The 71,833-nt window shown below is 38.3% G+C and overlaps 3 protein-coding genes across 3 annotated transcripts; all 3 read left to right on the top strand.

Moving 5' to 3' along the window:
* Positions 1 to 8,413: 8,413 nt before the first annotated feature.
* Positions 8,414 to 23,400, top strand: LOC104374580 (nuclear receptor ROR-alpha). Its single transcript, XM_086620574.1, has 6 exons — positions 8,414 to 8,465; positions 9,713 to 9,798; positions 18,059 to 18,200; positions 19,863 to 20,089; positions 22,564 to 22,828; positions 23,273 to 23,400. The coding sequence occupies exons 1-6, from the start codon at positions 8,414 to 8,416 to the stop codon at positions 23,398 to 23,400; spliced, it is 900 nt and encodes a 299-aa protein (XP_086476700.1).
* Positions 23,336 to 29,972, top strand: RORA (RAR related orphan receptor A). Its single transcript, XM_009981788.2, has 6 exons — positions 23,336 to 23,394; positions 24,624 to 24,756; positions 25,436 to 25,543; positions 26,943 to 27,053; positions 28,368 to 28,480; positions 29,808 to 29,972. The coding sequence occupies exons 2-6, from the start codon at positions 24,636 to 24,638 to the stop codon at positions 29,970 to 29,972; spliced, it is 618 nt and encodes a 205-aa protein (XP_009980090.2). The 5' UTR covers positions 23,336 to 23,394; positions 24,624 to 24,635.
* Positions 29,973 to 41,149: 11,177 nt separating this feature from the next.
* Positions 41,150 to 67,850, top strand: ICE2 (interactor of little elongation complex ELL subunit 2). The gene is given in 15 exon segments (XM_086620081.1): positions 41,150 to 41,217; positions 42,189 to 42,293; positions 45,078 to 45,345; positions 46,496 to 46,615; positions 48,253 to 48,387; positions 48,755 to 48,871; positions 50,371 to 50,530; positions 52,205 to 52,389; positions 52,869 to 53,829; positions 55,199 to 55,377; positions 56,814 to 56,947; positions 62,314 to 62,397; positions 62,494 to 62,544; positions 63,606 to 63,864; positions 66,142 to 67,850. Coding segments are annotated over 15 exon segments (2,985 nt in total). The 5' UTR covers positions 41,150 to 41,188; the 3' UTR covers positions 66,340 to 67,850.
* Positions 67,851 to 71,833: the final 3,983 nt, after the last annotated feature.

Below are 71,833 nucleotides of genomic sequence, written 5' to 3'. Positions count from 1 at the left end.
TACAGATTCAGGAGCCTGTCACCTTGTTAATGAATTCAGTTGGAATTGTTAATCATTTTGACAATATGTAGCAAGTGATTAGCTTTCCCAGGTGTGTAGGGTTTTTTTAATCTAGTAACTGTAGGTGTCATTTGATTTGTGCTAGTGGACAGCCTAATGAGACCATGGAACTGAGATGTAATTTTGGAAATGGATAGCACAGATGTGCGTAGCTTCTTAAGAAAATCGAGTGACTGAGGTTTCATACTGTATAAAAGGAAGTCTAAGGCTCTCTAAGTGCCCTTTTACCACTGTTCTAAAAAGCTAGTAAAAGATCTTTCCTTAATGAATGCTAGTGCAATTTACCTAGCAACTAACTTACTCTCATAATGCTACATACAGTAGCTATATGCTTTGTAATAGAGACTAAAATGATTGCCTTCACAGCGTTGATAATTTAAGACTGTTTGCATCCTATGAAAAATAATTCATGGTGGTTGTGGGGTGATACTTCTAGAAGCTCACCTGCTGAAGTGGTGTTTGAAATTGATGTGTGGTTGGTAAGTCCTTCTTTGCTTTCCTACTGCAAGCGAATACACAGAAATGTTGAGGTGTTCCCCTAAGCCAGTACGTTTTAATTAGGGAAAAGAAGGTGGGAGGGCAGTGTTGGAGTTACCAAATTCCAGTCTTCAGAAAGCCAGGTCCAACACTTGAGAATAGGAAATACGTATCAAATGGGGGCTCTGTGCATTAGTCTGTGGAGCATATGTCAGAGGTAATTTAGATTTTCACTCCAAAGCACTACATTATTAACGACTTGCTTTATTAAAATCAAGTCTTCCTTAGTTTCTACCAGAGAATTGGGAAATGGGACAGAAGTACAAATGCATTTAAGCTTTTTGGTACAGGTTTCTTTTTGATGGGAAGGAGGGGAAGTATTGTCCAGCTAGCACCAGCAAATAAGCGTACTCTGAATTCTGTTCTCCTGCAAATTTCACTTTTTGTTTTCCTCTCCATTAATGCTACAAAATGGAAGAGCAACATACAGACACCGGGAAGGAGAAATCGGTGTAGATTTGCTTTTCCCAATGTAAACAAAAAATAAGTTGCAAAGACTACGAGAAACGTCAGTGTGATTGAGTGTATAAGGGCACTTGTATCTTGGCCTACCAGCTCGCTTTTTTGTTGTTGTTTTTGTTATTTGGCAGACGATATGCATTGATTTCTTCTAGCAGCACAGTGGCACGGTATAGATTGTATCATAGTAGAATTGTGTATGTCCCTGCTGCAGGTGTTCCTCTTCACTCAGGTTTTGACATCCCTAACTTCTACCTGCAGATAACTGCTAACCTTGGGCACTTGTGAACTCTAGAATCCTCTAAAAATGTAGGGCATGGATTGACGTGAGCACTAGCTTCCTGGTTACCGAATAAATACAGTAGCAAATCAGAGCAGAAGTCGTCAGTGTTGGCAGTTATTGTGGTAATAGCTCACACCCATGTTGCTTCTAAAACTTGTATTTTGTGTAATGTTGTCAAAAGCAATGTTTTGTAGCTGTGTAATTAAACCTGTAAGGTTTGTTTTTAAAGTTAAAAAAGGAAACTATCAAAATACAAACAACTAGCAGTGCTATTATATAGTTTTGTGGCAACTTTTATCTACGTGCTGCAAAACACTGGAGATTTGTTTGACTGGAGGTCTCTAGTTTCTTGGGTCGTAAGACCAAGACCCCAGGATTATCAGTAAGTACCAGTCACCTAAGATAGCTGGAGGTAGAGGTAGAGATAAAGAATGATTATCCTGATTACGTAGATAGAGAAAATGAGACACCATCTAGCATCCCCATGCACACAGCAAATCAGCACTAGAATGAGGATTACAGTATGTGTTTCTTGGCATGCAGTTAAGGGCTTTGATTAAAAATATATTGTATTTCATTAGAGAGACGTGATTGCAGTGTCAGTGTCTTGTCTTTTCTTGTGAAAAACTGTTTTCCTGAATTGCTTTATTTAACAAGAATTGCATTTAGCCTAGTCTTCAAATTAATCATGCTCCAAACTGTGTTCGTCATAGCTAGTGCATAACTACTGTTAATTTTCAGCCAGAAAGGAGAATAAAATGGTTAAATGTTTATTCATAAGCACCTGAACCACCAAGAAAGAAAGTGAAAGTCAAAATATTATGGGACAAAACTGGTGTTTAATGAAATTTAGAAGTCTTTTCTGACATACTGAAATAATCAAACTAGTTTTGAAATGCATAGGACATTGCATAGCAACAGTCTCCCTGTTTTCTTTCTCCGTTCTGTTCTTTGCCACAAAGTTTGGTTCCTGCCTCTTGTTACTGTGCCTGTGTGTTGTGTCTAGCGAACGAATCTTCTACTCCACTACAAAAAGACAGAATTGTAGTCAGAGTTGATGCTTTGTTTTTCTTTGTTTTCTCTTCTCCTCAGAAGAGTTAGTATTGTTATTCTCTGACTTACCACAGTATATTTCAGCCATCTTCAAGACTTGTGTTGATTTAAGTTATGAAAGTAGTAACAAAGCTGGAGCTTTTGAACTCCCTAGACTTCACAAACTGGGGAGATGTTAGTTGCATGCCCTGGGAAGTAATGAGAGATTGATTCTCCAAAGAACTACTTTTCTGTGCTCCTGGACAACTCAAGACATCTGGATGTGGCAGTCCTGATTATCTTGAGCCTTTGTTTTACAACAAACGTAAATGTCCGTGATCCTGGCATGAAAACATGAGCTTTTACTGCACTGTTCCCTTGACGTGTCCAAATCAGTAACAGAGGTTGAAAGAATTTGGATTTATTCTTGTAAGTCAGTCTTGCAAGCCCCAAAGGTGCTCAGGTTGTTCTGTACTATTTATCGTGCATCTCCTTTAATACTCTTAAAGCCAAATGTTTTTAGCGTTACAGAGTGCTGCACAGTATCAAGTGACCTACTAAGAGGGATCCAGCTGTGTTCAGGCCCAAAGATCTAGTCTTGGCATTGCAGCATTTCTGCCTTGTGTGTTTGAGGTGTTGCTCATACTTTACTTTTAATTAATACTTTGGTGGCCATGTTCGTTTCTACTCCACCCATCACACCCACAGACTTCAAAGGATTTGTACCAGCGTAACCTCAGTATTTATTTTGTTTTATTACTAGCGTGATTTCCTAAGGAAACAAGGCTTGGAGAGGTTGTTTGTGTTTGTCTGGTTTTCTGCCCATCATCCCAATCCTCCTTATTTCCAAAACCATTTCAGCCAAGCTCGAGAGCATCAGCCCTCACAAAGATGTGTTCCTACACGTTTCATGAAATGGAAGAAGATACCCAGAAAGATACCCAACTAATACTCCACTGAGCTCAGCTATAGATAGGAGAATCTGTAAAGGAAAGACGCAAGCCATGTCCCATGTGCTGGGGAGGCTTCTCCTGGAATTTCAACCTTACTGGACCCCAGAAAGCCAACCGTGAGACACAAATCTCTAGGACACCAGGCTTTGTTAGTTCTTCTTGGGAGCTACTTGTTACTCGCTCTATCATTGCAATCTTCAGCGGGCCTGCTCGTGGCCAGAATGCCGTTACAGGGGGATTGTATATAGAATAAACGAGCCTTTCACACACGGAGGGGGCAGGTAAATTCCATCAGCTCTTGATCAAAACGCTGTGTTTTCTAAAAACGCCTCAGACACCTACCAACCAGCCGTCATCCTTAGAAGTAGGCAGGGCTGAAGGATTTCAATATATATGAGTGGACAGATGGTCACTTAACATAGCGTATTAGTGGAATAGGCAGAGCTGTGCTGCCACTGGCTTTCAGTTAGTAGAACTGCAGCATTTGTAAGATGCAGGTGTTTGGAGGGAAGTAATTTGCAGCCAGCTCAAATTACTTAGGGTACATGACAGAGCAAATTATTTAGGTAATGAAGCTGAAAATGCAGGAAGATTAGAATATTATGTAGTAAAATCATTCCTTGTTAATTCAGTTTGTGATCAGATATTATGTTGCTTTAAATACCACATTACATGCAGTACCCTTGTTTGAGTCAATGAATATGTATGAGTATGTCAGTGAATATGTATGCCTCGTAATTTAATCAATATACTTACAAACAGCACTAGCAGGGATGTCTGGCACAAACTGCATCCCTTTAGAAACAGGTTAGCCCGATTTGTATATGTATCATTTATTTCAAAGCCCTTCTGAATTAACTGCAGAATTGTACCTGCTCTGTGAAGTGGAGGAGAAGCCAGCCACATTCAGGAATTAGAACCTTTCTTGCAGTCAAAGAAGCGATAACTTCTTAAGCAGTACCCTGGGACCCAGGAGATTCCAGCTGCAGTCCTGGCTGTTGTACGTGCCCCACATCTAGCCTCAAGGAAAGTCCCTCAGTTCAGCTAGCAATTTTGGTTGGGGTGCTTTCCCCAGAAAACCACTGGATCGGAGAAGGATGCTCAGTGCCAATAGAGGTTTTAAGAAACAGAGACTGGTCTGGCAGACTAACCAGTATGTGCCTAAATCTATCTTTACTGAATAAAAGAGGAATGTGTATACCTGGAATTTCTTCGCATTACTGCCTTGAGAGCTGAAGGGTGGGAGCTGTGATGGGGAACTCTATAGAAATGCTCTACCTCAATGGTGCCAGCATACACAGGTGATTGGGACCCTATCTACCAGTGGAGGGGAGCACTTCCTATACAGGTTTCCTTTCCAGCAAATGCTGATTTTTTTTTTTTTTTTAATGCAGAAATAGTAAGAAGCAGTAACATTCACCTGACTTTCACCTTCTAAAAGTTAGGCTTGTGATTAAGGTATTGTTAAATTCCTTCTCTGGTGAGTGGAGAGGAGGCAGCTCCACTCAGGGGCTCCTCTCCCTTGTCGTAAATGAGATGAATCATGCCCTTTCTCCCTTCTTCCTTCTTGCTTTCTCTTTCTCCCCTCCCTTCCTTCTTCTCTCTCTTTCTTCCTCTCTTTCCTCCTAACTCTAGAAGCAGACAAGACAATTACTTCAGCTAATTACCCGACTTTCAAGATAGCTCAGGTCAGCTAGGTGAATCTCACCTAAAAAGCAGGAATGATACCAAATCTGAGATTTCATACCTGTTGTGAATTGGAAAAAATAACATCATCTGTGTGAATGTACAATTTTAAAATAACAGCATGAAAGCAGGAGGAGGAATGGGAAAATCCTGTCCTACCCCAAGACAATTAATTCACTAGAAACAAACATTTCATTCAGACACACTAATGGGGAGGAAAGCACTTCTGTCTTTGGAAGATGATCTCTTCTTTTGAAAAATGTTGTCTTTGGAGTGGACTGGTAATTCACTTTCCTGTGTTGAGGCTCAATGTGTTTCTACTTCAATGGCAGAACTGGGGAGAAAGGTGCCCTGTGCTTTACTTGGCTATATGGCTCTTGTGCTGATTGGAGTCTGCTCAAGGAGTTAGAAAGGAAGAAACTGAAGATAATGATGAGCTTGTACCAGAGCATTTCCTTACAAATACAGAATTGGATTTCTTTCCTCTTCTACTGCTCACACCAGACAGGAGTGAAGCAGCATTTCATGATGTGGGCATTTAGAGAGGAAGAGGCTGTCTAGAGGGCTTGGTTGGGGGCGACAGCTTGAAAAAGGCAGGCAAGCCCAGTGAAACTGTTCCAGGTTTGGGGAAAGAAGTGAAGCCTGGAGTAGGAGGGAATAGGCATATTCTTGTGTTCCAGATGCCAACAAAAGATGTCATGGAGTACTCTCTCTGGGTGTCTGGTAGGCATGTTCAGTAGGAATTAGGTGGAGACAATCGTGCAATTTAAGCATACCATACCAGAGCTACTTCAGACAATTGCCAAGTGAAGACAGTGGATGGAGGAAGAAGAAAGGTTCAGGGGAAAAACACAGGCTTTTTTTTCCTTGTAACGCTTAGGCTCAAGTTCCTGTTCTGTCTGAGCAAATCAAAGAGTCTGTACTCAATTTTCCTGTTGTAAAATGAAGATCATATGATGTTAGAGCAGAAGGAAGACTACCAGACATTCCAGCAATAGGAATAGCTACATGCTGAGGTCAAGTATACTGAGAGATATTAGTGGATGTCAGATGCCCTTTCTTACAGAGACGAGTTTGCCTTGTGTTTGACGTCAGTTTGTAACGGTTCCTACCTCCAGCCCTCAATGGTCACTTCTCTCTCTCAGGAGCCGTTTCTGTAGCAACTTGTTCAGTGGTTGCGGTGGGTCTTTGTGCTTGAGTTTGCATTCGTTGCTCTTGGTGGTTTGTTTGGGCTTTTATTCCTATTCATTGCTGCCTTTGGCACAGGACATCCTTGGTAGTATTCTGGAGCACTGTTATTTCAGAGTGTGAAAGATTCTTAGGCCTTTAATCTGGGAATACAAACTACATCTGTCACCTGGATATCTGTAGCGGTTTCTAAGCAACCACAAGAGTTTATTTTTTTTCTGCAATTCACATTTAAGAAATAATTTGCTCATGCATGAACCAGAATCAGCCTGAGCACCACCCCAGGAGACAGAAATTGTAAACTGTAATTTAGGCTAATTCTAGTCTTAAAGCATGAATTAGAGTATTTTATATAATCTTGGAAAATATACCATATAAATATATGTAAGCACAGAACAGGTACAATTAACGTGAGCATGGTAGGAAGCTCTAAGTACTCTGGGAATGTGAGAAACCAAGTTGGAACATATTCTTGACATGTAAAAATATTTCCCACCTGCCTTGTTTGCATAAGAACAAGGTTTTAGCAAGTACATATTTGCATGTCAAAGTTAAAAGTGGGAAAATATTTTCACCCTTGTGAGAAAAATGCATAATCTTGGCACAGGCAATTTGCATTTAGTACATTTAAAGTATCTAAGTCCTTTCATGCTATATGGAAAGTGTATGAACTTGTGACAGGGATTCCATTTCAATGAGTTGATTTGCAAAGGCAACCACGTGGAGCAGTAATTGATCTGATGTCTTTCCGTGCATTAATTTGTAATACAATTGGTTGTGGCAGTCCCCAGCGATTTATGCTTCTGAGTTTCTTCCCGCTGCCCTGTGCCGCAGAGTGAAATGATAAGTTGAAGTTTTAAATGCTGCGTGCTTAGTTGAAAGTAAGTACCTTGAAGATGTGGTAAACGTGAGGAAATCAGGAATGCTAAAATTATACCTGATTCGATGCCGCTGCTCATACACACAATGGTCGGCAAATGCTGGCACAGCTGGAGCCTGTGAATCTGAGGAGATTCTCTTCCAACAGGAAAGCACCCTGGAAAATGCATTTGGGCCTAATTATGGCACCTTCTAGACTATTAGTAACCTGTCTTTAGGCCATCGCTTTGAAGGCACATTACATTCCTTCAGAAACACTCTACAAACGTCCTACTGCTAAGGAATAGGGATTGCATAGACAGGCTTCATGGGTGATTTAACTAATGTGCTGGTGATTGTAGATAAACAAGATCCAATTATCTCATACCTATTCAAAATACGGCAGTAATTATGTGTATAGAAGTGAAATGTGAAAAATACATCGCCATGTAGCTGTTGAGATAAGCCTTGTCACTGCCCTGTCAGAGGGGCTGGAGAGGGCTGCTGATTCACTGCAGCAGAGTAGAAAAATAACCATGTATTGAAACGGCACAACTGGGAATCGGTAGATCTATTCCAGACTTTGCCCACAGGATTGCTCTCTGGATTTGAACCGCACATTATACCAATTTTGAGTGTCTGTGAATTTCAGTCTGTGTTCAATTTGTTGATGTAAAGTGGGCTTATGCTGCCCTTTCTGCTCCAGCCTTGGTTCGTAAACCTACGATGCCCTAGTAAAAAATCAATGTAACATTAATAAAATAGCATACGCTTTATTTTTCCCTTTTATTAGTTCACTTCCTGCTCCATTGTGTTTAATGTGTTAGCTGAGAGCAAAGTGAGATTAAAACAGGTTTTTTGTAGGACTGCAGGGAAGAAGTATTTCCTTTCTTAAGTGTCCTAAACAGACCTTTTAATTCCAGCCTATCGGTTTGTTGCTGCAGGGAGGGTGGGGGATTAAAGGTCAAGAATGCAAAGATCCTTATGGTGGAAGCAGATGCAAGCAGTGTCCTGCTGTATGAAAGTATTTTGAAAGCTGCTGATACGGAACTGTCAGGAAAACAGCAATGTAGTCCCGCAGCTGCTGGGCACTGCTTTCCTCAGCAGAGCGTTTTAGCTGCCGTTAGGTTCCTGGGAGCAAATGGGTTCTATTCAGGTCCTACTCAGCTGCTCCCATCATTGCATTTGATGTCATCTGGAGAATATTTTGAAGGACTACTTTAGTGCAGTCAGTGCTGTGCTAGAAGTCTTCTGGTCTTCTAGTTTACAGTTATGTTATGGTTTTGGCCTGGTCCTGAGCTGCAATGTTGGGCTGCGATGAAATGGCATGCGAAACGTAGCGTTTGTGAGAGTGGACATGACTTTTGAAAACAGTGTTAAGAGTACAACTAAAGTTACGGTGATGCATTGTAAGATAGTTTTAGATGTGGTTTTATGTGTGTTACAGTCTGGGTAGCCGTAAACTGGATGAAATAAAAGCTCTCTGGAACAATCGGGCATCTTGCAAATGGATTTCAGCTCCTCACAGGAGATGAACGGCACTGCTGATTGTTAATGTATCGCAGTCAGGGACACAGCAAGAGTTGCATTTGTGCTCCTGTTCGGACTAAGCCAGTTCAGGAAAACTGATGTAGCCTGCTCCGACCACCGCTGTGGCAGAGAAAGGGCTTTCTTGGGATTTTGTGGTTACCTACCTACAGCCTGTGTTTCTGTGAGCACGTGCAAGCATATGTAAAATGTGGACTGCTGGTCTTTGGTATCGTGGAGCACGGCCTCAGCATGGTCCTACGCAAAAAGACTTGCCAGCACAATGACTGCAGCCATATACTGCAAAAGCAGTCAAAGAGGTATTCCTGAGCGTACAGGAGTCCCCTCTTAAATCCATGTATTCAGGTGGGAAGTTGCTGTGATTTAGGGATACATGCGGAGAGTTCTGTCACATGCTAAACCGAATTCAGCAGGTGTGTTTTATATGTGTGAAGTTCAACTTAAAAAATTGGGGCTTTCGTATCACATGTGTCTACGGCATTTTCCAAACTGCGCCGACTCCTTTGGCTTTTGTAAGTTGGCTGGAACACTGCTGTGCCTCTCTCCCTCGTTTGTTCTGTGGTATCTAATACGCAAATACGTACTGATAATTCGCTTTCCATTCAGATACGTGAGTTTTGGATTTCTTGTGTAAAAACCTTGCTACTTCCCTTTCGGATCGGCCAGTCGTGTGAACTGGATGGCATGACGGTGACCCCTCCGGTACAGGTGTTGCATTCATTTTCAGGCAGGGCAAACTTCAAAATTGCCTTTTATGATCTCACAGGAATAAGACTGGAGGAAACCTTTCTAGTGTCGTCTTAGCTCTTTGGCCAAAACGTGAAGTCTCCTATTCTTTTTGGCTTTGAAATGCTGATTCTAGCCTTCTTGTGGGTTCTTAAGCACCTTCTCAAATGACCCATTTTAATAACCCAAAAGCTATTATATAACGAGCAGCCATCATTTAGTCCAAAGCTCTAGGGGACCCTTGCAGTTCAGCAATGAATAGTTAATGCAGTATAATGTTTAGCAGGTTATTAGTTTTCACTGTACAAATGCTGATCAGGGAATGCTTTTATAAGGTGTTTAAAAGAAAATGTAATTAACTGGTTGCGTGCTTCTGTTGCAGCTCAAATTGAAATTATTCCATGCAAGATCTGTGGAGACAAATCATCAGGAATCCATTATGGTGTCATTACATGTGAAGGCTGCAAGGTAAGCTTCTAAAACATTAAGTCTTAAAACAGCATTTAGCCTTTTGACAGTGATTATTTCCCTTCCTTTTTTAAAGGGCAAGCATTGCACCAAAGTTGGATAGGTGGATTCCATTTCAAAGAATATGAAATCAATTGGGGATTCTGAAGTAGTGGTTTTATCTGGCTTTTAAATAGGGCATTTCTGTGACACATAGATGCACAGAGATTTCAGGACAAGCTTCAAAAATCATGCGGTTGTGCTGTGTGTGCTGTAAACTGTCTCTCTGAATAATCGGAAGAGGTACAGGAATATGATCTGCTTCTAGCATACCACAAAGAATCTGTTCTGTGGATTCACTTGAGCAGGAGTTTCTTTCTTTCCTGAGTGTCACTCTCCATTTTTGCTTCGTAACTTGCTTAGAAGCTGTGTTGAAATACGTGAGAGATTTCCGACTTCCCAGTTTTCTTTTGTAATCTGCTACAGTTGCAAATCTATTTTGTTTGATATAGAAGATGGTGTTCCACAAATAGCACGTGCTACTAGTGTTAAGCACACTCAGGTCTTCCTGGAAGCAGTGCCTATTCTTTGCAATGCAGCCATGGCTGTGTAAGGTTTGGGCTTTGGATTTTTTCCTGGATTTGTACGTGCAGTAAACCCTCGTGAACAAAGACGACACTAGAAACGTGTATTTTGTTTAGTTTGTCTCTCTCAACCAAGAATTAAATTGGACAGCACTAACACTGGGCCAGAGCGCCGTGAAGCTAATCACTCCTTTTTATCACTAGTCGAGAATTACAGCACTAGCTTGGGAATTACACGGTGTGCACAGCTGTGCTCTAGCTTGTTGCTTTCTTCATGTATGTACGTGTTGCAATCCCATGCCAGTAGGTTTTCCACTGTTAAGCTTTAGGTGTGAAGAATTTATATTTATGACAGTTTTTAGTCTGTTCTCTGCCATGCTCAATACTACCACCCATCTTCAAAAAGTATCTTCCTTGCTTTCACATTATAGAGGTTTCTTTTGTGTTTTTCCATGGAAGGTTTTTGTGTTTTCATTAACACATTCGCTCAGTCTCATGGAAGTATTGGTAAGAAGAAAGAAAAAAAAAAAAAATCTGAGAATGTTAGAATGATAGAGGACAGCACTTTCTGCCCTTTGTAACTGCTGTTGCTATGGAAAAAGCAAGAAGTGCACTAAAAAGGCATTGATAATAAAGTGATTACTTTTTTCAGCGTTACGTGGTTCAGCAGCGCTTATGAAATTTCAACTGTGTGAAGCGGCAGACATTTGCAGTGAGAATTCTGCTGTATGACTATCTTGTCAAAGAGTATCAAGTTATGTTCAAGGTCCGAGACCTCTTTAATCCTTAAACGGTCTGGGACCAGTGTACCTGAGAGACTGCCTCAGGATCCACAATCGTTGTCAACAGACCGAGGTTAGCGTAACGCTTATGCTCATCTATGCAGAAAACAGGCCTTTCTCAACATGGTTTGTTGCAGAACAGGAACAGCCTGCCAAAGGAGAGCAGAGTTGCCAGCCGTGTTGTCTTTTGCCTCACCTTCGTGCAGGTCTCTGGCCTTGCCTTCTCTGAAGTCCTCTGTGTGAGAAAAGCCCTTGCCAAAAGTGGCAGGACGGCGGCGTGCAGGAGGAAGCAACAGAGCAGCCCATACTCGCAGTCACATTAGTACATAGCTGGTAGGCACTTAGCACTGCAGGTAAAAGACAGACATTCCCATCGAGTATTCCTCCACCAGAGTGGCTGTACTTTCCCAGGAATAAATACAAACGTGAGTTATTAGGAGAAAAGTCCTTTGGGTGCCTCCAGGAGTCAGAACAACAGATGCTAGCCTGATAGTGAGAAATGCATGTGCAGTTCCTTACGTTTCAGAGCAAACGGCTGTCCTTTCAGTTCTGCATCAGTTGAGTTTTTGGGAGCTCTGGACAATTCTTGGTCTGCTTCTGAGAATCCCACCGTAACAGTCAGCTGGTGGGAAAGGGCAGAAGTGGGGCAAGCAGGCGAGGATGCTCAGCACACTGAAGCCCATTTGAACCTTGGAAGCACAGTATGCATGAGTAAGACAGACAGTGGCCCAGTGAATGAAGTCAGGCATTTTTTCCTTCCTTTGGAGTAGCAGAATAAAGTTTTCTAGCCATACAATTTCAGGCAGAATTTTAAAGCCAATGAATATGAACTTAGTTAACCAAGTTATTTCTCGTTCAGGAGGGAAGTAACTCTGAAGCTCACCTCACTCTCCTTTAATGCCCGATCCAAGAAGACCTGTGAGTAGTGACAGCTAGGGAGTGCTAGTGGGCACAAGTCACAGGAAGAGTTTAAATGATCACAGCCTAGGCAGCATTCAAAATGCCCTACTGTAGCAGATGGATTTTGTTTGTACTACGCTCTTCCACAGTAATGTCAACAAAGTCTCACCCAACAGAAGTATTTTGGCTGGTGAAAAAGCTGGCATCACTTGGCTTCTGCCAAATGAGCCAGGTGTGTGTTGGTATGTTTTTTTTCCCAGCTTTTCTGTGGCTATGATCTCTGCAGGTTTGAGCATGCTTACGTTGCTCTTCATGTTATGCTAAGCCTTCTTCTGTAAAAAGTACACTGCTATGAAGACCTAGTTCCCAGTCCTGTGCTCTGATTCCTGGAGCCAATGTCCCGCACCAACATACAGTCCCAGAGAAGCCAGTGAGGTTCTGCACAGGTGCTGCAAACCCATCCGTGTGCATCGGATTGTGGGATCATGGCCTTAGTCATTAGAAATGAACAGATGTGCTGCTGCCCTCTCGAGCCACGCCTGTCAAGAATGATCTACAGGCAGTGATAGCAGCAGCAGCGAAGTGGGATGATTTCAGCTCTGACTGGTTTTGCTCCAGTTTGGTGTGAACTTATTGTTACTTAACATTACTATTAACTTAAGTGTTACTGTGTAAATACTAATAACCACGAGAAATATAATTTCTTTAAAACCTGAAGTGAAGTTTTAGTTGCAAAGACCTACTTTGCAATTGTAATCTGTATCATGTAGGAAACCACAGACCAGCTCTTGTCAAATTGACTTTTGCTCTCCTGTTACACTTCCACAGGTCTGTGACCCTTGCATTTCAAATAATTGGAAGTTTTCTGACTGGTTTTTGTTGTTACATTGAGTTTCACATAACTAGAATTGAAGCGTTGTAATTAGGCCAATGAGTGTTTCTTGAGAAGTTTTCATTTCCTACCTTGCTACGATGGTACTGGCTGTTTTTATGAAGTTAGTGGTTGTGTTTTGCACAAACATCATTGAGTACCCCCAGCTGTCAACCCATTTAGCTGAACTGGAATCTGCCTTTAAAAAATCAAATTTAACGCCACCTCCTCTTTTCCCCCTAGTGAAAAAAATTAGTTTTTAACCAGGCTCTGATTTATACTTACCTAGGAGGGTTTCTGTGGCTTATTATAAATAAAATACATTTTAAAAGAGAGGGGTTTTTTCTGTCTGACCTTTGCTGATACCTAGTATACAACATATAATGGGGACAAGGGAAGATATTAATCATATAAGACTTTTACTCAGAAGCACAAATGAAGAAGGACACAAAGACTGTACTATGACTCAGAAATAAAAGTTTATTCTCCTGTGTAAGAGGGGAAAACTACTGTTGTAGTAGCACTACTGAAAAAAATAGTATCTGTGTGGAGTACTTCCTCAACCATTTGTTGTGAGAATCCCTTAACAACTTTTTGCTCTATGTTAGGGACCATGCTGAGAAAGGAGGCTGGTTTGTGCACATCCATATTTGTTTCTCATAGCTGAAACTTGAATCCAGTTCAGCATTGTCAGAAAATACCTGAATGCTTCAAAAGCACAAGGCAAAGCATTTCGTTTGAAACAAAGTTTCTTTTAATGAACTATGTCTTTTAATTTGCAGATGCAGTTACCGCTTTTGCTGTCAATAGTACCAGTTCGTGCCCAACTGACCCACAGTCATCAGTATGATCTCCCCCTTTACTTGACCCTACACAGTTGGTCTCATAACACCATCCATGCAGGGCATTTCTGGGCATTTCTTCTGTTTTTGAAGGTTTATAGGTACTCGCTTTTGTCTCTAGTGTTTTTTAAGACCTGAGATGGTCTTGTTCATTGTAACCACAAGGAATGTCCATGTGTGTTGCTTTGGAAAACAATACCTGGTGTATTGTCACTTCCCATCTTGCATTACTTTTGTTCATTCATTTGTTCATTCACTTTCTTTATAGACAATTTTGTTACTCTGTTGAACATGAAGTGTCAAATTGGTATTCCAAATATTTAGCTCAAATTCATGCTTGTGAAGTTTTTCCTTTTTGAGTTTTTTGCCTAGTCAATTTCCAGCAAAACATTTCAGTAAAGAGATGAGCCATGTTACAGAAAGGCCTAGTCAGAAGCCTTGTATAACCTGCTAAGCACAATCTCACTCCTGTCTTTATTACATATGTAAAAACGTTTTTTTCTCCTTTTTCACAGGCACTATAACTTTGTTACCAAATAGTTTCTTAACAAAGTCTATTAAACAATATTGTCGCAGCACTCTCCCTTTAAGAGTAAAATATGTGCTTATTGTCATAGAAGGGTTAAAAACCCAATTTGAATGTTCACTTGTCTTTCATATGACAGTGTATTTTTCTGATGTTTCTTTGAAGAAAATTTGTGAGTTTGCTTTAGAAAACAGTAAAAGAATGAACCCCCTCAATTAATTGTTAATTGCTTAGAATATTGCAAAACTTAATGATACGTGGAAGTCTTTACGTATTAGCCATAAATCATGGGATTATGAATAAGCCTTTGTTGTCACAGGCTTGCATACAGTCATTCCAAAACGTCTGCCATTAGGATGCAGCAAGGCAGCTGTCAGCTGTTTTCTTGTAATTAAACAGCCAATGAGCAGCTAATTAAGACATATGTGTATACAGAAGTGGAAGTGGGTATGTTAATGAACTGTAGGAATCAATTCATTAAATGAAAATTTGTCAAAAGACCAAACATGAGATCAGTGTTTCAGCCTGTGCTGCAGCGGAGGGGGAGTCTGTGCTGTGCCGTGGGGACGTCAGGGAAGCACAACTGACTTCCCCCCCACTAGGGAGCAAACTTGGATGAAAAAATCCTGTAATGCCGAGCCACGGAGCAGTGGAGTTATTGAAACTATTAATAGACTTTGCGAAAACTGCTATTTACATTTCAAAGTTATTTTTAACAAGTTGTTATTCAAAGTGACTTGCAGATGAAAAGTTCTTGCGCCCTTTTTTCCTCAACTTGATTTCTTGGCAGCCTATGAAAACCCATGTATTGCGTTGTACAGAAATAGGAGTCTGAAATGCAGAGATGAAACTATGGCTTGTAATCTGCTCTGCTCTTCTTCTGGCGCTGTGTTAATAAACCTACATGAAAAGGGAGACATGCAAAGCCCAGTGACGCCTCGCCGCAGTCAGCTGGATCTTTATGCTGACATCAGGCTCCGTGCACTCGCAGGAGCGCTCTCTGCCAGAGACCCCGCTTCAGACTGTGCCACCGGTGACTCTTTCAATGCAGGAGGAGTTTCACTCGTGTGTTTGATCAAGAGGGGTCCACTCTGCCCGTGGGCCATTAGGCAATGCCTGAATGTGAAATAATGGTTGTGAACATGCATGCAATTAAGAGCATGTGGCCTGGCTGGTTTACATAATGCTTGAATGTATACACGTGTACTACCATGCATGCCTCCACCTCCTCCTTCCTGGTGGAAAAATTATAGCTAGCTCTGTGCCTCTGGCGAAAGAGAGGAAATAGAACAACAGAATATAGCATCTCTCCTTCTCTTCTAATAAGAAGGGGAAAAAGAAACAGCCTAGGAAGAAACTATATTTATTTACAGAAGGCTCCTGTAATAAGGGCTTCCCCATATATCTTATATGAGAGCCCAAGAACCACCAAAAGGTTAGAAAACTCACGAATAAATGACAACAATATAGAACTTTCAGAGTAAAAAACCCGCTGTTTGCTTTCATTGTCAGTTCAATCCCAAATCTCAGGTATGTCCGTTTCTGAGCTCTGGACAAGTTTAGATTCATTTCTGAAGTGCGAGGCAAGGCTTTTTGGTTTTGGCTTTAGCTACTGGTGATGTTTTCAACATGCCGAGAAAACGTTGTAGGGTTTGTTTTTAAAAGCGCTCTGGTTGGTGAAGTGCAAGTGCTTTTAAAGGCCCCAGTTTCAGGCAGTTCTGCTCTATTGAAAATTTAGCTTCAAGCTGTAACTTAGCTGATATATTGTACACTAAAATGTATCGAGCAGCTGTGTCTCTAGGGAAAATGTGGAAAAGCAAACAGCCCAGTATTTTCTCCATTATATCACTAAAAATAATCCTCGGCTTGACAATATGCTTAATAAAGAGAAATAAGCCACACTGGCAATACAGACTCAGTATACATCCAGCTAAAGGAAAACATGTAGATCTTTGAGGTTATTGGGCCGGGTTCATTTTACATATTGACTAAGCTGACTTTCAGGATCTCAGTGGCGGCAGATTTCATGCGGTTCATAGGTGAGCATGTCGTTCAGTGCAACTGTAAAGTGTTTGGAGAACTGGAATTTTAAGGGACTGATAACATGGAAGTGCAGAACCTCGATCAGTAAGTTACCGGTCAGGCTGATACCTCATCCTGTTTTTCTAGTGAATCACATTGCTCTTGCATGTGTGCTTGCACTGGGGTGACAGGCTCCACTAAGGGTGCTAACAGAACTGGAAATTAAGCTACCTACTTACCTAAGGGTTGGTTCCTCCAGAGGGGTCGCTCATGATGTCAGAATGGTAGACAGGTTTTCAGGTTTTACATAGATGTGGTGTTTCACGTTTTCTTTAGGGTGAAATGCACTCAATCGGAGCTCAATATGTGCAATACTTTCAGTCTCAGTGACGATCATCTCACTATTGACAAACGAAAAACAGTTGAAAGTTCAATCATATAGGGGCAAAGACCAGAATAAACGGGTGAGAAATAACATACAGGAAAACAGAACTGAAGAGAGGCATCTTCAGTTTCCTCTTTGGTTTTGTTCTCCATGTTTCCCCATTAAAGCTTTAATAAAAGGGACATAATCGGCGAAGGCTGGTGCCCTCCTTATAAGATAGAGCAGGGGGCTTTATCTCAGTGTTTTTTCATGTTTCTATCTGCAGGAAGTTTGCTAGGAAGTCTCGTCTCTTACTTGTCATGCAGAAGTCTTTCCTGTTGTTTATTTCACCAAGTGTCTGGACAGAGTGTGCATGAGCCGGTCTTCGAATAAATAAAAAAACTGGTAAAAGTCCAACTTTAATTAAAAGGTGCCCAGCCTTTCTGATGAAGTATTTTCTTTGCAGTGCTGTTAATTAATCCATTATGTGGCAACATAAACTAAACTACTGTGCTCACTGATCTCAAATGCCTCTTTAGAATGACTACATCTTCGCAGAATCCTTGTGAAGTAGGTATTACACACACACCGCTTATGTTTGGACAGACTGTGGCAAAAAGATGAAATGAACTTCAAAGCAAACAGCTGGCGTAGTGGTTAATAACATGCACCATTCTGATGGAGAGAACTAAGTTGTAACTACTGCGTAACCTTCCAGCGCTGACTTTCTTTGGAGGTGGGTCTGCCCGTTGCAGTTGCCTCAGAAAAGAGCTAGTCCATAAAACCAGTTTCAGCTTTCCCCCTCCTTAAAAATCTAAATCCTGCACCTAGTTGGACAAAACCTTGGTTGTCAGCATCAAACTAATTAAGAAACAATATTTTTTAAAATTGTTCTTTGTAGAAGGAACTGCTCGGCATCGTGCTCTGTGATTTTTAAAACACATACATACATTAGTGAGGCCGGACATCAGAGCCTGCTATTGTCACCTCCGATGAACAGAACAGGGGAGCAGCTGTTGGATTAACTAGCTGTTGAATCCTCCCTATTTGGGAGATCAATGCTGACCCAGGAACGATAGGAAATCAAGGCCTGCAATTAGTTTTATCTTATTTGGAAAGAATCGGTGTACCATATGTAATATGGGATCTGGAAAGTCAGTGAAAAAATGTATAATTCCTTTACATGTCATAACATTTTTTTATGAACTGTTTCCTACTAGTTACTGGGTTTTGTTTGTTTCTAGGAGAGAAAAAAACCCAACCTCTTAAGTTCCTTTAGTTGACTATAGTGCACTTGAACTTCATTCTCTGTTAGGTATGCTACCTTTCAGTCTTTGTTTGCTCCACCAGTTAACAGCTTCTTGACTTGTATTTTGCAATTCTATTGCAGGGCTTTTTCAGGAGGAGTCAGCAAAGCAATGCTACCTACTCCTGTCCTCGGCAGAAGAACTGTTTGATTGACCGAACCAGTAGGAACCGCTGCCAACACTGTCGATTACAGAAATGCCTTGCTGTGGGGATGTCTCGAGATGGTAAGCTCTGCTATCGCATAGCTTAATTGCAAACAGTAAAATCATGTTCAGCATGCTGTGTGTTCAGCTAAAACAACGTAGGATTTAAAAGTTAATTGTGCGTCAGGCTGATAGTTCAGATCACCAAGTGGTATTTATATGTTGCTATCTCTTCACACAAATATACATAAATCAGGGTGTGCATGAAGTTCTTGGATTTTTGGTTTTTCCTACTCATCTATCATAGTTCCCAGCTATGAGCTTTGCCTCTGGTCATTTCTTGAAGATGCAGTTTTTAGTCTATTGTTAATAGTTTCCCTCTGTGTGACACAGAGACACACATAATTTAAGTGACATACTATAGTTGTAAGTGCACTCTGATTGCCATATTGATACAGATCAGAACTGTTTCACAATTTCCAGAGAAGTTTAAAAGTCTGTGTAATGAATAATGGAAAAAAGTAAAGAGAAAGTAGTGCAGTGTTTTTTCAAAGATAGAATTCTGAAGAAAATGTGTTCCAGTGCTGTTAATATTAATCTCAAAATGACACCTAGTGTAATGATGAAAACCCACCTCTGTAAAATGGAAGCGTGCGTAACTCAGAACTGGATTTGCAGCTGATATTTGCACATCTCCCCCATAGATGTAATGAAGCTGCCATCGCTTCCCCAGTTTGAAGATCTGACTCAGTCTTTTCCGCTGCAATAGTGACAGCAGTGCTACGTGTTCTACAATACATATGCATTACTCTGTGTACATGAGGCCCGATTAAGGAGGTGGTTTTCAGATTACGTTTACTTCTTGAATTACAATGTCTTATTTATTGGGCATGAAACTAAAAACCTGAAATGGTTGATCATGTAATGACTAGTTGCTCCGACATGTCTGCTTTCCTGTAGAAAAGTACAACGTGGTAGTCATCTTCCTAAACAATGAGGTTTTTACAGCTGATACTGGTCCCAGAAATCACATACCATGTTCTTAGGAATTGCCTGGATGTGCCAAACCAGTTGCTTCTGGCTTACACTTAATAGTAATACTTCTCAAAGTAGTAATAATTTTGTGGAGAGTTACACACGCCTGTGCACATACATACAAACATATAGTTTTAACAATAATTCACCGGGTAAACCTTTTGGCTTGTCACAGTAAGCTGCTCTGAAAGCAAGTTCTGTGGTTCTTCCCATGTGCTTCGGTCCTAGTATCACTAAAGCTTGCTTTTGGTGCTCTTTGAGATGGACCCCATGTGTTTATACCTAACTGTAGGTTCACTCCATAGCAGGAATACAGAGCTAGTAGGAATCGGACAGTTCATCTCAGGCCAGCATATACCGGTTCAGCTTCTACTTTTCCAGGTAGGATTTGAATGCTGAAGAGATGCATCCGTCAGCTTTAGTAGATAAATAAGAGAAAATCTTTTCAGTAGAGAAGTGGAAAGTTAATGGAGTAAGCTAAACCAGTGACTTCTCATGCTCCGTTCAGGTAGCCTGTTAAAATGGTCTTTTAAAGAGTAAATGCTGCAGCTATGTTACCTGTCACTGACAGAGTGATTCTCAGGTCGGCCCATCCTGCTGATTGGCCTTTTGTACTGTGTCCTTAGGGGTAGTATTTAAAGACCCAAGGCAACTAAAAAGCCGTAGCAGATTTGTAGAAATGTAACGTATTGTATGTCTGTGTTTCAGCTGTAAAGTTCGGTCGAATGTCAAAAAAGCAGAGGGACAGCCTGTACGCGGAGGTGCAGAAACATCGAATGCAGCAGCAGCAGCGAGATCATCAGCAGCAACCCGGAGAGGCAGAACCACTCACACCAACATACAATATCACCACCAATGGGTTAACAGAGCTACATGATGACCTCAGTAATTACATTGATGGGCATACCCCTGAAGGTAGCAAAGCAGACTCTGCAGTTAGCAGCTTCTACTTAGACATACAGCCTTCTCCAGATCAGTCGGGTCTTGATATTAATGGAATCAAACCAGAACCAATATGTGACTACACACCAGCATCGGGCTTCTTCCCTTATTGTTCTTTACAAATGGGGAGACCTCTCCAACTGTGTCCATGGCAGAATTAGGTAATGAGAGAGAAAAGCTTCCATTGTAATTGTCTTAATTAGTGCTTTGGATTAAAGTGACACGTTTAGCCAGGTGATAGCGAGAATGCTGCTTCAGTACAGCTGTGAGCATGTATGGGCATTCTTCTGTGAAGTGCACAATACCCTGATCGGGGTACGGGGTGAACACCGTATGGAACTGCACTAAAAGTCCCGGGAGATTGTGGCTGATCAGCTCTAGCAGTGTTGCTTTTGTTTTCAGTGCCTGTAACAGAACCCTTTGAATACTGATTAACAAGATAATTTTTAGTGCTGGGCAAACAGAGAGAGTATTTCTGTATTTGCAGATGATTTTTGAACATTTTATCTTGTTTTTCATTACCTCAATATTCTTTATTTTCTAACAAAAAGCGATGAGGCCGATTTTCTTCTGCTTTTTACCTGTACCTGGGAAAGATGGAACCAAAGCACCAGTCTAATCTGAGGGTGCTTCTCCTTGCCACTGGTTGAAGGGAATCTGGCTTCAGATACTTCAAAAATTTTTGAATTTATCAAGTTTTGATACTTCCCCAAGAGCCTTATAATGAGCACGTTCTACTTTAAACTCTTCCCTGAATGATTACAGGAGGGCTGAATTCCACAACTGTGACTTGCAGCATCTGAGACTCGAGTTACAGCGTGCTCTGTCAGCTGGCTATAAGCAACCTGGACCAGGACGTTAGAGAAGTGGCTTTAAGATTCTGTTGCTCATATAAGCAGTCCGGTGTTTAAAACAGTGATTTTGCTTGCTTAAGTAACATTTGTGCTAATGTTTCCATTTTGAAAACCTAAAAATAGTTTGAATAATCAGATATTCCAAGTTAAATTTGTCTCGTTTTGCTAACTTCTTTTGATTAGAGGCAAGTACATGGTAGGAAATTTGGCTTGGTTTATTTTAGTTTATGTTCTTCTGAGAAATTTTGCAGAGAGGAAGGGACAAGGCGGCTTACTTTTTGATGTCTGTAGGTTGCAGAACACAGTTCTCTGCAGTATAGTTTGTTGTGATGGCCAAAATACTGTGTCTGGCTTGAGTTCAAATAACCTCAGTTAGAGATAAGTGAAAATGAGAAGTAAAAATCAGGATAAAGGCTATGCTACCAGCTTTGTCTCAGTGAAATGGTTGTTAATGTTCCAGTGGGAGTTACTAAAAGATCTACATTAAACCCACAGAAAAAAGGAAGGGTTTTTCCTTCCTAGGCCAGGTGTTGAGTTTGGAACACTGGCCTAAAGTAAGTTTGTCATGTTGCTTACTTTTATTTACACAGTGCTTGCATTTAAATGCTACAGAGCATGATTTGGGTGCCCAGCAGTGACATTGCCAAACAAGGTCTGAAGAATGTTTGTCTTCCAGACTAAGGTTTCAATTTAGAAAGGTGTGGCTGTTCAATGAAAGTATTTAGGTGTGTGCTGAAATACCGTCCAGAGCTGAGGCCGAGGTTTGTGAGTAACATGGTAATATTTCACCCTCTGTATCCTGCCAGGGCACAGGTATAATGCTGTCAGTTGCTGCTAGTGAGACCAAATGTTTTAAGTACACACTTCTAAAAAAAAAAAAAAAGAATTGCTCTGAAATACATGAAAGCTATGATGACACCCAAAGTATAAACTATCTATCTTTTGTTCTACATTATAGATTGCTCAGGTAGCACGTATCATCTGATTTTACCTCAGCTGTATGCTAAAAAAAGACGTTTTGGGTAGTATCTTATATCAAACTATTAATGCAGCAAGTACGATACTAAAGAGACTGATTGGTCCAGCAGCTCAATTCGTAGAGAGTTGGGTTTGGTTAAACAAAGCAAGTTTCACAGAAGACCTAATGCTCGAGTCCCTCAGAATACCCCTGTGGTGTTAGTGGCCACTGTTTTTACTCGTTCTAAGCCTGCCTTTTCAGTGGCCTCACCTGCCAAAGCACCGGCTGCAGGATTGCGAGAGGAGTCAGCAGGGCTCTGCTTGTCACGTGCTAAAATAGCAGAACAGATGCGTGTGAAGAGTCAGGGGAGGAAAGAGAAAGACAAAGTAGATGTGGAATTCAGATATATGCTTTTGAAAGTCTTCCTAAAGCTTCATGGAATCAAGTTTTAATAATAACTATAAATCTGCCATACGGGTCTTTTAACCAAGTATCACAGCAGAAAATAGTTTACTTTGAATTAAAATGTTGTATGGAAATGTTAAATCATGTGCAGTTAACTAAGCGACTACTCTAAAGGAGGGGAAGAAAACCCTCGAGTCTTTAGTGTGTTATATTAATTATCTGGATTCTCTCATAAGTGTGTTTTTCCTAGTATTTTTTTAATGAGAGTAGAAAAGCAGAGAAACTTTTCCCTCGCAGGCAGCCTCACGTGATAGTGTCCCGCTTGCCACAGCACTCGCCAGGGGTAACTCTCCGTGTTTATCAGAAAGCTGCTCTTGTACAAAACGCAAATGGATTTCACTTTCGAAGACCTACTGCCTGGCTGGCGGTGCTGTCACATTCCCTGTACGCCATCCACAGTGTCCCGGATCCCGCAAGGCTGTCCCCATCCCCGCGGCGGTTCCGGTACCCCTGCGGTGGGTTTTTTTCCGCGGCTGTGCGCTGCGGCCACGTGCCGCGGTGTGAGGCTGCCGGGCTTCCCCGCGCGCGCCTTTATTTGGCGGCGACCTCTCGCTCCCGCCGCGGCAGGAAGGCGCGCGCGCGCTCCAGGGCCGTTCGTTCCCAGGGAACGCGCGGTCCCCTGCGCGCCCTCCCGCGGGGCAGTCTCGCGCCGCTCCGCGGGACGGCGCGTGCGCGGAGCGCCCCCTGGCGGCCGCCCCGCCCCGGTGCGGCTTGGCCAGCGGCTGGCGCTGGGTGCGTTTGTTTTCCCGGAGAGAATTCCAGGGAGAAGTGAAAGTGAAGCGTTTCTTTCTCACGGCCGCCCTCTCCCGCCCCCCCGTTGCCGCTGGATGTTCGCTGTCTCGTGTCTGGGGTGCAGCTCTGCGTTTTTAACGGGTGTCACTTTCTGGTCTTTCTCGTAGAACATCTTGCACAGAATATTTCCAAGTCACACATGGAGACTTGCCAGTACTTGAGAGAGGAGCTACAGCAGATAACATGGCAGACTTTTCTGCAGGAAGAAATCGAGAACTATCAGAACAAGGTATAAAAGCATGCAGAACTATGGCATGCTTTTTTTCCAAAGCATGGTGTTTCTGTAACACACAGCAAAATTCACTTTTTCACTGCTTTCTCTTTACTACCAGGAATGTATATTTTTGTGTGTTTTCAAAAAAAATAATAGGCTAGAATCAAAAGCAGCAAGATGGTAAGGATACCCTTTGCATTTGCCATTTGTACAGGTACAGGAAAGGGCAAAGCCATACACGCAAAATCCATCTGTCTGTGATTGATAAACAAGGATAAAAAACGGGAGACTTTTTTTTCAGCTCTAAATGGCATGTTATTTTCGTTTCTTAAATTCGTAATCTCCCGGATCAAGACTACCACCGAAAAGAAGCTGAAGCCACCAAGTTTTGTAATTTTACATGTTTTGGGGTTATAAACACAAAATTCTGTCAGATTTCCAGCCTTCAGTGCCTGGTTGCAATCCTGGTTCGTTCTACAGCTGTCACTCGCTGTTTCAGTTTCACCTACAGAAGGGCAGCACAGTGCTGCCACACCACCAGCGGGTATTGGAAGATTTAATCAACGTTTTTATTTCCATGTACCTTCCATCCACAAACTGCTCCCAAATGACTACTTTTGGAAAGTCATCTTCGGAAGCACCATTAAAGCACACTGTTCTTTGAATATCTTTTTAATTTCCACAAAAAATATTTAACCGTCTCTTAAGAATATATTTTTTTCCACTTGTTAGGTAATTTCATTCTGAATTCTCATTAACAGATGAAAAAATCACTACTTGCATACCTTCTTTATGGTGTTGACAAGATGATCTTCACATATGTATATCTTTATGTGTATCCTTCTGAAGAGGAGCCAGTTAGATAATTTACATTCAGAAGTTGATAGGAAAAACGTGATTATGCACTGCTAGTGCAAACTGGCATTTTCTTTTCATGCAGTGAATATAATTGCCACTGAAATCACCAGAATCATTATGCTTTAATATATTTGGCTTATGAAATAAAAACATTCCAACCCAGATCTCTTTTGACATCCCGGAAGAAGTCTTCAATGTTTGCATTGCCACTCATCTACATGAGGCTTTGGCTTTGAGGTTAATTCTCCTCGTCTTATAAGCAGACTGTAGTCAGGAACGCTGGACAGAATTCACTCCGCTTTTTTTTCATCTCAGTTTTACTTTATGAAAATGGGCTTTCCAGACCTTGATCAGTAATTTTTCAATTTTTCTTCTCTCTCTAACAGCAAAGGGAGATAATGTGGCAGTTGTGCGCAGTCAAAATAACAGAAGCTATACAGTATGTAGTGGAATTTGCCAAACGCATTGATGGCTTTATGGAACTGTGTCAAAACGATCAAATTGTGCTTTTAAAAGCAGGTATGTGGGTCAGTTTTAAGGTTTGCTTCTCTTAGTTTTGACTGAGGAAGGTGTTACCTGTGTGCAGTGATTGCATACACACAGATAGACATGTTGTACAATGATCGTTTAAAATAACACAGGGGAAAAACCTTACAAATGGTCTGTGTCTTTCTCTGAAGTACGGTACCTTCGTAGTTGCTCTGGATAGATGGAGTTCAAGTCTACATAGGAAAGAAATGATGAATAAAGGGAGCAATAATTGTGTAAAGATGGAAAAGCTGGATTGAAATTTTTTTTGTTTTGGCTTTCTTAATAGTGAATAACTTATTTCACAGTAAAAATCCAGATTGTTTTACCCAAGATGTAGAAGTAATGCAGTTTACAAATACTGGACAAAGTTGTCAAAGCTTCATCAACTAAATGAGCTGCTTTGACCTCAGAGACTTCATTACTCTAATAAAAAATATCAAGAGTTTATTAGCATTAACTAAGTTGCTTTAGCAAAATCTTCTAAAAGGGTTTATAAGAATTCTTTTAATTCTACTAGCAAATCAAACTATGCTGTTACACCACAGAAACCTACTGCTCTACTCAACTGATACTGACTGCAGAGCACAGGAAGTTTTTAAATCCTCACTTGCTCTTTGCAACTGAAGTCTGCACTTCAGTAGTCAAACATGCATTGTTTCTGTTTTAGGGTCTTTAGAGGTTGTGTTCATCAGAATGTGCCGTGCCTTTGACTCCCAGAACAACACAGTCTACTTTGATGGCAAGTATGCTAGCCCAGAGGTTTTCAAGTCCTTAGGTAAGGAAATGTCAAGTGTTGTATCTTTAAAAAAAAAAAAAAGATTAAAAATAATAAGGTGGAAAAGCAAGGGGACAGCTGCTTTAAAAAAAAATCAGGCTGTAGTATTCAAATAAAAGAGTTCCAAAGCTCAAACTGCTGATTTTGTAAGCAGTCATGCTGACTTTCTTCAAGGCCAAGCTGATTTCAGGAGTTAAAACAGCTTAACTCCATGCAGTAAAGGACTGTTAGTGTTGAAATTCAACACTTAGATCAGGGTAGAGCAGTTTGGACACACTGGATATGAAATCTGAGCTTCTGTTTTTATCTAGTGTAACATTTCATATATCCTGTTGGAAAAGGCAGCAGATTTTAAGCTAATTTTGAATATACTGACGTTACTGCTTTGAAGATGTTAATAGTGTTTTGTAATACGCAAAGTGCAGTTACTTGCGAGTAAAATAATGTAAATCAATTTTTTTTATCAAACTACAGTTTATAATTTTGAAATTTTTTTCTGTATTTTTTTTATAATTTTGAAAGGATGCATATCACTGGGTATAGATTTGGGCTGTAAGCCATTTTGGAGGGCCATGAAAATATGGCAGCGGAGAATGCTGTACAATTATTGAAGTATTCTCTGCCCTTCTAAAACGCCTCAAAGTACAAGGTCTGAGTGCAAACAGTTCCGAGAATGCAGTATCAGATGTGGGTTCTAATGACACATAACTTCCATCTGTTACCAACTACGTGCAGAAATTGAGGCTGGGTTGGGGCAGAGCCCTCTTCCATCAGGTTGCGATCCCCTTCAAAGCAGGGCTCCGCTCCGGCGAACTGCGTAACAGCATGTGTAACAGCAGCAGTAACCCGACTTACACCTGTGTGAACAAGAGAGTGGATGAAAGGAGACAGCATTCCTTTTCTGCATGAAAAGCTTTCAGACCTTGGCTTCTCCCTTTGCTCCTGCATGGACCTTGTATGCCTCTCTCCCCTCCCTCTTCTGCGTGCTCAGTAGTCTTAAAATCAGAACTTTTCAAGTACATGTTTCAAACCTGCAGTCCACAGTGACATGAGAAAGTTCCATTTAGAACAGAAACAAAGCTAAACCAATTCTGAGCTTGACAACGGCTTGGGTTTTACCCGTGTTTACCCCTAAAGAACCAAATGTGGAAAAGATAAAGCGTGCAAAACCTTCTACATACTGGCTGCCAGGGAGTGGGAGCTGGGGACATGTGGGAATGGGGTAATAAGCTCAAGCAGGAGTGAGATCTCACTACCATCACTCTACAGTTTTTAAGGAGATCATTCACCTATGAAGTATTTTACATCATTTTTCACCTCCATCAGAATAAATCAACAACTCTGTAGCTCTGAAGTAGTTTTAAACAATGTAGCATGAGCTGTACCTTCTTTTTGACAGGTTGTGAAGACTTCATTAGTTTTGTGTTTGAATTTGGAAAAAGTTTATGTTCTATGCACCTGACAGAAGATGAGATAGCTTTGTTTTCTGCATTTGTTTTAATGTCGGCAGGTAAGAGATAAAGGTTTGCTTCAGGTTCATTTGGTGGAGGTCTTTTTTATTTTGAAGTCTTTTTAATGATAATGTTAAGACTATCAGTGTGAAATGTCATCATCTTTTTGAGTGTCTCGACCAACATTTTTATTTTAATAAACATTAAAACTATGAATTTAGGAATAAATTTGTTAAGTTGGAAATCTTAATCTAAGCCCTTCTTTTGCAAATTTGCATCTCTTTGAGGACTCGGCTTCTTTGCAAAAGCGTAAATGCTTGTGAGTGAGACCACTGGTCAATCTCTGTGAGACAGGCAGAAGGCAGCCACCAAGTTTATATAGTCCGCTTTCAATGTCTGTCAGCTTGCCACTGTAGCAGAATTATCGGGAGCACATGACAGAATGCTTCCAGTATCACCTCAGGTCTGTTACGGGGGGTTGCTGTTTCAGTGTAGTACACAGGTAGCAAGGTAGCTCAGGTATCTGTCCCCCTCGTGAAACTGGGTACACTGAGAATTATGGTGCCAGACGCACAAGTCACCCCAAGAGTCAGCCTGAGTCTCCTGTACCCATGACTAAAATAACTTAATAACCCCAAGTAGATACGCACAGTACGCCAGGTTCCGGGAAAGCTTCTGAGGTCAGGTGAAACAAGATACCGGTGCAGAAAGTCCGCTTGTGTCTGGCGAAACACCCAAGGAAATAAACGCTCCATTTTTAGACTGCAGCACAGTGAACTCAGAAGTGGTGGTGGACGAGTCTGTTAGCAACAGTGGGTTTGTATCCTAAATGCGTTCTCATGCTGTTTGCCACATCAGAAGTATGCAAGCCCCGTGTCTTTGTACGTAAGCGCCAGAATCTCACAGTTCTGCCGCACAGAGGATGGAGTGGCTAATACTACTTTTTGGCTAGGAAGTTGAGGAGCTTTTTTTTAATAGCTGAATAATTGCTTCTGGTTTTTCTATATGTCACTGTAGATCCTAGCAACAAGACCCACTCCAACTGCTTGTTCATTTTGTGATCTGTTCCTTTCCCACTAAAAAGTTGCTAGCTTCATTTTGTAAATACCCTGCATTTTACAGACCTTGTTAGCAAACAAATAATCTTATTCAGATACGCTGCATTCTTCTAATTAAGAGTTTCATAAGAGTAATTTTAAATGCACGTAATAAATATACTCCAAAACCTATTAATCTTGAAACTCATTTTCTATGAGAACAGTATGTAAGAAGGTTGTAAACGAGAAAGATGAATCTGTAACAAACTTAGTAGTTCCTAGTGCACTGTGACTGCTGCGTGCAGTACTAGAGGTGTTAACTCCGTTTCTGTTTAGATCGCTCATGGCTTCAGGAGAAGGTAAAAATTGAAAAACTGCAACAGAAGATCCAGCTAGCACTTCAGCATGTCCTACAGAAGAACCACCGAGAAGATGGGATTCTAACAAAGGTAAGAATCACACTGTGCTGTGTCACGTGACTGTGAAAGTATGCTTGCTTATGAACGGTATCCTAATTATGGCGTTAAAGCTTTTACGCAGCTAATTTGTTATTTGTAAACCCAGGATTCTAAGCACCTTGTTCAAAATCAAGTGCTTAGCTGAAAGTATTTACTAAAAACTAGAAGAGGTGAAATGATGATGTACTAGGAAACAAGGTTGATAATGGTCTGAAAAGAAGTATTTTAATGTTGAACTTCATGAAAAACAATGAAGGTTTTTATCCTGTTTCTCCTACACCTTTCTGCCACACAGGATGCTATTTCAGTTCTACAACATGTATGCCTTAATCCTCATGAAATCTCTGCCTGTGTGACAATTAATTGGTTAGAATATGCAATACCCAAACCTTGTTTTTCAGTCCTCCATGAGAAGTTCCCCACACAGCCTTTTTCTCATCAGTTTTTCCACATACTGATGCCTAGGGAAGAGAAAAGAGATCCTACATACTATTATGCTAATGTGAAGTATCTTCACATAATTTTTCAAAAATGGAAAAGTGGTGTGACATTAAAAAAAATAACATGAACTGGGGAAGGACAGGCACTTTGTACAGATGTAGTTCCTTTTAGAACTCTACACAGCTGGAAGCTTATGCTTAGTTTCACACCACAGAATTAATTACAACAGAAGCAGCATGGTCCAGCCCAGGCCTTGCAGATTGTCCTCATTTGAAATCCTAGCTCACACAATTCTTCTCCCAGTGCGTGCTTTGGATACCTTTGTTGGAAGACAGTTTCTTCCATGTGCTTTGATACAAATAATTTACTCAGTAAGTTCAGGGAGTACCCTAGTGATATTTCTGAAGTAGAGGTTTTTCTCGTCTGCTCCTTTTCATCTTATTTGGCATAGATTAAAAAAGCCTAATGTACTGCATTGCCAGTTCCCTCCATAATATTCACAGTGAGTTTAAAAGTAGTCAGGACTGCCTTCTTCCATGGGAACGACCAAGTTGCATGAATGAAGATCCAGATATGAAATACTTCTGGATCAATCCAGTGCTTGGTAGGCAAATGAGGAAACCTAATGATACATTTTCCTAGGAACTTAAAGAAAATATTAATGTATTGCTTAAATAGCTCTTCAGTGGCTTCCTCTTTTCTTTTTTTTTTTTAATTTAACATAACAAACATCCAAGACTATGCATCTGAAATGTCAGTTTTAAGGTAAACAATTGAAGTGAACTCAAAAGTGTTTGAGAGAGCTTTAATCTTAAGAACAAGGTTGGGAGGCCTGGTTCCATGTATGACCGTATGACTTCTGTTCATTTTTTTACAGTTAATATGCAAAGTGTCTACTTTAAGAGCACTGTGTGGACGACATACAGAAAAGCTTATGGCATTTAAAGCAATATACCCAGACATTGTACGACTTCACTTTCCTCCACTTTACAAGGAGTTGTTCACTTCAGAATTTGAGCCAGCGATGCAAATTGATGGGTAAATGTATCACCTAAGCACTTCTAGAATGTCTGAAGTACAAACATTAAAACAAAAGAAAGGAAAAGGAAAAAAAAAAAAGAAAAAAAAAAGAAAGAAAACCAAGACACTTTATATGGCCCTGCACAGACCTAGGGAGCCAACACACTGCACATCTCTTGGCGGTCGGGGTCAGGCGAAGGATGGGAAACAATGAAACAGAGTTGAACTTGTTTTTCTCATGCATATGATTTCCATTATGCCTACAAATATGGACCCTTTTTCTGTCTCGACTTCTCAATCCTTGACCTCTGTTTACACAGACTGAGGGTACTAATGTCAGAAGGTTGTTTTTCTCTTGTAGTTCACTGCCCAGACTTTTGACAGAACAATCAATTTCTTGATCAGAACAGAGAGTCCACCTAGTAATCAGCGACTGGTGTGCATTGCAGAGATTTCAGCATCAGTTTGCACAACTTGCTCATTGTTTCATGAAGGACGATTTTTTTCACCTACCACTGTTTGCCAGTAGACAGAACGGCATGAAAAGGGTCCATAGCAATAGCAACAATAGCATTATAATATATTACAGGGTAAATGGGCATGAAGACTATATATAGCAAAAGAGATATTGTTTATATATTGTTTTAATTAATATAAAATGTAGTTACTGGTATAGCTTTTCTTGTTGAATTGATAAGGCACTTTCATTTTGCACCTTTTTCTTTAAATTAAATGCTAGCGTGTTCATTGTTGTGTTGCATGTGCACCAGAAATTCAAGTTTAACTGAAAAAAGTTTGGCAGGTACTGGTACATTGGGAGGTATTTATGCTGCTGTTTTCCATGTTACTTTTAAAGAGAGGCTGGTCATATCCTGAAATGGTTACACAGATTTTTTTAGAGTTGAAAATAATGACAATTTTCTAAATTAAAATCAGCTTTTCAGCTGTTAATTTCGAAGATACTTTTCTTTTCAAATCTTTCAAACCTGGATGTTTGAAATTACATGCCTAAATTCAGATTTAGGTGCACAAGTCAAAAGCCTCATTTTCAAAGGTGCTGAGTTTCCGTGGTCAAAGTTAAACTCGGCAATTACAGATCAGTTACAAATGAGTAACGCAGCATCCTTGAAAATCAGGCTACTATATAAACTGTATTTCTGCCCACTGTAAATCCAGGTTTGAAGGCATTTACTCAAGTCTGTATCTACAGTGAAAGTATGTGTGTATGACATGTATGTTGAAAAGTAGTTTTTATACATAATATTACATACTTTTTTACTCCATATCGTAAACAATGCCTTCAAACTCCAAATTCTAGCCTATCCAAATCCATAGGAGGTTTGTCTTTGACTTCAGTGAGATGAGACACTGGTCCATGTTCTTCCAGCACCCACCAGTTCAATTGCAGGTAGCAGAACAGAGAAGTCCATTGCTCTCCTTACTTAAAAAGATGCACTTTAAAGTTTAGCAGATGAGTACAGATTAACAAAGCAAAGGCACACTGTTGCTAGAAAGCGCTGTATACTGTCTATAATGCCTGGAAATGATTAATATCGTAAATCTGCATTCTGTCATTCTGAAATTGTGATTCCCATATTGCACAACCAGCCAATAAGCTGAATCTTGCAGTCTATTATTAATAGCTACCGTTCCCTTTAGGAAGAATACTGTCTCTGAGCAAATCTGGCAAGTAAACTTAGTTCTGAAGGAAAGAGATTCACAATAAATGACATCATAAAATAAACCGTGGCTGTTTGAGCCAGAGATGCACAATTGGTTTCAATGAGGATGTATAACTGGATGCCTTGTAGGCCAAGACAAATGAAGTTCCTGATGGAAGGACGTAAGAAAAAGCCAGGAACTTTAGAAAAGAAAAAGGAACGAGACAGAATGTGCCCCACTGCTTTAATTTCCAAGGATAAACAATCTCTTACATATGTTATAGTCGTTGGGAAGTCACAGAATTGAATAGAAGCACATTAAACCTTACTATTTTAAAAAGGAAAATTAGGCCAGTGGGTTATTATAAGCAAAATAGAAGTTTATTCTGTGATTTGAACATGTTTCCTTTGGGGTCAAATTGAGGCACCTGTTAAAAAATTCATAGTCTGCCACATCAGGGAAGCTTACAGCTGTCACTCATCTCTATGGTTTGAAAAAAAGGGGAGATAGGCATCACATTTCCCCTTGAAAGCAGTACAGCCCCGGAGTATGGGACAGGAACACCTGCACCTCCGTGAGCACCTGGATGGAGGCATGAGAGGGCTTTTGGAAAAAGTCCACAGAGCTGTCCTTTTACTGCTCCATCTTGCCTGCTCCCGAAGAGGCAGCTCACAGCCTGGCACATGCTCTCTCCAGTCTCACTGAAACGCTTCTCCTAGAATCATTGTTTACTTTATTGGAGTAACTGGCATGATATGGTACTTTCATTCTAACGTGTGTTCCTATTTTTAAAGCAACCCTTTTAACTAATAAAGGTTTTCTGAATGTGACCAGCCTTAGGTGCTAGTCCTCTAAAGATCAACTAAACTTAATTTCAGTGTCAACTAATGAATAATGAATTAAGACCTGTACTTCTTTAGAGAGTGAGATAAAACTCCTACTTCTGACAATAAGTAGACTACCAGGCAAAATATTTGGGGATTAATTTTCAGTCACATCCTTTTCTTAACTTCTCCTGATGAGTATTAGTACTTCACCAGGCATCTAGGTGCCAATGGTTTTGTTTGGTATCTAGTTCAGCAGTTACACCCCTAAATCATTGACAACATAGATTTTTGGAACATTTACTAATAAAATACATAACCATAAAAAGGTTCCAGATAGGGCCTTAGTTGAAAGCCTTCTGCATCTGAAAATAGCTTGTGACATGATCTTCCAAGCCAGAAAGTGCTGTCAGTTTTGTCCGTGGGAGCTCCTTGCTACTTCAGGCTGTGCATACATACCCCAAGGAACTCTGCTTTCCTGATCACAGTTAACAGCCACTTGGCAAGAGAACATTATTTTTGTTTTGCTGTTCATAGAGAGGGAAAAAAAAAAAGGGATACAGCGTGGCAGGTGTACTGATAGGACTTGTGTTGCTAAGGAGGCTTTTGTGAAAGGGAACGTAGATAACATCAGCGTGGCTGCTCAGAGCGACAGCCGTGTAAGAACCCAATGCAGCAGAAGAAATGCACTCTGCAGAACTTCTGGGATTGTGGCTTGGTATCAGATGATCAAGCACATAGTCGGCTAAAAAACGTATTTGGGGCCAACTGATAGTCACATGAGTATTTCATAATCCACCTGTTTCACTACAAACAAAAACATGAGGAAAGCTGAATATAAAAGAATAATACATTGGTTTTGAATTATCTGTTTCTTCAAGTCTGCAAAGAGATTTCCATTGGGTGTTAACTCTAGCCAGAGAGACGTTTTCTGGCTTTCTAGGAAAGAGATACTGTACTGTACTGTCATTTTTTGAACCACCCTGATACACTTCAACATCTCCAGCATTGTTTGACATTTTAAAAACTATGAGATTAGGTGAAAAGGGAGGCTGGTTTTAAGTTTGGTTGTTCTTTATTAAAGCTTATCTGTCTTAGTACGGATACCGAGATATCCGTGTGTGTATGTGCACCCGTGCGTGTGAGAGAGAGTACGTTTGTGTGCGCACATGAATATACGCGTGGGTACGTGTGAGTGGCTGCTTCTAGGCTGTTAAGTGTCAATGGAATAAAGAAAATGTATTCGAAATACTTAAGTCAAAATAGAAGGTGGATAAAAGATTTATTCTATACAAAGCCTTGTCTGGACCACTTTAGAGAGACTTCTATTTTTTTAACCCTTCTATAAATGTTTGATGGCACTTGAAATATTCCTGCAATAAAATGTGATTTGTGTAAACAGTAAAAAAAAAAAAAGATTTTGTAATGTGAAACAATGAAAGAAAGTAATGTAATTTTTCTAAAAAATGAAAAAAAAAACAAATGAACGAACTTTGTATTATTTTCTTGATGGAATTTGTCTATTTGTCTTTGGAAAACTTTTTATTTCATTGAATGTGCCATAGTAGAGGTGTGTTTTTCTTTTTCTTTCTTTTATTTTTGTTTTTTACATTTTAGATTAAAGGAATAGCTGTGTTCCGACATTCCAAAATGCAAGATGACATAGCAGTTATGATTAAAAGGTTTGATTAGTAAGCTTCAATCATTGTTGCTTTTTTTGCACATGTTCTTCATTCCTCTACAGTGCAATATGTACATAGAGCACTTGCGGGTGTAACCTTGATCCCTCAGGGAAAAATACATATTTGTACAGGATTTTTCCTTTTTTTGCCTTTTTTCTTTCTTTTTTTCTTTTTTTTTTTTTTTTTTTGCTAAGGAATGTCGATTGAATCACTTGTCTGTTGTTGAGGGGCAGCCAGATAATAATCCTAAACCACTGTCACAAAACATTGATTGTTCAAATTTTGTGCCCTTTTATTATTTAAAGAAGAAAAATAAAAGTTATTTTCTGACAGTTCTTTGTGCTGATTGGTGAAAAAAAGGGTAAATAGATAAGCACCTTATGATTGACTTAACTGTGAATGACAATCCATCTCATTACCAACAAGAGAAGCCCTAACCTTTTGCAGCTGGGGTTAAGAGTCAGAAACTAATGTGCTCAGGGATCTTCTAAAACTCTTCAACAGGGTGGCCAGTACTGCTGGTGGAACAAATTACTTTTTAAAAAAATACGCTAGTATTTCTTTCCTTCCCCCTCCCCTCCAGGCACAAGAGAACTAGATATTTTTTTTTAACTATGCTCTATGCGTGCCTCGTTCTCTTACTCAGTTTTGCAGTATAGCTGCTCTTTGGTCTTTATTTTGTTCCAAATAGCGCAAAGGTTTTGCAATTATATTTTAGAAAATAATAAATTAATGCTGACCCATTAAACAAATGATTGAAATTAATTTCAGTACCCTCTGGATATTTTTACAATGACAGGACTATTTTTTCCAGCTGAATTTCAATGTTTCACAATAGAAAACGGGTTTTCAGTATTTAAATTATCGTCAAAGAAAACAAATCAGTTTATTATAGTACAACAAGAATGAAAAGGTAACAATTGGGTTCTGGCAAGGAAGTTGCATAGAAAGGAACGTAGATCTGTAGGAATACAAGAACACCACTTCAGACGTCGTCTGTCAGTGTTGCATATGCTTCATGGGAAAACAAAAAACCTGACTGGAAAGAAACACTGAGGCTGAAGACTTTTTCATTTCCAGTACATCAAATATGCCAATTCCAAGTCGTTAAAATGGCACCAAAACCCAGCAATGTCTAGGAAGTCTCCAAGTGCCAAACCGTAGGATTCTGGAAGCCTGTCCCAATTAGCCTTATCTTACGGCTTTGCATTCTTTTGAAAAGGCAAGTAGAAAAGTAAATGAGCAACTACAAACAAAATGAGTAAGATTTCAAGACTTTGCTTAGATTGGGAAGAGAGTGAATTCCTCCACGTCTGTCTTTATGCAAAAAGCATCAGTTTTCCAGTATCTTAGGTTATTGAGGTTTTTCCACTGGGTGTATGGCTTCCAGTTGTTTATTTTAGGTTGCTTTATAAATAGGGAAAACTTTCTTACAGTTTCACAAGCTGACAGTCAAGTTTAGCTTGGAATGGCCTTCCAAGGCAGACAACTGCTTAACAAGTGTGACCTCTTGATCAGTTTGTGTTCTGGCATCGTCAGTAGAAGAAAGTTCCTTATTGCTGAGTCACAATAGAACCTATTCTTTACATACCTGCATATCAATCAAACATACCGTTATATATAGCAGTGGGGTGATCCAAACATAACGATATCTGGTTTTGGACTGGCACAGACATTCCCCAGTCTGGACTTGATGAACAAAACAGGTTGCACGGTATAACCTGTGCATGCAAACAATGTGTATTTTTTTTCTTTACACATTCCCAAACTCCCCAGTGTAGAGAAACTTTTAATAGAAATGTCAGAAACAGCATTTACAATCCAATATCCAAAAATAAAAAGCAATTTTCCCTTGAATATTCAGTATATGAAATTCCACCTGTGCTAGCTGATTCAGATTGCACAGAAGCAACACCTTTTATTTTCCTTAGCTGGATAAAAATATAACTATTAGATTTTTTTTTCATTATTAATACTAATATTTATTACTTTAAAAGTTTCCTCCATTAATATATTTGAGTATTAGCCTCCTATTTTCTTTATGCTTAAATATTCCTGTCAGTAAATCATTTAGTGGAAATGAGGGCAAATGCATATGGATACCAAATACAACAACAGAAAGAAAAGTTTTAAAATTTAAATGAATATTTATTTAAAAATCATTGCAGTATGTGCTTTAATCCTAGTACTGTGATAATAGCTCGCTAAATAATGCTAAGTCACTGGACTTGAGGGGGAAAATATGTAACAGGATAATATACTGCTATCGTTGGAACTTTATTCAGGTACTAAATAGAATTTTGACATCAAAGTAAAAGCTGTATTCTACCTTTTTCATATGTAATGTTGCTGGTTATCTTTTTTTTTTGCCTTTATCATTGGTAGAATATAGCAATAACTTTATAGCAATAAATAGGCTATCCAAATAAGAAACAAAACATGATAAAGGCTTCAGATCAACACTCATAGGTTCCTTTCTTCTGCCACAATATTCATTTGTATGTCTTCCCTCCTAACCTCATCACTTCTTCAAGCTGAACCTCGCAGTCAAGTTGTTCAACTTGATGTGTGACATCACACCTTTTTGTTAACATCTGCATGTTTTCGGTGTTCCTATGTCCTTTGTCTACTTGTTTTCCCATAAGTCAGTGTTTCTCAAGCTCTCTGAAAGCACAATCCCTCTGGGCTATATTTCTTCACAGGGCTCTCTGTGTTGGAATTAACTTTTTTTCTGGGGCAGGGAGTTGCGAGCCAGCTGTAATTACTGGCGGCATTTCCTAACTGAAGGAACTGAGCTGCTGCTAGCAGGTAGTAACTCCATAGCTACTGCAAATGCTTGCAGCCAACAGCCAGCTCTTCCAGCTCCTCCACAGTGAGGGGGCTGAGCTGCACCCAGTAAGCGGGACGAGTTCCCTCGCCTGCAGCCAGCACAAGCGCACGCTCTGCGCTGGAGAACTGCGCTGCTCCGCTTCACACAGAGCCGAGCCACGTTTGCCTGACGGTGTTCCGATAATTAACACTTTCAGATGGCATCTTTCAGACGGTTGTGACTTTCGCTTGAGAAACACTACCCCAAATTACCCCCCCACGAAGTCTTAACGTAGATGCACAAACTTTACAGGAACTTGCAATCTGTAATGCTACTTATATCTAATGCAGAGAATTCATAAGCAATACAGTGAATTTTATTTCACAAAAAGGCATACGTACTGTACACCTTTCTAAATCCAAAACTTTCCTCATTTCTACATTGATTGAGAAACAAGTTACAGAACAGTGGTTACTATCTGAACAATTAGGAAATTAACTGGCTGCTTCTTTATATGTAACTGTATTGTCTGCCTGCTCCTTTTCTGGAGATGTGTTTTTGTATTGGATGTTTGGGCCAATGGGAGGCTTCAAGCTACAATGTATTTTCCCAGATTAAATATATTTAACATATGACAAACCCCAGACAAGGCTTTTTAAAATGTATAAAGAACTGCAGTGTTAGGTGGTTTATTTGCAAACTGTTTTCAATGTTGTCCATTTTTATGGCACCTTTAACAATATTCTTGTTTCCAAAGTACAAAAAAAAAGGTTAAAAATACTCTAGCCATAACTGAATGTCAAGCAATAAAAACAAATGACTTTTTGTGCATAGATTTAAAAGAAATACAAATTTTAGACATCTGCATGTAAATGCAATCTCTTGTTTACTGCTTTCTTAAACTTGAGCAACTGATTCCTTATTTTACTACTAATTTAAGGACTTGTAATGGCCTGTAAACATTTTATCTTGCTGTATTCTTTCAACTCTAACTTTGTCTCTGCTTTGGAGTCATAATATTTAATGTTGTTCTGCTCACCTCTATACAGTTAACTTTTTGCTTTCGTTCTGTATAAAGTTATACTATAAACAGCCTACACAGTGCAAATATTTATCTGTTTATCAAATACCACATTATGCTGTATAATATCTGTTTTACTATATAATCTATTTTAGACATAGCTGTTTAGAACTAGAGTGTGCTATTTTTGTGTTTCTGATGTGTGGTGCTAGATAAGTTACTTTTGTGAACAAAAGCAAACAAACCCCTTTTATTCCTAGACAATACCACCTTTGGGTCTTGTTAATTTCACTGAGTATAACTATATATAAATATATATATATTTGTGTATATATATATATATATACACCAACATATGCCCAACAAGTACCTGTATCAGAGTACAAGATTTGGGACATGGTTTTCTCTTTAAATGCATAGTGTCATTATATAAATTATTCTATAGTATATTTAATAGGGAGAAAATTACTTCACCAGTACAGATACTTGATATCAAATGTAGAATTTTCTTCTACATTATTACTAACATTATTAATTATTAACGTTATTAAAAATGTTCTGTCCAGCTTGTTATCCTTTTGGTTACTAAAACAGTCTGTCTGTATTGTTACCAAAAAAAGAAAAACATCTAATCTGCCAGTATAAAGTAATTACAATATGCTGTCTGTCTGAAAGGGAGGTAGTTCTCTGGCTTGTTGGGACAGGGCTCTCCTGTCGTTGCATCTCATACCTGCAGGTGTTACTCTGCCGGGTGCCTTCCTCCCTCTTCCCTTTAACAGGATCTGTACACACTCAAACTGCAGATGTTACTAGGCCATGCCCACACACTTAACTCCAGTTGCTGTAAACAGGAATTTTCTTTAAATCTTCCATGGTAGACGGATGGCTGAATCCAGCCCTTGGATATGCTTTATAAGTCATGCATACACATCGAAGGACAGCCATTAGCAACTGAAGTTAACTAAGAAGTGGAATTTGCAATGTTTTGTCAGGTCTGGGGGTTTTGTTTTTATTTTTCATGTATACCTTAATCTACGTAGTCATGTACCCTTAAAAGCATTCCTGTCCCCTGTTCCTTTCATTCTAGATATTGTTTTCATGTTAATTCTTAAAAACTGATGGATATCAAATATCTAACTAAGGAGGTAATTAACCTTTTAAATATTTATTAGAATTTTTCTGTAATATTACTGAATTTATAAGATCTTTAGCAAAGATTTTTGAGCAATTTATTAAATACGATGTTTCTGTTTACTGCACTTTTTGATAATAGAAGGTAGTGAATTTTAAAGCCACAATTCTTGGCTTCCATGCACTGCTTTTATACCCTCAATCCAAGGAATATATATATATAAATAATTTTTTTTAAACAGCAAACATACTGTTGTCCTAAAAATAAATACAAACTTTACTGCACCGTGGGTATATTTTCATAAGTGGAATGTTTAATTGCAAACACTATCAGGACAATTATAAAAACCTCTTGAAGCTACAATCTTATTTAAATATAAGCCATGACAATTTTATTTTCCCTTGTTGATTTAAGTCACCTTTTGATATTGTCAAAGAGAAAAGGACTCGTTCTTAAATTTGTATGTACTAACCTATACGTAATGCTAGGAACACGTTCTCTCTATTGTTTTCATTTTAATAGTTTGATATATTTATGCAAAACCGTTTGGTTAAGATATATTCTCCCTGTTTACTATAAACGTTCAACGTAACAAGACCAGAATAAATGCTGATTACAAATATACATCAGTTTGAAGATTAAGCACATAAGACTTCAAAAACCTCGTTGAGTGATATGCTCAAATTTCTGTAAATATACACAAGTTTAAATGCAATTATACTGTACATGTAAATATGCTGTCTGTTATGTGTACAGTATGTATAAATTCCTTTTCTAGCCACAATCAAATGTAAGCCATCAAGAGGAATACTAAAGTGGTATTGTACTAAACCTTTGCTAATGATCTTTACCCAATCACTTAACTTTTCACTTTCATGGACCTTTCCAACTCACTCTTAGGATAGCCTGCTTATATTCAAGTTTGTTATTTTACTCAGTCCCGAAAAAAAGTATTTTGATTCATTTTGTAAATATGACTGTAAAAATAAGAGATTTAATGTTGTCTTTTAAATACTCCAATTTTCATTCTAATATGAATGTTGTTATATTGTACTTAGAAACTGTACCTTTAATATTACATTACCTTTATTAAGTGCATTGAACACATCGATTTTAGATGTGCTTTATGTACTGTTATCCTGTAATAAAACTTCAGCTTCTAATGGAAAAATCTGTCTTAATTTTTTGTCAGTAGCACCTTGCTTTTCTGAATTGTGGTTTATTAGGTTTATTCCTTAAGGAATGCACAGTTACAAAATTAGGCTGTGCTTCCAAGAACATGTATCAGAGCTGTTCAGCACATACATCAATTAATGTCTGGCAGCGGAGAAACAAGACGACTCGCCGAGCACCTTTTAAGCTCCCCTTTGGACAACAAGAGCTTTAAACCTCCTCAGAACGAACGTGGATTAATCTAGTTTCCCTTTCCTTGAAGGTGTATCCTTGTTTGAAATTACAGTTCACTTTCCATCACCCAGGCCTCCAGGTACTTAGAATATCTGAGTTCCCTATTTTACCACACTGGGATGCCTGATCATCAGAAAAAAAAAAAAGGTTTTGTGGCTCTGCCCACATGTTAACAAGGGGAAAGTTAGCCAGGTTAAACTGAAAGCCCAGGAGTGGAGGAAAGCTGATAAATGCAGCAACCTCCGTGGTGAACCTCAGCCTTCTCACACGCGGCCCCCACCCCTGAGGGACGAACAGCCCGGCCCCGCCACCTCTGCACGCCCAGGGCGGGAAGTGCTGCGCGAGGCACTCAGCGCTAGGTCAGGGCCACACCTTAGTGACGAACGGAAGGTCGAAGCGGAGCCCGCAGCGCGGAGAGGCCTTGGGCTCATTCTGGCGAGGCGGGACGGGGCCAGCCCGGGCACAACCCTCGGCGGCGACGCAGCCCTCGCCCCCACGCTGCAGCACTGCCGCCTGCCACAAGATGGCCGCCGCAGCCCTTCCAGCGGCTGCTCGAGCCCACGTCGCCATTGGCTGGTTCAGGGCACCTGACCCCGCGCGCCGGGTGCTCTGCTACGCTGATTGGCCGGTGCCGTGAGGCAGGCTCACGCGGTAGGGAGACGAGGAACCGGCGAACACGCTTCCCCGAGGGGTCTGTGAAGATGGCGGCCAACGGGCAGCTGCTGAGCTGGTGAGTACGTTTCCCGCTCTCCCCGTACCCGGCAGGGCGCACCCGAAGAGCGGCGGGCGGGAAGGTGTCCGCTCGCTCCGCGCTGCCCCGCAGACAGGGAAGCGCGCCGCCCGGCCCGCCGCGTGGCGGGAGCGCGCATGCGCGCGGGGGCAGCGGGGCGCGCCGGCGTTCCCGCGCCCGCCCGGCCCCGCCCCGTCGCTGAGGGAGGGCGGGGCGGCGCCATTTTCTGTCGTCTCCTCAGCGAGAGGAGGGCGGAGCGAGCGTGCTGGCTCTGAGGGAGAGTTAACCGTTATGTTTACGTGTGCTCAGAAATGAGAAACGGTTCAGTAATCCACATCCTCGATATGGATTTGAGACAGTGATGTAGTTCTTGTTTTTAATACAAAAAGCCCTGCAAAGAAGTAATTAGGCTTTTTAAGCCTGCAGAGGTGAGTTGGTTTTGCGTTAGTTTATTCATGAGCAAGACAAATAAGTCTTTCCTCGTGTCTTTCAAAATCGTTTGGGAAGATTGGCGTTGTACACTGGAAGGGCTATATTAATTAAAAAAAAAGATAGTTTAGAAGGTAAGCTCTGTGTAGAAGACAAAATATCTCTCTTCTGAAAAATTAAAAACAAGTTTATTGTACTTTTCTCAAAAGTCTAGCAAGTTCAATGTTTAGTTTTGATTAATGAACATCTGAAACTGTAACTCCACTAGAATTTCTCTCGCCATAGCTAGAATTTAAATCCTGTATTTATGAAATTGTTCTTTTTAGACTGTGAAGAGCACATGTATTTTACTATTGAAAGCTAGTAGGGAATTAGACAGCATATATGTAACATTTGTAAAGAGGCAATGTGGAAACACTGTGTAGATAGCTTTTTAAAAAAAGAAAAACTAAATAATTCTGTTCTCTGTTTCTCAGGGGCAGATGTGGCCTTTAATTTTTTGTGTATTGCAGTGTTCTTACTTTGGTTTGGTTTTTTATCAGGGATATTTCACCAAAAAATGGCAGTGAAGTATTTTTCTCACATGAAATTTATGAAAAATATTCATTGGCTCCAAGCCTCTCTGAACTATGGCATTTTTCAAACAGGTATGTTCTGTTATGTTACAAGTTTCTGCTGTTTGTCATCATCCTGTTGATGCGTACTGTTACTGTTTTGGGAGACAGCTGCATGTTACGGGGTGTGCAAGGATTTGTTACTGACCCCTTGGTCCACCAGTTGGTCTGTGCTTTGCCTGTTGTGAAACCTCAGAAAGTCCAGCCTGGGACCTCTGGTCTTGTGTCTTTTTGAGGAGTGAGGTGGTATTTTGAGGTTTTGGGGATGGGGTTTGTGTTATTGTTCTTTTTAGACTGTGAAGAACACATGTATTTTACTATTGAAAACTAGTAGGGAATTAGACAGCATATATGTAATATTTGTAAAGCAGGAATGTGGAAACACTGTGTAGATAGCTTTTTTTTAAAAAAAAAAAAAACACTAAATATTTTGGGGGGGATGGTGCTGTTTGTTTTTTGCTTTCTCTTATATACCAAACAGGGATGAAGCTCGACCCATACTTTTAACTGGGCACAGTAAGCATCTTGTATCCCATCAACCAGACCTAATTTTTTTTAGAAATTAATATCTTGCTGTCTATCCATGTCTTCTCACTTTGTGGAAGGCTGACAATAGTGCACAATGAACTCCTTTTCGCTTGTATCTTTTAGAAGTAGCCAACATGGTTTACTTAGATCCAACACTGTCTTAGGTGCAGTGGAGATGCCATTAATTCCTTGAGTAGTGAATAAACTGTATAGTGTGTTAACTGAAGAACGAGAAGTGAAATTATGTGAACGCAAGTGGTACAGGTAGTATTGTTCGTGCAGTTTTGATGTCTTTTTTTGTTATTGTAAGTGGAAGAAGTAGAAGCAACATTTGTTTTGCATAGTGAAAAGTATAGTTCATGCTGCTGGATTTCAGAAGTTGAAGGACTGTATTTAGGCTATTGATTTTTTAAGAAGTCATTAAGCTGGGAGGGAGTTACAAGGGGCAAGTGTCTCAGATGGGTGAACATTCGCACCACAAAGAATGTGGATGGGAAACCAAGGTAGCTACTGTGTTCTTGAGTGGGGAGTTCAGTATGTGGAGAAATAATTTGTTCTGTAGGGGAACTGCTGTATTTTATATGAACTGACACTGCGAACGTGCATTTCAGGGGAATACCTGTCTACATCACATCGTTCTATATGTCTCGCATCTTTCGCTAGAGAAGTTTTTTTCTACTTGCTGCTGAGTGCACTGGATATGGCTGCAGGATTCTTCCTTCAGATGATGTAGAAAAAGGGTTTCTGGAGTAGACATGACTGCACTCAAGAGCGGGATTGTGTTCAGCTGTGTGTGGTAGAAGTGGGTTTATAGCCGGAAGAGAGGTTGCAACCAGAAAAAAAATCAGAAATGGATGGAACTGGGTTGTGTGGCCATAGTCAAGAGGAAGAGAAATGGAACCTGTTGGGGCACATATGAAAGTAAAAGCTGGAGGAAACTTGTCAATTTGTATATTGGGGTTTCTGATAGATATTTACTAAAGTGTATGTTCTCTCACCGTAGAAGCTGTGAAAGCTGGTTGCTGATAAAATGAAGGGGAAAAATTTAAGCTGTCAGATCAAATAAAGTATAATGCTGTAAATATGGACAGAAAAGCTCTGTCAGATTATTTTGGTTTGCACCCTGATGAAGACTGTGACAGCACTGCATACTGAAATGATCTTGATGTGCTGCCATTTCATTCAGTGCTGAATATAGCCAATTTAAGCTGCTGGAATTTCTTGATGTTCCTACGTTGGCGTATCTGAGTCAGCATCTTGTTGCTGCTGCAGCTTAATTAAATTTGCCAGTTTGTGCTACGAGGATGGACACATTCTCACATTCAGAGAGACAGCTGTGAAGTATTATTAAGAACTGTGGACGTGATACTGCTGGGTTTGAATAACACTTGAGGTGTTTTCTACTGCTGAAATTGTATCTTAAAAATATGCTTTTTCCAAGATCAGCAGTTAATGTTCATTTTGTTAACCCTAAATATTTTCTCTCTGAAGAACAGATATTTAAAATACAGCAGGGCTAAGATGGCCTTCATATACTCGAATTGTTTTAAGAACCAGCTTTATAATGTTACTTCTTTGTTGTTGCTAGGGCAGCTACGCCCCTTGCCTTAGCCCAATATTATTTTTGACAGCTGATTTCAGCATTGTTTAGAGTAGAAAATGAAACTTTTGAATTGTGTACTCTGTTTTTCAGATTTTTTTCATGGAAATCTGGAATCCTTATTGCTACAATTAATTAGTTTTAATTTACTACTTTTACAGTGAATGAAAGGCTTTTCTAGTTGTCTTTTTCCTTTTCTATCATAACTTTGACTCAAAAGTTAGACCTTTCTGAGTGAAAACTGTTTCTGAACAGCTGCCATCAGTGAATGACAAAATGTTGAGACTCTTGGACTCTTTGACTCTTTATGTTTTCATTAGTAATGGATGTTCCAGACCAAAGAATCAGTTTCGTGTTTAGCTTGCCACATCAATATTAAGCGTACAGACTAATATATACACTATTTTGTTTAAAACAGACAAACAAACAAACCAAAACCCAGCTTTTTTTTTTTAGTCTTTAAACCAGTGGCAAATCTGCTATTGGTACTAAGGATTAGTCTGATTGTCCAGGTGAAGTTTCAGAATAAGAAGGTTCCTGTGAAGTAGAATAGGAATTGAAATAGTACAGTATCTCACAGTGCATTTTGCTGGATTTGAAGTTTAGGCTTGCATGACTGCCTTTATCAATTCTGATAAATATTAATATTCAAGTGAAAAGTGTAATTTCTTTCATTTATTTTCTTTCAGAGAGGCAAAGAAAAATGTGGAGACATTGGCCAACTCTTCAGAAAACAGACAGACTTGTAGCTTGCAGGCTGCAGATCCAGCTGAGGTGGAGGCTAAAAGCACAACTGATGATCATCCTTTTCCAGAACCTAGACTCCCCTATCCATTTACCTCTTGCTTGACTGAGAAGGAGCAGAAAACATACTTACATCTGATGACTAAATACTCAAAAAAAACCCCAACTTTTCACGTTAACACAGCAAGTCAAAGAGAATTAGTCACGTATCTGGTAAGTGTGCATATATGTACATATAAACATCATAGAGGGAGTCATACAATTTTTTGTTACAAAGAGTTAAGGAAAATGTAGCAAAAATATTTTTAAATTCCATTTGTCATAATTTCCTTTTAACATAGTATTATGAATGGTAATAAAGATTTGAAGTATTCAGGATAACATTTTTAATGTAAGTTTAAAGAGTGTTTGGTTATTTCATTTAAAGTGGGTGGATTTTTGGTTTTGTTTTGGTTTTAGTAGTAGTCTAACCAACTGACTGTAAGTGTAGATCTTTGATAGCTGATCAAACACCCACCCGCCCCTAAAAAAAACCACGTGTTTTTATGAGACGACCTTACTGTGATTTTAGCATTTCATAATGGTATGTAGCCGTCTTGTATTGTGTTAGGAGAGGGATACATTTCTATGTGATCTTTGACAGCACCCTATAATAGGAACTTTGTTCACCAGCGTCTATGGGGACCTGTGCATTGACCTTCTATGCTTGCCATATCAGTGCTTATGGGAGTAGAAAGGAACAAGTTCTCACTTGCTGCTTAGTCTCAGCAGTGTTTTAAACAGTGAAAGGCTATGTCTCATGTTGATTGGAAGAATTATTTTAGTTGAATCTTGTATAATGTAATTAGCAAATGTTTTCGATAAATTGCATTTGGTTTTGTTTGATACTTCTTTGTTAATGCCAATTCCTTTATTTTATTCAGTAACAATGGGAATGTCATTCCCAGGCAAATCGGTACCTACTGCGTTGTTGTTACTTATAACGTAATTGCTTATGAAGTCAGAGCTCAGCTATCTCTCCTGCTCTGTCATGTAAACTTGCTCCAACAATGTCTTGTAACCTTTCTTTTTATAAATCACAAATTTGATCAACAGAAGCTTGCTCTTTGTTGGGGAGTGGTGTTTTGTTGTTTTGGGATTTATTTTTTTTTTTTTTAAGGAAATGGACCTTGCAAAAGATTTCTTTACTTAAGTGAAACTCTGAACATGTGCAAAGACTTAGTAAATTGAACAACATGTAGAATCTGTGCCCTCCCTCATACCATCACTGATACTATCTCTCTGAAAGTTTTGCTGGTTACATACCTAGCTTACAGGATTCCATTCTGTATTAAAAAAAATAGATTTCTTTTCTTCTCCCCAGCAAATGAAAGAAGTAGTAAACAATGAAATTGCAGAATTTATGAAATTTGCCCAAAACGCTGCAAAAAGCTGCGCCCAAGATTATGATGCCATTTCTGAAGATGCACTGCATTATACTGAGGTATTACCAATACTGTGTTTAATTCCTTCTCTTCTTAAATAATCATATTGGAATCGTGATTAAGATATGTAGATACTGCTCATGGGATCTGACATTCTCTGAACTTCTGCTGGTTCCATGTTGGGATGAGACATGAAAAGTCACCGTTTCCCTTATGCTGTGTGGCATGGCTTGGCCCACAGTTTATTGTAGCCAATAAGATATAGGTGAGGTCATTGAATACAATACTGTACAAAGGTTTAATTATCAATTAAGTAAATGACATCTTTGTATTTGGGAAGGGAGAAATTACATTTTAAGTATGCATTTACATTAACACGCTGCTCTTAAATATACACTACTGGACAGAATGTTGAGCTTTCCTCCACAGCAGGATGTTACAAAGTCACTTTAATCAGAGGTTGCACAGGCTTTAATCATAAACATCTGCAAGTTCATGCTGTGTTAAATATCCACTTCGATGATTCTAAAATGGAACATGAAAATGGTAACTTCATGTACCGTTTTTGTTTTAATAGCACACTGCAGGAAAAAAAATCCTAGAATACAGGTTCATTGAACTTTCCCATCAGTAGGTTGACTTACTCTTGCTTGTTTTCCTTATAGTGTCTTGCCTTAATTGAAATGGCCTACTTATTTGCTTTTTGTTGACATTTCAGTCTTTTCCAGTAAGTGCTGCATCACTTTCTTTTACAGAATAAAACAGAAAAATCAATGTGTTTACTGGAGAGTAGATCATTTCGTTAAATTCAGAAGGATTGATTCTGTTTTGCCGCAGCACTTTATTACATGCTTTTTCATGCACAAGGTAGATTTGTTCTCCTGTTAGCACATGATTTGGGCACGCATAAGGACAAAAATCTTGGTTTTTTTTTCTAAAAATTGAGATTGGCTTTGTAATTTTATATTTTACACTTGTGCCGATTTTTCTAAGTGATCTTGCCGTCTCGTCACAAAACGTGTCTCCAAACTTGAAGTCCTATTTATTAAGTTGATATCCTGAGTTAAAAATTAAATGGAAGCACGTTTAGTTTTAAACAATACTTGCAGAAATATCTCATTCTAGTTATTAAATAAAACCTAAATGTCTTAAATACATAATTCAGCTATCAGAAAAAATTATCTTAGGATCTAGAGTTGATATGAAAGCAGGTTTCAACACATACGGAATCTTCCTATGTGTTTATCTTTGCAACTTTTACCTAGGCCTAGTGTAAATTAGGTAGTAACACACAAAAATACTGATCTCTTTAAAAGCCAAGATGAATAAACTGAAAAGAAAATAATTACCTGGTTTAGCACAGTTCAAACTGTATTAAACTTTTTTTTTGATTATTGGTCTGAGACTGTGTGCATACGTTGTTAGCCTTGCATGTAAAGGGTTGAGGAGAATTTAGAATATGTTTCAGTTCTGATACCAGTGATTGTAAGATTATTATAGAGTTTTACTGGTATCTCTAAGTTTTTAAAAACTATCTAACTGGAGAAGTTAAGCAAGTCTGTTAGCAGTAATGTGCTAAATATATCTGTTCTCTGCAGAAAGCGTAAATGCAACCTGAAATTGCAGAAAAAACTTTTTTCAGTGAAATTCTTACGAAAGATACAAATGCATGAACTATTTTTTCTCTTTATGTTAGGAACTATTACGTGCTTGTATTGGACATGTGCAAAAGTATCCTGAATTTTACACACTCCAGGAGATCATGAGTATTATGGGAGGCAAATTTCATACACAGTTGACCTTTAGGCTGGAAAAAAATCTTCTTGTAATGGTAATATCTTACATATACCTATTGTTTTGGTATTGTTTTCAAATAAGTAGAATTACATTTGGATTGTGTTATGTGAGGATTCGTGTTTTTTACAAGTATTACTCAATGCTTGGGCCAGGGTTTGTAATATATAATTAAAGTTGTTAATGAAAACATTAATGAAATTATTTTGATAGTAAGGCTGTTAACACCCTTCACAGTATGTTTGCAATAAAAATATTACATTAATAGGATTTATTTTAATTTAACATTAACTTTATAATGCACCTACATAAATTCTTAATTTTTTTCCATTATAAGAAGTGCAATGTTGAGTCAGCATGATTTCATTTAGAGCTATTTTCTGATACTGTTTGATTTCTTCAAGGGTACGGCAAGACATGGTAAAACAGACTTCCCCACCATGCCTGTTCAACTGCCCACAGATTATAAAACTGTTGCATCTATTATAACTCCAGAAAAAAAGGCTTCTATTATGCACAATGTAAGTAACCTTTTTATTATAATTTTTAAGGCATATTTTGTAATGTGGCAGCATTCAGTTGTTTTTTTTCTTCCCCCCCTAGTCTTACGCATCTTGTAGCATAGGAGCATGCACTATATCGTTATTTGTTTAATATTTCATTTCTGGTGACCACACTACCCTCTTCAAGAGTCGGGTTATTACCTTTTGGACCTACTGCCTCTTGAAGGGACTTTCTCTCTTCTCTCAAGGCAACATTAGGGAGATCATATGGAGCATATGGAACATATATCAATTGGAACGTATGAAATCTGGATAGAATTCCTTTTAAACTTTGCTTTGCAATTTCTAAGCTGGCCTCTGTGTGTCGGAGTGCGTGTACATACATATGAATTCACATAGGTATAAAGGCTTCTGATTTAAGAAAAAAGTCCTGAGGGCAAGAAGAAATTCTTTAGACTGTCTAGTTTTCTGAAAAGCCAATTAAGTTAGCTTGCCCTGAGAATTTCTGTTACTAAACAGCATACACTGCATTTCTGAGCTGAACAATTTTTAGATTCCATTCCACCTTACTGTTAAATACCCGATGCTTCTGCTTGTGTTCTTCCACAGAAAACATGAATGAGTTTTTCATTCTTTAGAACTCAGTTTTTGTGACTGCTTATTCTCAAGAATTTGTAATCCACTAATTTAAGGAGTTTGTTCACATATCAAAAACCAAACTTTCAATAGAGGCACTGTGATTGCAAAGACACTTTTACTTAAGAAAGTAGCACAGGTGCCACTGAAGAATGATATATACATCAACAGATGTTATACCTATAAACAGAGAATATTTCTGATGGTGTCTCAGGTAGCAGAAAAAAGAACATAGCTAGATTTTTCTTATTTCTCTCTCATGGTCTTCAGTGCTCCTGGACTTCCATTATCGTCTTAGTCTTTGATGTTCTCCTGCCACCTCATGAGCATTCCCAGCGTCCTTTCTTCATGGAAACCTGCACTTATAATGTTTAATGATTTTATCATTTCAATTCTGAGTTTGTATTCTTCATGTTTTACTCTTCATGTTTCATTTGTATCAAGATGGTTTATATATAATCTGTATTCAAACTACTGCTGCTTTAACCCTACTTTAATGTTAGATGGCTTTATCGTGCTATTACTTAACTACTAAGATGATCTGTAATACATGTGTGAATGAATCTGTTGTTTTTTTCTTCTGCAATGCACTCCTGTATTTCACAGTCATCCAACTTCCTATTCTCAAATCAATAAGAATGAACTGAAAGATACAAGTTAAGAGGACACATTTTCTTATGCTGCAAGGTGGATGCATAAGATTCAGCCAAAAACTTCAGGGAAAGTTTTTGCTTTTTCATTTGATTCTGGTACTGTGGTGGTATTTGGACTTTTGTCAGGGAAGTTAATCCATGTTTGTTTGGGTTTGGAGTTTTTCTTAAGAATTTAAATTTATGTGTGTCTTTCTCAACTTTTAAAAATTTAACTTTTTTTCTATTTAGGATATTAGTTCGGATTCAAATGCAGAAAAACTTGCTTTGAAATACTGTCCTCAAGTTGTTTTAAGTAATCAATCATTATTTACTTTACTGAATAATCATGGATTAAACTACAAGGAACAATGGGAACTTCCAGTTTGTGTTAAAATGATCCCTGTTGCAGGTATAGTATGTTCTTGTTATAAAAATTACATTTTTGTCCATGAAGACGTTCACACATCTTAAAGGTCAAAAATCTGAGGTTAATAGTTTTCAGCTGTCATCTGATAAGGAGTCAGAGACCTTTTGTATTGTAAAGAAAAAGGTTTAGTTTAATCAAAGTTATCATAAAAAACGAACGTTAAAAAAATCCATTGGTATCGCTTGTCCTCTGTTTTCAAGGAGGAAAGCTGATAGCAAGGTCATTCCATCGTTTTCTCCACCTTGTTACTAAGAATAGTAACAACCTCTAGCGGTATCACCATTAACATTGAATTTGGACATACAGCTGTTTTCCACTTGGGCGGGGGGGTGGGGGAATCAGTTAATGTCCTTTCACTTTTCAAAACTGTAAGCACTGCTCCTTGCAAAAAAGAAAACTGCATGAAGTGGTTAAAATTGCCAAGTGAACTGATTTCAGTAAGCTGAAAAGGAGAAATTCTGAAGTTTTATTAAAAAGAGAGCAGGCATTTTCTGGAATTAAAAGGACCTATTTACGTCACAGAATAATGAATAAATAATGAATGTCCATGGAGATCACTTTTCACAAGTGAAACAAAAAATAAACTGATTAACTCGTCTGAATGCTATGCATTAGTTGTCAAGCACTCCATCAGTAATCGGAGTATAGATTTCCTTTCATTACCCTTTTTTTATTTTTAAATTTTTTTTAATACACTGGGGTTTGTTTCACGATGAGTATTTATAGTGGTTGTTGTCTTGGAATGTCCATGTTGTGTGCATTTCACACAAATTTGTATAGCACAATTCTGGAGAGTAGTAAATAAGCTGTCAAATATCTGCAATCTTACAAATTTTGCGTTTTCCTACATGAGATTTAATTACTTTGCCTGTAAAGATATGTCGGACTCCTTTTATATCAGCTTTACAGTTTTTAACCTGGATTTTTAGATCCAAAGTTAATACCTAAAGGGCATTCAGAATATGTTAGCAATATATAGGGATTCTTGTAGGGTTTCTCTTCTCCTTCCTTTTCTACCTTTCCTGCAAGGTACCTCTTGCATTAATTATTTTTTTTATCCATAGATAATTTTTTTCTAAAACAGTGATACTATGTTCACCATGTGCCTTTGCTTTCTCTGTAATATTGGGCAGGGTATGGCTGCTATTTTTGGATGAATCTATGAATAATTCATATGTCAGTGTGTTAAGGTGTAAACAAAAGAGTGAGGCAGCAGGGCCCAGGCATAGTTCCTGTTTAGAAGATACATGAACTGCAGCCATCGCTTTTGGGCAATGAGACTTTAAAATAAATAAGTAAATTAATTAATTAATTTGAGATTCATCAAAGGAAGAAAAAAGATCCTTTTGGAAAACGGAATACATTTGATGATATAATGCAGTATCAGGAATGAAGAATCCTAAATTCTTATTTTATGAATTCTTTAATTGCTGCTGCAGGATACTTATAATTGACACTGTATCTGGACTTACTTTTATTTTCTGTTGTTAATGAATGAGGGGATAGTTTTTCATGTCTTCTACTGTTCATATGGAATGAATTTGACCATAATTGGAAGTTAAAAGATACATTATTTAAATTATACCTTAATTATATAAATTATATCTTTTTTTCTTTCATTTAATATGTACTCAATCCCTTTCCGTTCTTGAAAAGGTAGCAAACCAGCTAAAGTCGTTTACATTGATTCACCTCTGCTGAGAAAGGAGATGACAGTAAGAGAGAGGAACCAAATCTTCCATGAAATTCCAATGGACTTCCTAGCAACTAAAACATCTTATGTTTCGATATCTGGTGTATCGATGGACAAACCCGCTGAGGACGTTACGTTTCAGTGGGATGTATGTAGTTTCACCTCTTCTTAAAAACAAACAAAACCAAAAACCTATGTTATAATTTTTAAGTTACTTGTTCTGTTATAATGGGGGAAAACTTAGGTTTCCTGTTGGTAGTTTTTCTACTGCTGAGTTACGAACTCAATGTTTTAAAATGTCTATTTAGTTCTTTTAAATGCTTCTATTATATCAGCATCTCAATTTTAATGTCTAATTCATTAAAATTTATTTTGATCAATTCATTTAAGTGGGAAAAGTTCTATGAACTTTATTTCTCTCTTGAAAGGCCTTTCAGCTCCTAGGATTTTAAATATTCCACATTAAACACAGGAATTTTTTTTTCCAGTTACTGCTCCTCTCTCCCAACAGTTAAAATATGGATAGAAGAACATTTTTCATGTTTTCCATTTGGCAATGTCTCATTTGTGACTAACACATTCTTTTTCTTGGGTTTTGTTTGTTATTTTTTTTCCCTCTGTATTAAGATGTCTTCTGATACCTACCAGTACAGGAAGATTCCTCTTCCAGATGACACAGGGATGGATTTTGATGATGATGTTACAGAACTGGAAACTTTTGGAGCAACTGTCAAGCTCTCAAGAACTTCTAAAATGGAAAGTACTTTTCCTACAGTTAGTAACACTGCTGAAGTTTTATCACATGGCCTAAAAATGGGAAAACAAAATATATCCACCATAAACAGTGGAGATGAAGAAGGAAAAAACACTATCTCTGAGCAAGGAGTTTCAGCATGTGCCAGCATGCAGCTTCCAGCATTGGATGACATTCTGTGCTTCAACCCTGAAGAGAATTCATCTCATAAAAGCTTTCATTCAGAGGAGGTAGGACTGAAAAAAGCACAGCATGTCATGACCAAAGAAGTATTGGACAGTGAAACAAAATCAAACACTCTATCATCTAATGCTGTTAGTTGCAAGAAAGAGTCTGATGCTGCACAAAAAAAAGAGACTTGTGCTTCTTTATGCAGTAGTGACACAGACGAAGAGCGTTTGATAATTGATACAGAACGTAAAAACATTGATTGTTGCAAAACAACCATACCAAGCACTGTTTCTCATACCTCAGCAGAGACTGCCAAATCACTTTCCCCCACCCGTATTCCATCAGCAAGCATGACTGATTGCTCAGATATCATGGATAACGGAAAAATTGCTTCCAGAAAGCCTGTGAGAAAGTTGTCCAAAGAATTTGATCCTGTTGGACAGATACTGAAAATGCAAACTGAACTTCTCAAGTCACCGTCCCAAAAAGCTCATGAGCAGCCAGTGGTGAGCTGTGATAATTCTAATGCTATGCCAGCCTGTGTGCCTCAATCTCCAAAACCCCTGGGGACCTTCAGCACAGAAACTGTGCCGGCCCCTGCCTCAAATCCCACTGACTCGTCTAGAAATACCTGGACTTGGCTTTTTCAGGGAGTGCCAAAGAGTAAGTAACTGTGTTCATTGTGTAAGGAGTAAAATTTCAAATTTTTGGTAGTTTGACAGAGAAACTTTAATTTCTTCATCTGAAGAACATCCCAATTGTACCTCTGTTAAATTTATTTAGAGGTTGGTGGCTTTTTTTCAGCAATACCTTCTCTGTGAGAATTACTGTCTTGCCACACATAAGGGAGCATTTTGGGAACTTTTTGTCCACAAAGATGAATGTGAAATATTGTTTTACTTTAGAGAAACAAAAAGTTTTTATACACAAGGTTTTTAAGCAAGGAAAAGAAATCATTTGATAGTGAGATGTTACTTTTCCTCAGAAGTTCGAAGATTTGAGTAGTCTGGTCTGCAAAAACAGTTTGTCAATCATAAATGAAATTGTTTTACATTTTCTGTAGAAAAAAAGAGTAATCAAATTAGGCAACTAAAGCTTGAAAGAAAACTTGAAATTTGGATGTCTGAGACTCCTAGTTCAGTTGCTGTTTCTTAGCTCCTAGCAATCTATTCCAGAAGACTAAGGAGGACATGCTACAAAACACCTCTTCAAGTTTTCAGGCGTTTAGCTGGAAATTAAACCCATGCTACACCTAGACCTCAACCGAGAACTAGAAACAAGTCTTGAAGATCCTAGGGGCCATGAATTTTGGCATGTTTCTCACATGCCTGAGTAGCTTCTGAGCTCTGCACAGCTGAAGTTAGAAGCACTTTATTGTGTTAGGTAAATTGACAGGAAGAAGCCATGCAGTTTGCATCAGGATAGATACTCTTTTTCTCAAATGTTAATTTCTGGTGAATCAGTGCTTTTTGTTGGGAAAACGTGTGTAAGTATGCATGGAGATGTAATAAGTGTTTCTTTTGAGTATGCTAGTAGTGAAATTGAAGCAAGCTCAGTTTGGAACAGAGGTTTATGATACCATCCAAACCTGAGGCTTGAGTATTTCAGTAACTGATAAATGATTGGTGGCTCTCGGGAGGCATTCATTGTAAATGAAATTTTCGCCTCCTTTGTGCTGATTGTTGCTTGAAAACCAGCCTTTCAACTCCATTTGTACAAAAATGGAGTCTCTCAGCTCTTTTAGTATAAGGAATTAATGATTAGGATAAAAAATGTGAGAATACTTAAAAATATACTCTTTAAAAGTTATAGCAGACGTTTTCAAAATGTAATTTTTTAATATGTAAGTGACTTCTTGTGTCTAACAAGATGGTTTTCACCACAAAATCTTAGGAAACAAAACAGATCCTATTTAAAAAACAAACAAACAAAAAAACCCAGACAAACCTACTGCGAGATGAAAAAAAGCTTATTAGCTTCATGATAAAGGATGTGCAAGCTTGTCATTTTCTGGCTTATGTATTTTCTATAGAAAAACTGCCGCATGAACTTCAGATGCTTCAAGAAGACCCTTCAGACTATAAAGCACCTCAGGACGGCAACCTTGTGTATAAGCTGTTCAGTTTGAATGATCTGTTGTTACTTGTGCGTTGCAGTGTGCAAAAAGTGAAGTCATTGCCACGGTACCGTAAAAAGAAAAAACCCCAAAAGGTACAGATTTTGCTGTTAGATTGTTTTGGTTTTTTAAACAGTTGTGCTCAGCTAGCATCCCTGGGAGTCCCAGTCCTGCATAACGTTTGTGTTTTCACTCAGGCAATTAGTACGTTTAATTGTAATTCTGCAGTATGCATCTTTTTTCAGTAACTGTTTGCTGTGGGAAGAGAGGAAAGAATAACTTGAGATTTCTTTAAACCTACTTGTTTAGAAGATAAGTAAGTGTGATTCTGCATTTCTTACTTACAACTACATTACAGTAAAATGTATGGGTAATTATACACATGTAAACTAATGTGAGTTTGAACTATTATTAAAAGTTAATACAGTAATTAGGTTTTTGGCCCAGGGCTTTGAGAATATTCTTGTTCATAAATACTTTCAAGCAGGATTCAGCCTTGCTGTTATGCCTAGTTAAGCAGAGAAATAGGAGATAAACTGAACAACAGAGGATACTTTTAAAGATAAAAAGAGATCCTCTTCATTCTGCTTGAAAAGGCTATGGTATACATCTTAGCAAATTGTTTGTCTGAAGGAATAAAATGCTTTAAATGCAAGTGTAATACAAATATTCCTTGTAACATCAAAAGAAGGAAAGCTTATTCTGGAATTCTCAGTAATTTATTATTTTGTCAAGAGTCCTCCGAGTCATTCAAATTTGATGTGGTATCTCCCTCCCTCCTCAGAATACCAGCATTATGGTAGGCAGCCATTTTCTGAGGTGTTCATGCATTGTGAAAATGGAAATAGATCTTTGTAACTCTGATTGCTTGCTGAGATTCCACACTCAAAATCTTATTTAGAAGAAATACCATCTCTTTGCTATTGATCCACTGCTTATAAATGCCTGCAAATGGCTTAGTTTGTTAAAGAGAAACTGAGCACTGTTGTTCATTTATTTTAAATTCCTACTGAAGTTTAAACTGGTTTGTCAGAGAGAAGTCTTATATTTTCTCTGTTAGTGTTAACATGCAAAGGTCAGCCTCTGATTTCAAATTAGAGTTCAAGCATTAGATTCTAATATCAAGTGAGATTCTGACAAGGGGAATAAATGGCAGGATTTCACTAATAGTAAATGAATCAGAAATACAATGATGTATTTTTTCTTAAATTCCTGCAGAGGGCAGTAGAGAAGTGCCAGCTGCAAATTAATTTAGTCGCATGGAAAAATGAGTTAGCAAAATTTCTTTATTTGTAAAAGCTAGCCTAGCCTTTTTTTTTGTCCATTTTCCCTTCCTCTGTATAGAGCCTCTGTAGTCTGAAGCTTGTACTGTGAGTTTCATAGAATGTGAACCATCACATGGAATCTGTGAAATGTCTTTATTGCTTCAGCTGTGGTGGAAGACTACGATGATAAATTACAAAATGTAGTTCAATTGTGGACATTTTTTGGACAGTGAGTGCTGATTTTTCTCATATCTTCACTTTTATAGCTTACTCCAATATTCCTGTTGCCAAAACTAGAATACCAAGCCTATTACGGTGTCGAAGCTCTTACAGAAAGTGAAGTATGTCAGTTGTGGACAGAGAGTATGTTGCATTCTGAATGCTTGTTTTATATTGGTAAGTTTATGCGTTGATTTTTTTGCTTAAGAAACACGTATGTCTGAACATTCATAGAATAACAGAGGAGAAAAGTATTAAAGGTATATTCCATGTGTCCTTATTTATTTTAACTTTATAGTTTTCACTTTTATCTTAAATAAGCACTTCATCTAAAATTTCTGTTGAATGATGAATGAAAATATTTCAACTTTGGTTTTAGATGACTAGCATCCAGTAAGCTTTGTTTTCAAGACGTGCATTTATTTGCCTTTCAAAGACAAATGTGTCTGTAAGTGTGAATTTAGTTCTCTGAAGTTAGTAATCTTCATGACTTAAAGTATCTTTTGGTTTTTGGGAGAAGTTTTTTTTTTTTATTTAATAAGTCATATACAACATCAATTACTGCAGAAGCGGTAAAAATATTTCTTGATTAAATATGAGCTATAAATATGTTTTATCATTTTGAGAAATTATTTGAAATAAATTTGTTATCACATACCAAGAAGACAAACAGAGGATCAGGTATGCAGCTCAGAGGATACTGATTTCTTCGCCTTTGAGCTTGCAGTATGGGAAAAGGTCAAACGTTCCTTACTTTCTTTGAAAACAGGCAATAATGTTTGTATTTCTACACTCATGGATAGATAGATAGATACAAGAGAATGAAGAAAAACAAGCGAGAGAGCTAAACCAAATTCTGTCATTCAGAAATGAGAGAAATTACATACTTGAAAAACAATGTATGTGTGTCTCATATCTAAAGTACTGGAAATAATTTTCTGGCTTTGCAGAAATGAAATTCCTAACAGGAAGAAGAATAATACATGGCATACGTTTATTGAAAACTTCTTTCCGTAGCTATGATGTTCCTTAGGAATTCTGATCACTGGATGATCTTACTTAAACAAACACGTTTTCCATGGTCCATATCTAACTAATCCATGAAATGTAATTTCCTAATATGTGATATAACTTGAAATGTCCCTGTCAAAGGAATAGTCTTGATACTCCTCGTCCTGTGTTATGCAGCATATGGGAACAGGAGATAATGTAATAGAATCTATGAATGAGAAAGAACATACGTTCAGTGAGAATGAAGCAGGAAACTATAAATCTCGTGTAGAAGAGATGATAACTGTAATTCAGAGCACAGAAAAGAAAAAGACAATAAAACAGGGATAAAAAGCATGGAAGTGTGAGCAGAAAGATAATCTTACTTGTAAAGGCCATTTATCCAAAATATCATAAACCAAGCGCACTAGGAATGCAGCATTATAAGCAAAGTTTCACTGACAAAGGTCCTGTAGAAAATGCTGTATTCATGTTTGTGTAATGATATTTTAAATGTCAGGAAAATTTTCATGTCTATCAGGATACATATGTTGAGTAGAGAAAATAAAATGACACATATAAAGAATGCGGTCAGATAATTTAAAAACCCCTTTTTAATACATGGAGAGCTCTCTCATACCAATTACCTAGTTAAGGTTTTGAAAGGGAAAACCTTCAACAAAGTGGTTAGTCAAAATGCATTTTAGAATAAATTTGACACTTGCAACGGAGTTGGGGCAATCCTGTTGGTACAGTGAATGAATGTTCTGCAGTGGGGACTGCCTCGCTTTCCTGCTGCAGGAAAAAAAATCTCTGTTTTTTTACGGTTGTTATGGCAGCAGTTGTGGCCTGTGGTTGCCTAACCTTTCCACTTGTGCACCAAATTACCCTTTTGCTCTTGGTGACTCACATCAGAACACTATTTTAGAAATGCTGAGTTCTCTCTTTCCCAATTTTTACAGACAAACTGTGCATCCTATCATAGAATGATAAGGTTTACGTGACATCTAATATATTTGAGGTGATAGTTTTACTGACTGCATCCATCTTTGTCTGCTGTCCATATCTGATGGGAATTATGTTTCTAATTTTAAAAGCAGTATTTGCTGTGGTTTTTCCCTTCTCTAAAAAAAAATCCTCACAAAGAAATAATTGTACACACAGTGCAATTTTTTTTTAACAAGCAGAACAGGATACTGAATTGCACTGAAATGTAGCCCCCTGTAGAAAATTTTATCAACATTTTTATTAATGTTTCCAGAGTCTCAAGCAGTGTGAGGAAATAGTGAAACTGTAGAGAGAGGGTTAATCTGCTTGCAAAGTACACAAACTGAAGGAAGGCGTGTCTATCTGATCTCCCGTCAGTTACAGGACTCTTAACGTATGGCTTGTGCGAAGAGGTTTGCAGACAGCTCATTGGGCCAACACCCCTTTTTATAGAGGCTCTCAGGAGCGTAGGAGAAAGCAAGCTGTGTGCTGCAGGAGTCGTTCTGGCATAAACAGCCATCCCCTTCTGGCACGGCGGTTCCTCAGTGTCTCCTTCACAGATACCTGCTAGCCGTGAAATGGGCGTGGAGCCCTAGGCTGGCAGGCTTCCGAAATGCGCTCTGTTCATGTGCTTGGGAGAGCAAGTTGTTGGGATTGGGAAACACTGGTTATTCCAGTGGTGTGTGTTTGTCAGCTCTTGGATGTGCTGACATCCAGCAGCAAACCCTGGGGGGCCCACAGGGAATCTCCTTTTGCATGCTTCAAAGCACAGGATTGCTGTGGATAATCACTATCCTGCACAGCAAAATAGTGTTCCCAGCATGCGGGGCAGGTCCTCTCTCATCAATATTTTTTTAAAAAAGTAATATTCTACTATAGAGAGTTAGACTCTCAGCGTGTTACCAACTTCTGATACAATCAGAATACATAATTTATTCAGGCAGGCAAATTGAGGACTGCCAAATTTTGGTACTGCCATGTAGTTTCTAATAGATGTAAGTAAAAAGACATGTGGAAGTAAATTATACATTTTATTAAAGAGCAGCTATCACAGCTTTTAATGGCAAACTGTTACCATAATCTACTTAAGGATTATTTCTGTTCTTGTTGAGAAATATTGCAAGGCAGCTGTCAAATTCCACCTTTCAGTTTGTATTTCTGGGGAGCTGTGAAAAATTCAACATTGCAAGTGTCCCAGTTTAGTTAGACGGCTCTTTTTAACAGAAGGCTTTGTCTGGAAACTCCAGGGACAGTTCTCCAAGCCTGATAATATCCCTGTATTATGGACAACTTAAAACGGGGTGAATATCTCATTCTTTTGCATTAATCTGATACCTGAAAGTAAGACTAGTGCTATCGTGTCTTTGGTGTAAGCAGAAAGACAGACTAGACTTCTCAGATCATGTAATTTGAATTATTTTAAGTGAAATATCATGGCCTATAATAAAGGAATTTTTAGATCAACAAGAGTAGAGCCATAGACTTATTGCTCTTTTTAAATTAACCCCACAGTATGAGTGTGAAAGTGTGGAACAACTGTTTGAAAATTGCGATCTTACCATTACTAACACAGTACCTACAACTTGCATTCTTGTTCAGACAGTTCTGAGACTATATAGATCTTAAGTGAAACCTCTAAAATTGAAGTTTTGAGCATATACCAGTGTTAAATTGCTTAAGATTTCTTGGATCTTGAAAAAACTGAATTCACTCTCTCAACAGTCTTTTGTATTGCCAAATAAGTATGCATGGAAAGTTCCTTGGACCTTGGCCTGTGCCCCGTAATTGCCTGGTGTTCATAAGTGTATTATGGCTCTGTGTGGCTGAGGGAGGAATCTCATAGCTGAGTGCAGTGACTCAGCAGATGAGAAAGAAAACAGCGGTGTAACTGTGGCTTCCTGCAGAAATTGCAAGGTGTGATATTAAGTTGATTTTTTTATTTTGTATGTTCTCAAGGAAGATAGTAATGGTTTGCACAAAAGCAGAGATATTATCATCAGATAGGAAATCCTGCATCTGCAAAGGCAGTAATCTCTGGTGTTTCCCAAATAAGGTATTTGTCTTTGATTTAAGCAGTAAATAAAGTTGTGATAAGCTTTGCCGATTAATGGGAACCTTTTACCCCAGCCGTTATTCACTTATGCGTTAAGTGCCCAAGCAAAACTTACTGCAAAAAGAGTAGTTTGCTTTCACTTGAATAGTATAATAGTGGCCTTTAAATAAAGATTATTTGAGAAATGGTTTGGAAAGAAATACTTCCTGTATGGGTAACTTACTGAATGTCAAGTGTTTTCGATAGTCACTTCTCAAACATAAGATACAGTAATATAAATTAGGTATGAGTTCAGAATTTTTTTTTTTCCCAGCTATACTGTCAATGAGTTCAGAAATGAAGAAGTTTCTGTTTTGAGGAGAGGCTGATAAGGAATGGAGAACACAGATTTGTTATTTTTTTTGTCATGACTTCAAGTTTATTTTCCTTTAGTCAGCAACGCAGAATCTGCTTCGTATTGCACAAAATACTGATATCAAGAAAAGTAACAATTTTAGTGTTTAAAAGAAATTAGTTGTTCTGGTGCATTTTTTAATTTAGATTTGTTAAAATGAGAGTTCTTACTTGGTCATCTTACACATCGCATAACAAATTGCTAGTAATGTTTACCTTGGAATGTGAAATGCTTTGGTTTAGCAGTTTTAACTGTACAATTGAAGCATTTACACTTATTATCAGAGCAGATTTGTAGTAAGGCAGTAAATTCCACTGAATAGGTCATATTTTATTATGACCTCATCCTCTGTGTCAGAGCTGGAATAGAACAGGTTTCTGGGAAAACCTCAACATGAGAGAGAGCCTGAAGGTAAGGCATGGTCACCACATCAGTGTACAAGCTATGCTAATCATCGTTATTGCTTATCAAGTGAAAATGTGGACTAAACTGTTCTTGTCAGCCTTTATTTTAAAAATGTGATGAGGAGAGTTTTGAATTATTGCTCCTAGCTGTGTCAAAGGGAAATAGTCTTTAACGATTTGCCACAAACAAGGCCTGAATTGTAAATTCTAGTTTTTCAGGTGAGGGAAGAAAAAAAATCCCAAAGGTACAGAATCCTCAGAAAATCAAATAACGCAGTTGTTTGTATAGTGTATCAGAATGGAAAAATAAATATACTAAACACAAATTTGAATTTGTTGTAAAAGGTAAACTTCATGACCTGTCCAGTAAGGAGGCATAGTGATAAGGATCTAGAGAACTTGAGAAGATGCAAACTAACTGATAAGATTAAGGCCATGGCAAAATGAGGTGTCTATTCCAGACATCACCCAAGATGTGAGATTTGCTGGAATCATGGGCATCTCCCTGATTTAGAACGACAGCCCAAATACAGATGTCTATACTTAAAGAAACTATATATTTTACTTTCTGTTATTGTGCAACATCAGTAAATACTTTGCACTGTTCTACACTCTAAAAGAGCAAAAGTTTTATTCTTTTTAAAATGGATTAGATCTGCAAATTATGATTTTGCATTTGTTCTCTTTTATTAGTGTATTAATTGAATTATATTTTTCAGGACGTATTGATGCTTTACGTCAAAGCTTATTATGCTAGAAAAGATTACTCCAGAAACTTTAAGAGAAAAACTTGAAGTGATTAAGTGAGTATTTTTAGTAGACTTTTTTAGCAATGAATTTGAAACCCTAACAAACTTTGCAAGTTACTACTTTTGTAATTTTTTTTTCTTTTTTTGCAGGCCTGCAAATTCATTAAATATACTTCATCATATTTTGAAGAAAGTGTCTGAGTAAGTGCTCCGTTCTTGTTCGTTGTATTTATTCAAAACATTACCCAGCTCATTCTATTCCTTCTGTAGAATGCTTGTCTACACTTTGATTTCTATTTGTTGAGATACATGAAATGTTTTACAGGTTCTTTTAGGTCTAGTATAGCATAATGCAGTACTCTGTAAAAATATGTTTAGGATTACACGTTTTGTATAAGTGATGCAAAGGAAAAAGAACTTGATTTTTATGAACCACTTAAGAGAGGAGATGGGGCACTTCTGAGCTGATTAAACAGTTCGCAGGAGTGAGTTGTAATATTAAATATGTAGTCTGACATTTACAATTTAGACTTCTGGGTTTTGTTAGTCGTTTTGCTTAATCTGTAGAAATAGTACTGTTTGTGTTCCCTTCTGCGTAGCTTGACTTAAAACATCAAGCGTCTTTCTTTGTACAATGTTGTGATCTTTCTCTTGCTCCTTCCTTTTCTTTAGCTACTTCAATGCTTTCAGTCTTCTGGCATCTTTTAATTTTTTTGTGAAGCACATTTCTTGCACGGTGTGAAGCCTCTTAATACAAATTACCGAAGAGTTTTTTCCACACTTCATAATTTCTGTAGCCTCGTGACTTGTGGCTAAGATTTTTGGTCTGGACAGTTGGTTGACATTTGCCTTCCTGAAAACCTGTTTAATCCTGCATGAATTTAAAGCATGTCTCTTCTCTGTGTCTGTGTCCATACATGCATTGTGTTTGGTAAGGCGCTGGTTAAAGAATTATAGTTTGCCAAATATGGATGGTTTCCAGTGTGTGCTTAAATGTTTTGTTGAATATGATGACAGTCTGTACATTGATGATAAATTAGTACAATATGAGTACATTATAAACAAATGAATTAGTATGCATTTATCAATACAGTTTAGTTCATGCTTTTTTTGTCCATAGTCTTTTTATGAAACAGGGACTGGTAAGTAAATACCTAAAGATCTTTTGCTTTTGCATTAAGAACTTAGTAGCTATCCTGATTGAATGAAACAAAACAAAAACACTTAATTAGTAGTTTTCATTTTGAACTTTATCTTTTTAGTTTGCAGGAGGGCTCTTATTTATTGACTCATGCTGCAGGAGATTCGTCAGTTGCAGTCTACAAGAGTTCTCTTGACAAGACAATGAGAGCATCATATAACTTGCATAAAGCTCATTGTGATCTGCCTTCTGTGCCTAGCACTCTTTCAGTCCCGTGGGTGCCACTAGATCCCAGCCTCCCTTTACCCTATCACATGAATCATGGAAGAGTTCCATGCACCTTTCCACCTGCACCCCAGGAAGCCATGTGTAAACACAAGGTCAGTGTCACACTTGATGGAAAAGCAGATTAGCAGTTTTGAAATAATCTATTTCAGTCCCTTGGATATATAGCTATTATATTTATGTCATCTCTGGGGGCCAGAAAGACCCATTAGATTTCTGGATCTACTACCAAGATTAGGAATGCCTTGTTCCTGAAAAATGTTTTGAGAGAGATTCATATCTCACCTAGCTTTAAACGTCACAATATGGAAAAATAACATTTAAGCTTCTTGTACTGTTACCAGAAGGAAATGGAAAATGGGATATTTTGTAAGATGCATCTCCACACCAGGATGGGCCTCTTAGATTGTAGAACTCATGCTGTAGAGTTGTCATTTTCTCTCATAGTGACTACTATGAGACATTAGCACAACTGTAGGCACGTAAAATCAGATAAGGTGAATTCTACTGTCGGAGTCTATTCCGTAGAGCTCTTATTGCTGTTCTCTGTGATATGTTAAGTCAAGCTTTTTTAAAAAAAAAAACACACAACACTTTTTTTTTTCTCCCCTTTAAAGGCAAAATTCTTTCAAAATGAAGCTTTGTATCTTTAATGTTGAGCTAATAATACTTTTGGATGGCAAAAATAATGTAGCATTTGGCTTAATTAAAAGCTTTGTAATTTATAAGCTTGCAGTACAGCTGGAACAGAATATTTGCATTTATAAGGCTTTTCTAATTTTGCCTCTGTGATGGTTGTTTTTGTTGATATACTTTTTCTTCAGGCAATTTCAGGAAGGACCTTTTAACCTGATTTTTTTCAATCCCACCTTTGTCTCCATTTGTTCCTCTGTCTTTTCCCCACATCTTAAAATCTTGGAAGTTGTTGAGCTATTTCAGCAGAGACTGACATGTCTTGGAAGCCGAAGATATTAAATGCTAACCAGCTTAGTGAAAGTAAGTAGCCAGGTAGAGGAGAGAGATGCAGATGAGTGCTTCCTCTGTGGAGACAGCAATGAGCGCCCAACTGTAATACCTGATACACGTCATGCAGACAAGAGAGGTCGTAAGCAAATCAACAATACAAAAAAAAAAAATCTGTCAGAGCTTTTACATTACTAGGCATGGGATAGTAGTATGACAAGACAGAAAATGAAACGACATTATTCTTTACTGGAATTTTAAGTACTTTCCTTAGGCACCTCATGCCACTCTTTGAAATCTTTCATGTCTTAATTTATCAATTCCTGATTTCAGTGGCTAGGGTGGAGCATCTTGGACCTGTTCTTAGTTGTTTGTAATTTTAAACAAAGCTCATGTAGGAATAACAGTGATTCTCTGCAGCAAAAATGTTTCCTTTTGCCCCTCTAAAATGCATTAGCTCAGTCAGACAAGTTGCCATTGATCACCTGTCTCTGGTTGCTCTGAACCCCTTTTCTTTGAGGAAGTGTTCTTTGCCATTTGGGTGGCTTCCCTGACATACCGAAACTTAAAATCTCGTGGGTATGCTGTTCCCTATACAGCAAAACAGTCGTAACAGTATATGTGCAGTAGTACTGTTTCTAAAATAAGAGTAATATGTTATTTTGATGTTGGAATATTATCATCTTTCTAGACATCATTAGGATAAGTAAAAATAAATAAAGCCTGAAAGTCACTAACTTCTGGCTTTTGTTGCTGTTGTTAAAACAACAGAATTTATTATGAAAAGAAGAATTAATTGTCTGCCTCTAAAAAAACTTTTGATAGAGATTTTGTGGAAATGTTTTAGGAACCCAGCCTGCTTTGTAATTTATGCTGATGAGTAAGTGATTTGGAAATGCTTTGGAAGTTTTGCAAAGATCCCACTCTCAATTCTAATGTTTTGAACAGGTAGTACGACACTTTGAAAGTAAGAAAGTTTTCAAGCATTATTTTTCTTCAGCACAGTTTTACTCATTTGTGTAAGAGCCACATGCTCACTATGCCTAGTTTAGGAGACTGTGGAATGCTTTTTAGGCCCATTCATGTGTTCTAGCCACATCCTGACTTCATGTGAGGGCAAAATAGAGTTGCGCCTCAGTTCCTAATTACCTCATGGGCTTTGGTTTCTACCAGAAGGAAATCCAGGCACGTAGGCCCTAAAGAGGCAGGATTGGTCAGATCCCACTGGTGACAGGAAGACCAGCTGTGCCTGTCGCCCACTCCAGATGTAGCCTCTGAGTCCAGCTGGAGTGACAAGAAGTAGAAGGCAGTTCTCTGAAGGTAGTTGTGTATGCTTGTGCTTAATACAGATTTCAGATTATTAATTCTAGTTTGGTGGGGCTTTTTATTCTCTCTCCATATGTGTTTAGATGGCTGGGGTGAAAGATCAATCGGACACACCCTGTGAGGGCAAGGCAGTGGCTGTGGAAACAAAAGGCAATCCAGCTAAGCCTGTTAGAAATGAAGGTGTGGCTACAAAGAAGCTGAAGAAGAATTACTGTAAACAAAGAATGATGAAGAAAAAGTGGAAAATGAAGTACAACAAAATGCAACTGAAGAAGGAATAGCTGAACCATGCTGTGCTAAGTAGGGCCTGGAGGAGGACAAGAGGAAACAAAGCATCTCAGGCTTTTCTTGCAGCTTCACAGGAGCTAGAACAAGCTGGCAGGGGAAACGGCTCCATAGCTGAAACATTCTAGTAAACTTTTAACCCTTTCTTACCTCAGTGGAAACATTTCAAGTGAAAATCTCAAATTCAGTCAGAAGAAAAAAAAGCAAGCATCTGCAGCTGAAGTTACGGGACAAAAGTATCTTCTGTCGGTCTCGTGATTTTTGTAGAGAAACTACAGCTTGAAGAATCGAGTGATGGTTGACAGCATTGTCTGATGTTACATAACAACAAGAAAAATTATTTTTCAGCTTTCTTAATTCTTCCAGAATAATTACAGATTTTTATTCTGATCTATTTTAAAATTATATTTTACTTAGTGTAATGTGCATAAGGGGAACAACTTGGATTTAATTACTTAATCCTTTTAACACACAGTGTCTACTAGTTTTTTAATTACTTTTAAAAATACATTTTCTTTTTAGGATGATATGACAAATTAGGTTTGGGGAACAAAAGCTGTTATTATTTGAATAGTGTGTTCCATAAATTTGCACTAGGAAACTTACGAGTACAGCTTAACAGTTAAAATACATATTTTTATGCTTCCTCATAACGATTTGCAAAAGTTCTTTGGATTCTGACGTCTTCAGAAATGAATATTGCAGTTATTTACTGTATTACTGAATGGCTACAGCTTAAATCTCGTATCAGATTGCACATTGGTATGCAGTAGTGCTTACCTGAGGTATTAAGGTTTGCCTGGAGGAACAAGTGATAGGATCAAGGCCTCAATCATCGTTCCAAAAACTCAACTAAACTGTGCTGTACATCGGCAGTTTGCTTGAATTTAGAGCCAAACTGACGAAGTGGAGTTAGGAAAAGAGAATACTTACTGTCTATGAAAAGGCCAAGCAATGTCATGACATGAAGTTTCCTAGTGAATGAGTTGTGTGGAAAAATTAAAGTTGTTTTGAATGATATATAAAGGTGTTGTATTCTGTGATGTATTTGTAACTAACATGATTGCTTGTGAGAGAAGATTTCTCTGCATTACAGCTCTTTTGTGGTACATACTTTCAGTGTTTCATCAAACAATTTCAAAAGAAACAATCCTTGAAATTGAGACTTGAAAATTACATTCTTTATCATTGGTTTTTTTGTGTGTTTTCTGGATTTCTACCTGTATTTTCCTTTGTTAAGAGTATTGGTTTTAGAAAAGCTCATGAATTCTTGAAAGCTACAAGGAGGAGTCCAATAACTTCTTCCTTGGTTTTGCCTTTTAAACAACACAACTGATTTAAAACGTCAGAGCCAGTTTTTGTTTGGATGGTGTTCTGCCGAGCTGTTTGTATGCACACGTAAACTGCTAATACAAAAAACAAAGGCCTAAAAGATGATCCTTCAAGTCTTTTGTTTGGACTAAGGAAGTTACCAAGTACACACATCTGATGAATAATTTTTCTACTTACTGGGGCTTGACATGACACATTTTAATGTCATGAAAGTAAAAGTAAAATATTTAAATTATTATAATTTAAATATTTAAATTATAATTATTATACTGGGGTATACCTGTTATAAAATCCTGAGGACAGTTTTTTTTTAGAGCAGGCTTAAACAATGGATGTATATTAAAAATGGTTCTTTGTGAAATACAGAGCATTTTCTTACTTTTTTCCCCCCCCACAATGTTAAATATATTTATAGTATTATTCAGTTTATTCTTTTTTGGCCACTGCTTCTTTTAGTTGCAGTGACATGCTGATGACGAGCTGAACTGGTGTAGAGCTGTTTGCAAGTTACAAGCAGTTCTGATTCGAAATCCAAAACGCACTCAGTGACCTCTCATAATAGGAATATTTTAGCTGTGAGTCAGTTTTGCCAGATAACTAACTATGTGGGGATTCAACGCAGTTTTCAGTTTGTATATGTAAAAACTTTTGCCAGACTTGTATGGAATTTAGTTTCTCAGTGCAGCTTCATGTTAGAAATATATGGTCTGTTTGCCCATATATGTATATGCCTAAAAGACTTGCATCTTTCTCTTAGTAGTATACTATTGTACTATGCTAGTATACTACTAATGCTAGTATCCTAATTGTAGTTTCTTATTGGTTTAGAACAGGTAGGGAATCTGGATTTGGTATACAACACGAGATGGCTTTTTAATTCCCTGTTATGTTTTATTCGATTGAGTTTTTTTTGGATTTAGTAGGACTGAAGTAATTTGCTCTCAGATGAGTTAGTCGTTTTAAAGACTCTGGTTTTGTTTACGTATCAAGGGCAGGAATACCAAAGTATACTCGATTTATATTTGCATCTAAAATAAAATTCTATTTAAAGGAGTTTGATAAGAGGAGAATGGAAAACCTATAGCGTGTTTATTTCAGGCAGTAACATCTGAAATTTAAAACAAAAAAAATTGTCTAAACAAAATAGTTGGTAAAAAAGATTTCAGTAAAGCCAGAAAATGTGCTGGATATTAGATATAGAACCAGGTGGATCACTGGTTCTATATAGACTGCTCCTGAAGTGACAGTTACCTGTGGAGGAGAAAGAAGGAATACAGGGGAGCCTGACTGGTGTGATGCCACCAAAGTATAAATTCCTACGTGTAACACAGATTGTAAAGCTGTGGGAGGCAGGAAACTATAGCTAAAGGAGAGTGAGTGGGCCTGGATCTTGCTCGTCAGGTAGCTGTTGCTTTACAGCTGGATAATGCTGATCTTTTTTATGGCCTCAACCCACTGAGTTGAGTGGAAAAAATTCCACAGATCTCATAATCCTGTCCTGTAATTTCAGTCTTCAACTCTGTTTGGAATGGGTTGTGTATGTTTATATTGCAATTTATGTGACTTGTTTTTAAATGTAATTGCTACTTTTTGTCACTCTCTATTGTAAGAATATCTTTTACGCATGTGTTTGGAGTACATGGGTAAATGTAACTTACCCAGTCTGAGTCTTGTGGTTATATTTTTTCCCTTGTTAGATTTTTTTTTTTCTTTATGTAGATTTACCAGGTTGTAATGGAGGAAGTGTGTGCTGTCCTGTCTTTCAGAACAAGAAGATCAAAGTGCTGGAGAATTTGTCGAACTGATTTCACAGGGATCTCTGTATTCAGTTCTCTCTTAGCTTTTCACTGCGGTTGTTTGTAGTCCGGTGCTAATGGAGCAACCTGTTTTGCTGCTTGGGATTATTTCATTCTGGGCACAGGACTTTATCTTTGCTAAATCTCATGCAATTCTTGTTGGCCCAGTCATGCAGCCTAAGTCGTTCCGAAGAGTGGCTCTTCTGTCCTCTGGAACTAATTCTTCTCCACATTTGGTGTCATCTGCAAACTTGGTGAAAATTGATTCCATCATGTTCTCCAGATGACTTATAAAAATACTGAGTAGTACTGGACCCAGTATCGACCCCTAAGAAGCTGTGTTCGTGACCAGCTCAACTGCTAGTTCAGCTTTGAGCCACTAACCACTTCACTAGAAGTGGAAGAAACCCTCTGAGATTATGAGGTTTTCCATGCTATATAATATCACTGATAATTAAGTGTGGTTCTCTCCATTCACTGGTGTTTGCTATGAGATTAAACTGATAGCTTTGTATCATATTCAGGCAGTGTGAAATTAGTTTTCGAGGACTAGAGGGTGAATTCTTACCTGGCATTTGAGATTACTGGATGACATACACGCAAAAGCATGGATATCAATTCTTTATATTAGCATGAATAACTGCAATGGGTTATAGGTCGTGAAATTTAACTTTTCTTTATTTCTGCAGTAATAAGTGTTTTCAAACTTTATTTGTGGTATGCAGTAATGAATCACAAGTGCTTTCATTCCCATATGTGACTGGCTAAACCTCTTCTCCTTTTCTGTTTGACTGCCAATAGACACTGTCTATTGACAATAGACATTGTCTATGTAAAATATGTTAGGAATAGATTTGCTATGTTTTTTTCTCTGTCTTCTAATGCAGCCTAGCAGCTGGAAGCACAGAGAACTAGGACCAAGTGATCAGATACCCATTCCTGTGCTGACAGGTGGGAGCTGCACACAGCAAGTGACTCTGTCCCGCCCTCTGCAGTGAAGTTCAGTAGCAGACATTGAACCACTTGAAGAGGTACATCTTTTGCTTCTGATTTGCTTGCTGTATGTTTTAAATAGCAGCCTGTCTCCAAAAGAACATAAAAATCAATTCAGGCATGGTCTTTCAGAATGTTTCGTGCTGACCTCCATTTAAGCTCCTTTTAGTTCTACTAGTAGAAGGAATAGGAGCATTTTCAGTCTTGCCCCCAAAGTCTGACTGGATATATAATTTTCTCAGATGCTTCTTTGATAAGTTACATAACTAAGCTCCTCCTTTCTTAAGAAAATATAGCCTTTCTTGAAAGTGCAGGTACAGTCCTTCCCAGAAGCACTGTCGTTGCTTGATCTGTTCTATTTCTCTGTGCTAAAAGCATGTTTGCTCTTTTTCAGTTGCTCTTATGTTGTATTTTTCTGCAGAGATTCTTAAATTTTGTTTGCGAGTTCAAATTGCATTACTCTATACCAAAATTATTACATTAAAGTGTTTTCAAAGATACATTGCTGTATTGTATACCCTAAATTAAATTTCCTTCTCAATGCCAGAAAATGACTTTAGCCAGGTGACAGTACATTTAAGCACAAAGCATTTGAGTTACATGCTATCTAACTTGTAGGTGGAGGATTGTCATTGACAAAAAGCCGATCCCAGCCATTCTGAGCCTTATGAAGGTCTTCTGTAGATAATCTCAAGGCTGCTCTTAGTTGTGGCTCATACTTAATTACAGCCAGTCCCCATCTAGCTGTAAGACTGAGAAGACACTGTTGTCCTTTACCTTGCAGAGTGATTTTTTTTGTTGTTATTGTTTTTATGGAACTGCAACAATACACTGCTAATGTCTAAATTGTTTGTAGAATATTTAGTGGAGTAATTATTAAACAGTATCAGTCCTAGTACAGACTTCAGGGCATTCCTCAGTATCAATACTTATCTTTTCTGTGGGGTAGGATGCTTACCCAGTGAGAAAAAAAAAAAGCCACGAAAGCCCCATTCTTCCACAAGACATCACAGTACGTTTGCACTTTTGTATGTGAAGTGTAACAGTAGAGGTAATACAGAGCAAATAATCTTTCTTGTTACTGTTTGTGATTAAAAGATTTCAAAAAATATTAAAAGAACATTGTCACTTTTAACTCTATATTAGCAAGAATAAAAGTAAATAATAGTAACTAGGGGAGGGGAGAGGTAGGATTACAGAACTCAGTGACATATTCCTTGATCTTTAAATGAAATTTAGCAGCCACATCATTCCTTTTATTCACAGGATGTTTTTACCAAGTGTAAATTTCCTATTTTTGATTGCCCTAACAGAGGAAAACTGTTTGTTTTTCCAATGGGCAATTGGGCTCTTTTTCAGAAGAGCCAAA

Source organism: Tauraco erythrolophus, chromosome 14 (genome assembly GCF_009769465.1).
Source record: "Tauraco erythrolophus isolate bTauEry1 chromosome 14, bTauEry1.pri, whole genome shotgun sequence".
NCBI classification, from domain to species: Eukaryota; Metazoa; Chordata; class Aves; order Musophagiformes; family Musophagidae; genus Tauraco; species Tauraco erythrolophus.
This window is presented reverse-complemented; position numbering and strand designations above follow the sequence as displayed.

What these genes read in the sequence shown, in the direction of transcription:
- RORA (XM_009981788.2), top strand. Translation starts at nt 24,636, where the DNA reads ATGTGGCAGTTGTGCGCAGTCAAAATAACAGAAGCTATACAGTATGTA. An exon ending in AATTGTGCTTTTAAAAGCAG is followed by an intron (nt 24,757 to 25,435) that starts GTATGTGGGTCA and finishes TTTCTGTTTTAG; the next exon opens with GGTCTTTAGAGGTTGTGTTC. An exon ending in AAGATGGGATTCTAACAAAG is followed by an intron (nt 28,481 to 29,807) that starts GTAAGAATCACA and finishes ATTTTTTTACAG; the next exon opens with TTAATATGCAAAGTGTCTAC.
- LOC104374580 (XM_086620574.1), top strand. Translation starts at nt 8,414, where the DNA reads ATGACTTTTGAAAACAGTGTTAAGAGTACAACTAAAGTTACGGTGATG. An exon ending in TAAAGTTACGGTGATGCATT is followed by an intron (nt 8,466 to 9,712) that starts GTAAGATAGTTT and finishes CTTCTGTTGCAG; the next exon opens with CTCAAATTGAAATTATTCCA. An exon ending in GTAGCAAAGCAGACTCTGCA is followed by an intron (nt 20,090 to 22,563) that starts GTTAGCAGCTTC and finishes TGTTTTTCCTAG; the next exon opens with TATTTTTTTAATGAGAGTAG.